Source organism: Camelus bactrianus, chromosome 3 (genome assembly GCF_048773025.1).
Source record: "Camelus bactrianus isolate YW-2024 breed Bactrian camel chromosome 3, ASM4877302v1, whole genome shotgun sequence".
Taxonomy (NCBI): Eukaryota; Metazoa; Chordata; class Mammalia; order Artiodactyla; family Camelidae; genus Camelus; species Camelus bactrianus.
In genome coordinates, this window is record NC_133541.1 from 145,824,465 (window position 1) to 145,896,553 (window position 72,089).

Below are 72,089 nucleotides of genomic sequence, written 5' to 3' on the forward strand. Positions count from 1 at the left end.
TGAAAAATCATTACTACACTGTTATTAACATGTGGATTACCGGACTTTCATTCACCATTCAATGCATATTGACACTTAGAAGCATTTTCTAAGATTTCACAGGGTTCTCCTAATGGCAGTTTTGAAAATGAGGCACATTTCGCAGAAAAAAACTCTTCAAGCGAGTTCTACCCAATAGACATGTAATTTTCATTGTTTCCTTCAATATGACACACTGTATTCCGTACACGTTACATGCATCACGAATTCGACAAACATTCTCTAATGAGTGTGAGCATGTGGATTACCAAAATTTCATTCACCATACAAGGCATATTTATCCCTAGATGTAGTTATTCTGATTTCGCAGGTTTTCCCTAACATCCACTTCCGAAAATCATGAAATTTTCGCAGAAAAATTCAATTCAAGCGAGTTCTATCCAGTAGAATTGTTATTTTCCAAGATTCACTCACCGAGACATTCCGTGTTGAAAAAACGTTACATTAATCACGGCTTTGACAAACATTATTTAATGACCGTGACCATGTGGATTACCGATGTTTCAACCACAATACAAGGCATATTGGCACCTAGAAATATTTACTTAGATTTCGCAGATTTTTCCTAAATTCAGTTACGAAAATCAGGCAGTTTTCGCAGAAAAATTCTATTGCTGCATGTTCGATCCAATAGACATCCCATTTTCATAGATACCGTCACCGTAACATCCCGTGTTCCGAAAAAGTTACATGCACCATGGATTCAACAAATATTCACTGCTGAGTTGTTAGAATGTGAATTACACATCTTTAATAAACCATTGAAGACCTATTGTCACCTTAAAATTTTCCTCAGATTTTGCAGTGTTTTCATAACACCAGTTTCCAAACAGAGGTAGATTTTACAGTAAAATGCTCCTGGAGCGGTTTCTCACCAATAGATATGTAATTTACATAGTTTCCATCAACGTGACATTCCGTGTACTGAATACACTACATTCATCACGGATATGAGAAACATTTTTAATGAGTTGTGAACATGCGTATTACCGAACTTTCATCCACCTTACAATGCATATTTATACATAGTATGTTTTTTCTGATTTAGTATATTTCACCTAAAGTCAGTTTTTAAATCATGCAGTTTTCGCAGAAAAATCCTCTTGGAGCGAGTTCTACCCAATAGACATTCAATTTACATAGAACCTGTCATCGTGAAATTCCGTGTTCCGAAAAAGCTACATGAATCACGGATTCGACAAATATTCAATACAGAGTTGTTAGCATAAGGATTAACGAACTTTCATCCACCATAAAAGCCATATTGACACTTTGAAGCATTTTCTCATATTTCGAAAGTTTTTCCTAAAGCCAGTTTTGAAAATGAGGCAGAATTCGCAGAAAAAGCTCTTGGAGCGTGTTCTACCCAAGTGACATGCATTTTACATAGATTCGCTCACCGTGATATTCTGTGTCCCAAACACGCTTCATGTATCTCGGATTCGACAAATATTCACTACAGAGTTGTTAGCATGCGGATTAACGATCTTTCATCCACCATACAAGGCATAAATACACCGGGAAAATTTTCATCTGAGTTCGCAGTGTTTCCTAATTCCAGTTTCGAAAATCAGGCAGATTTCTCAGGAAAAATCTCTTGGAGTGTTTTCTAACCAAGAGAAATGTAATTTACATAAACTCCCTGGCCATGAAATTCCGTGTCCCGAACATGCTACTTGCATAATGAATTCGAAAAATATTCACTACAGATTTGTTAGCATGTGGATTACCGAACTTTCATCACAATAGATTGAAAATTGATACTTAGAAGTATTTTCTCAAATTTTGCAGTGTTTTCCAAACGCCAGTTTCAAAAATGAAGCATTTATCGCAGAAAAATTCCCTTGGAGAGAGTTCTACCCAATAGAGAAGTAATTTACATTGTTTCAGTCACCGTGAAATTCCATGTTAAAAACACGGTATATGCATCACGGATTAGAAAAAGATTCTTTAATATGTTGTGAAAATGTGGATTACCGAACTTTCTTCCAACATAAAGGCATATTTACACCTAGAAATATTTACACTCATTTTGAAGCATTCTCCAAATTTCAGATACGATAATCATGCAATTTTCGCAGAAAAATTCTATTCTAGCTAGTTCTACCCAATAGAATTTTAATTTAAATTGTGTCATTACGGTGAAATTCCATTTCAAAAAGCGCTACATGAATCACGGTTTGAAAAATCATTGCTACACTGTTATTAACATGTGGATTACCGGACTTTCATTCACTATTCAATGCATATTGACACTTAGAAGCATTTTCTCAGATTTCACAGGGTTCTCCTAGTGGCAGTTTTGAAAATGAGGCACATTTCGCAGAAAAATACTCTTCAAGCGAGTTCTACCCAATAGACATGTAATTTTCATTGTTTCCTTCAATATGACACACTGTATTCCGTACACGTTACATGCATCACGAATTCGACAAACATTCTCTAATGAGTGTGAGCATGTGGATTACCAAAATTTCATTCACCATACAAGGCATATTTATCCCTAGATGTAGTTATTCTGATTTCGCAGGTTTTCCCTAACATCCACTTCTGAAAATCATGAAATTTTCGCAGAAAAATTCAATTCAAGCGAGTTCTATCCAGTAGAATTGTTATTGTCCGAGTTTCACTCACCGAGACATTCCGTGTTCAAAAAACGTTACATTAATCACGGCTTTGACAAACATTATTTAATGACCGTGAGCATGTTGATTACTGATGTTTCAACCACAATACAAGGCATATTGACACCTAGAAATATTTACTTAAATTTCGCAGATTTTTCCTAAATTCAGTTACGAAAATCAGGCAGTTTTCGCAGAAAAATTCTCTTGCTGCATGTTCGATCCAATAGACATCCCATTTTCATAGATACCGTCACCGTAACATCCCGTGTTCCGAAAAAGTTACATGCACCATGGATTCAACAAATATTCACTCCTGAGTTTTTAGAATGTGAATTACACATCTTTAATAAACCATTGAAGACCTATTGTCACCTTAAAGCTTTTGCTCAGGTTTTGCAGTGTTTTCATAACACCAGTTTCCAAACAGAGGTAGATTTTACAGTAAAATGCTCCTGGAGCGGTTTCTCACCAATAGATATGTAATTTACATAGTTTCCATCAACGTGACATTCCGTGTACTGAATACACTACATTCATCACGGATTTGAGAAACATTTTTAATGAGTTGTGTACATGTGTATTACAGAACTTTCATCCACCATACAAGGCATATTTACACCTAGAAACACTAACTCTGAATTTGCAGCTTTTTCCTAATAGCAGTTTCAAAATCAGGCAGTTTCCTAAGGAAAAATCTGTTGGAGCGTGTTATACCCAATAGATATGTAAATTACATAGATTATCCCGCTGTGAAGTTCCGTGTTTCGCACACGCTACATGCAGATAGGATTCGACAAAAATACACTACAGAGTTGTTTGCATGTGGATTACAGGACTTTCATCACAATACAAGGCATATTGATGCTTAGAAGCATTTTCTCTGATTTCACAGAACTTTCCAAACGACAGTTTCGAAACTGAGGCAGATTTCAAGGCAAAAACCTCTTGGAGCGGGTTCAAAACAATAGACATTTAATTTACATGGATTCGCTCACCGTGAAATTCCGTGTTCCGAACACGCTACATGCACCTCGGATTCAAAAATTTTCACTACAGAGTTGTTAGCAAGTGGAATACATCACTTTCATTGACCATAGATTGCTTACTGACTCTTTGAATACTTTTCTCAGATTTCACAGATTAGTTTAAATGCCAGGTTTGAAAATGAGGCAGATTTGGCAGGAAAATGCTCTTGGAGCGAGTTCTAACCAAAAGATATGTAATAAACCTAGTTTCACTCACCGTGACATTCCGTGTTCTGAACAAGTTACATGCATCACGGATTCGAAAAACATTCTTTAATGAGTTGTGAACATGTGTATTACCGAACTTTCATCCACCTTACAATGCATATTTATACATAGAATGTTTTTTCTGATTTAGTAGATTTCACCTAATGTCAGTTTTTAAATCATGCAGTTTTTGCAGAAAAGTCCTCTTGGAGCGAGTTCTACCCAATAGACATTCAATTTACATAGAACCTGTCATCGTGAAATTCCGTGTTCCGAAAAAGCTACATGCATCACGGATTCGACAAATATTCCCTACAGAGTTGTTAGCATAAGGATTAACGAACTTTCATCCACCATAAAAGCTATATTGACACTTTGAATCATTTTCTCATATTTCGAAAGTTTTTCCTAAAGCCAGTTTTGAAAATGAGGCAGAATTCGCAGAAAAAGCTCTTGGAGCGTGTTCTACCCAAGTGACATGCATTTTACATAGATTCGCTCACCGTGATATTCTGTGTCCCACACACGCTTCATGTATCTCGGATTCGACAAATATTCACTACAGAGTTGTTAGCATGTGGATTACCGAACTTTCATCACAATAGTTTGAATATTGATACTTAGAAGTATTTTCTCAGATTTTGCTGCGTTTTCCAAACGCCAGTTTAAAAAATAATGCAGTTTTCACAGAAAAATTCTCTTGGAGCGAGTTCTACCCAATAGAGAAGTAATTTACATTGTTTCAGTCACCGTGAAATTCCACGTTCCAAACACGGTATATGCATCACGGATTAGAAAAAGATTCTTTAATATGTTGTGAAAATGTGGATTACTGAACTTTCTTCCACATAAAGTCATATTTAAACCTAGAAATATTTACTCTCATTTTGAAGCTTTCTCAAAACTTCAGATTCGATAATCATGCAATTTTCGCAGAAAAATTCTATTCTAGCTAGTTCTACCCAATAGAATTTTAATTTAAATTGTTTCATTACGGTAAAATTCCATTTCAAAAAACGCTACATGAATCACGGTTTGAAAAATCATTACTTCACTGTTATTAACATGTGGATTACCGGACTTTCATTCACCATTCAAGGCATATTGACACTTAGAAGCATTTTCTCAGATTTCACAGGGTTCTCCTAATGGCAGTTTTGAAAATGAGGCACATTTCGCAGAAAAATTCTCTTCAAGCGAGTTCTACCCAATAGACATGTAATTTACATTGTTTCCTTCAATATGACACACTGTATTCCGTACACGTTTCATGCATCACGAATTCGACAAACATGCTCTAATGAGTGTGAGCATCTGGATTACCGAACTTTCATCCACCATACAAGGCATATTTACACCTAGATGTAGTTATTCTGATTTCGCAGTTTTTTCCTAAAATCCAGTTTTGAAAATCATGAAATTTTCACAGAAAAATTCAAATCAAGCGAGTTCTATCCAGTAGAATTGTTATTTTCCGAGATTCACTCACCGAGACATTCCGTGTTGAAAAAACGTTACATTAATCACGGCTTTGACAAACATTATTTAATGACCGTGACCATGTGGATTACCGATGTTTCAACCACAATACAAGGCATATTGGCACCTAGAAATATTTACTTAGATTTCGCAGATTTTTCCTAAATTCAGTTACGAAAATCAGGCAGTTTTCGCAGAAAAATTCTATTGCTGCATGTTCGATCCAATAGACAACCCATTTTCATAGATACCGTCACCGTAACATCCCGTGTTCCGAAAAAGTTACATGCACCATGGATTCAACAAATATTCACTGCTGAGTTGTTAGAATGTGAATTACACATCTTTAATAAACCATTGAAGACCTATTGTCACCTTAAAATTTTCCTCAGATTTTGCAGTGTTTTCATAACACCAGTTTCCAAACAGAGGTAGATTTTACAGTAAAATGCTCCTGGAGCGGTTTCTCACCAATAGATATGTAATTTACATAGTTTCCATCAACGTGACATTCCGTGTACTGAATACACTACATTCATCACGGATATGAGAAATATTTTTAATGAGTTGTGAACATGCGTATTACCGAACTTTCATCCACCTTACAATGCATATTTATACATAGAATGTTTTTTCTGATTTAGTATATTTCACCTAATGTCAGTTTTTAAATCATGCAGTTTTCGCAGAAAAATCCTCTTGGAGCGAGTTCTACCCAATAGACATTCAATTTACATAGAACCTGTCATCGTGAAATTCCGTGTTCCGAAAAAGCTACATGAATCACGGATTCGACAAATATTCAATACAGAGTTGTTAGCATAAGGATTAACAAACTTTCATCCACCATAAAAGCCATATTGACACTTTGAAGCATTTTCTCATATTTCGAAAGTTTTTCCTAATGACAGTTCTGAAAATGAGGCAGAATTCGCAGAAAAAGCTCTTGGAGCGTGTTCTACCCAAGTGACATGCATTTTACATAGATTCGCTCACCGTGATATTCCGTGTCCCAAACACGCTTCATGTATCTCGGATTCGACAAATATTCACTACAGAGTTGTTAGCATGCGGATTAACGATCTTTCATCCACCATACAAGGCATAAATACACCGGGAAAATTTTCATCTGAGTTCGCAGTGTTTCCTAATTCCAGTTTCGAAAATCAGGCAGATTTCTCAGGAAAAATCTCTTGGAGTGTTTTCTAACCAAGAGAAATGTAATTTACATAAACTCCCTGGCCATGAAATTCCGTGTCCCGAACATGCTACTTGCATAATGAATTCGAAAAATATTCACTACAGATTTGTTAGCATGTGGATTACCGAACTTTCATCACAATAGATTGAAAATTGATACTTAGAAGTATTTTCTCAAATTTTGCAGTGTTTTCCAAACGCCAGTTTCAAAAATGAAGCATTTATCGCAGAAAAATTCCCTTGGAGAGAGTTCTACCCAATAGAGAAGTAATTTACATTGTTTCAGTCACCGTGAAATTCCATGTTAAAAACACGGTATATGCATCACGGATTAGAAAAAGATTCTTTAATATGTTGTGAAAATGTGGATTACCGAACTTTCTTCCAACATAAAGGCATATTTACACCTAGAAATATTTACACTCATTTTGAAGCATTCTCCAAATTTCAGATACGATAATCATGCAATTTTCGCAGAAAAATTCTATTCTAGCTAGTTCTACCCAATAGAATTTTAATTTAAATTGTGTCATTACGGTGAAATTCCATTTCAAAAAGCGCTACATGAATCACGGTTTGAAAAATCATTGCTACACTGTTATTAACATGTGGATTACCGGACTTTCATTCACTATTCAATGCATATTGACACTTAGAAGCATTTTCTCAGATTTCACAGGGTTCTCCTAATGGCAGTTTTGAAAATGAGGCACATTTCGCAGAAAAATACTCTTCAAGCGAGTTCTACCCAATAGACATGTAATTTTCATTGTTTCCTTCAATATGACACACTGTATTCCGTACACGTTACATGCATCACGAATTCGACAAACATTCTCTAATGAGTGTGAGCATGTGGATTACCAAAATTTCATTCACCATACAAGGCATATTTATCCCTAGATGTAGTTATTCTGATTTCGCAGGTTTTCCCTAACATCCACTTCTGAAAATCATGAAATTTTCGCAGAAAAATTCAATTCAAGCGAGTTCTATCCAGTAGAATTGTTATTTTCCGAGTTTCACTCACCGAGACATTCCGTGTTCAAAAAACGTTACATTAATCACGGCTTTGACAAACATTATTTAATGACCGTGAGCATGTTGATTACTGATGTTTCAACCACAATACAAGGCATATTGACACCTAGAAATATTTACTTAAATTTCGCAGATTTTTCCTAAATTCAGTTACGAAAATCAGGCAGTTTTCGCAGAAAAATTCTCTTGCTGCATGTTCGATCCAATAGACATCCCATTTTCATAGATACCGTCACCGTAACATCCCGTGTTCCGAAAAAGTTACATGCACCATGGATTCAACAAATATTCACTGCTGAGTTGTTAGAATGTGAATTACACATCTTTAATAAACCATTGAAGACCTATTGTCACCTTAAAGCTTTTGCTCAGGTTTTGCAGTGTTTTCATAACACCAGTTTCCAAACAGAGGTAGATTTTACAGTAAAATGCTCCTGGAGCGGTTTCTCACCAATAGATATGTAATTTACATAGTTTCCATCAACGTGACATTCCGTGTACTGAATACACTACATTCATCACGGATTTGAGAAACATTTTTAATGAGTTGTGTACATGTGTATTACAGAACTTTCATCCACCATACAAGGCATATTTACACCTAGAAACACTAACTCTGAATTTGCAGCTTTTTCCTAATAGCAGTTTCAAAATCAGGCAGTTTCCTAAGGAAAAATCTGTTGGAGCGTGTTATACCCAATAGATATGTAAATTACATAGATTATCCCGCTGTGAAGTTCCGTGTTTCGCACACGCTACATGCAGATAGGATTCGACAAAAATACACTACAGAGTTGTTTGCATGTGGATTACAGGACTTTCATCACAATACAAGGCATATTGATGCTTAGAAGCATTTTCTCTGATTTCACAGAACTTTCCAAACGACAGTTTCGAAACTGAGGCAGATTTCAAGGCAAAAACCTCTTGGAGCGGGTTCAAAACAATAGACATTTAATTTACATGGATTCGCTCACCGTGAAATTCCGTGTTCCGAACACGCTACATGCACCTCGGATTCAAAAATTTTCACTACAGAGTTGTTAGCAAGTGGAATACATCACTTTCATTGACCATAGATTGCTTACTGACTCTTTGAATACTTTTCTCAGATTTCACAGATTAGTTTAAATGCCAGGTTTGAAAATGAGGCAGATTTGGCAGGAAAATGCTCTTGGAGCGAGTTCTAACCAAAAGATATGTAATATACCTAGTTTCACTCACCGTGACATTCCGTGTTCTGAACAAGTTACATGCATCACGGATTCGAAAAACATTCTTTAATGAGTTGTGAACATGTGTATTACCGAACTTTCATCCACCTTACAATGCATATTTATACATAGAATGTTTTTTCTGATTTAGTAGATTTCACCTAATGTCAGTTTTTAAATCATGCAGTTTTTGCAGAAAAGTCCTCTTGGAGCGAGTTCTACCCAATAGACATTCAATTTACATAGAACCTGTCATCGTGAAATTCCGTGTTCCGAAAAAGCTACATGCATCACGGATTCGACAAATATTCCCTACAGAGTTGTTAGCATAAGGATTAACGAACTTTCATCCACCATAAAAGCCATATTGACACTTTGAATCATTTTCTCATATTTCGAAAGTTTTTCCTAAAGCCAGTTTTGAAAATGAGGCAGAATTCGCAGAAAAAGCTCTTGGAGCGTGTTCTACCCAAGTGACATGCATTTTACATAGATTCGCTCACCGTGATATTCTGTGTCCCAGACACGCTTCATGTATCTCGGATTCGACAAATATTCACTACAGAGTTGTTAGCATGTGGATTACCGAACTTTCATCACAATAGTTTGAATATTGATACTTAGAAGTATTTTCTCAGATTTTGCTGCGTTTTCCAAACGCCAGTTTAAAAAATAATGCAGTTTTCACAGAAAAATTCTCTTGGAGCGAGTTCTACCCAATAGAGAAGTAATTTACATTGTTTCAGTCACCGTGAAATTCCACGTTCCAAACACGGTATATGCATCACGGATTAGAAAAAGATTCTTTAATATGTTGTGAAAATGTGGATTACTGAACTTTCTTCCACATAAAGTCATATTTAAACCTAGAAATATTTACTCTCATTTTGAAGCTTTCTCAAAACTTCAGATTCGATAATCATGCAATTTTCGCAGAAAAATTCTATTCTAGCTAGTTCTACCCAATAGAATTTTAATTTAAATTGTTTCATTACGGTAAAATTCCATTTCAAAAAACGCTACATGAATCACGGTTTGAAAAATCATTACTTCACTGTTATTAACATGTGGATTACCGGACTTTCATTCACCATTCAAGGCATATTGACACTTAGAAGCATTTTCTCAGATTTCACAGGGTTCTCCTAATGGCAGTTTTGAAAATGAGGCACATTTCGCAGAAAAATTCTCTTCAAGCGAGTTCTACCCAATAGACATGTAATTTACATTGTTTCCTTCAATATGACACACTGTATTCCGTACACGTTTCATGCATCACGAATTCGACAAACATGCTCTAATGAGTGTGAGCATCTGGATTACCGAACTTTCATCCACCATACAAGGCATATTTACACCTAGATGTAGTTATTCTGATTTCGCAGTTTTTTCCTAAAATCCAGTTTTGAAAATCATGAAATTTTCACAGAAAAATTCAAATCAAGCGAGTTCTATCCAGTAGAATTGTTATTTTCCGAGATTCACTCACCGAGACATTCCGTGTTGAAAAAACGTTACATTAATCACGGCTTTGACAAACATTATTTAATGACCGTGACCATGTGGATTACCGATGTTTCAACCACAATACAAGGCATATTGGCACCTAGAAATATTTACTTAGATTTCGCAGATTTTTCCTAAATTCAGTTACGAAAATCAGGCAGTTTTCGCAGAAAAATTCTATTGCTGCATGTTCGATCCAATAGACAACCCATTTTCATAGATACCGTCACCGTAACATCCCGTGTTCCGAAAAAGTTACATGCACCATGGATTCAACAAATATTCACTGCTGAGTTGTTAGAATGTGAATTACACATCTTTAATAAACCATTGAAGACCTATTGTCACCTTAAAATTTTCCTCAGATTTTGCAGTGTTTTCATAACACCAGTTTCCAAACAGAGGTAGATTTTACAGTAAAATGCTCCTGGAGCGGTTTCTCACCAATAGATATGTAATTTACATAGTTTCCATCAACGTGACATTCCGTGTACTGAATACACTACATTCATCACGGATATGAGAAACATTTTTAATGAGTTGTGAACATGCGTATTACCGAACTTTCATCCACCTTACAATGCATATTTATACATAGAATGTTTTTTCTGATTTAGTATATTTCACCTAATGTCAGTTTTTAAATCATGCAGTTTTCGCAGAAAAATCCTCTTGGAGCGAGTTCTACCCAATAGACATTCAATTTACATAGAACCTGTCATCGTGAAATTCCGTGTTCCGAAAAAGCTACATGAATCACGGATTCGACAAATATTCAATACAGAGTTGTTAGCATAAGGATTAACAAACTTTCATCCACCATAAAAGCCATATTGACACTTTGAAGCATTTTCTCATATTTCGAAAGTTTTTCCTAATGACAGTTCTGAAAATGAGGCAGAATTCGCAGAAAAAGCTCTTGGAGCGTGTTCTACCCAAGTGACATGCATTTTACATAGATTCGCTCACCGTGATATTCCGTGTCCCAAACACGCTTCATGTATCTCGGATTCGACAAATATTCACTACAGAGTTGTTAGCATGCGGATTAACGATCTTTCATCCACCATACAAGGCATAAATACACCGGGAAAATTTTCATCTGAGTTCGCAGTGTTTCCTAATTCCAGTTTCGAAAATCAGGCAGATTTCTCAGGAAAAATCTCTTGGAGTGTTTTCTAACCAAGAGAAATGTAATTTACATAAACTCCCTGGCCATGAAATTCCGTGTCCCGAACATGCTACTTGCATAATGAATTCGAAAAATATTCACTACAGATTTGTTAGCATGTGGATTACCGAACTTTCATCACAATAGATTGAAAATTGATACTTAGAAGTATTTTCTCAAATTTTGCAGTGTTTTCCAAACGCCAGTTTCAAAAATGAAGCATTTATCGCAGAAAAATTCCCTTGGAGAGAGTTCTACCCAATAGAGAAGTAATTTACATTGTTTCAGTCACCGTGAAATTCCATGTTAAAAACACGGTATATGCATCACGGATTAGAAAAAGATTCTTTAATATGTTGTGAAAATGTGGATTACCGAACTTTCTTCCAACATAAAGGCATATTTACACCTAGAAATATTTACACTCATTTTGAAGCATTCTCCAAATTTCAGATACGATAATCATGCAATTTTCGCAGAAAAATTCTATTCTAGCTAGTTCTACCCAATAGAATTTTAATTTAAATTGTGTCATTACGGTGAAATTCCATTTCAAAAAGCGCTACATGAATCACGGTTTGAAAAATCATTGCTACACTGTTATTAACATGTGGATTACCGGACTTTCATTCACTATTCAATGCATATTGACACTTAGAAGCATTTTCTCAGATTTCACAGGGTTCTCCTAATGGCAGTTTTGAAAATGAGGCACATTTCGCAGAAAAATACTCTTCAAGCGAGTTCTACCCAATAGACATGTAATTTTCATTGTTTCCTTCAATATGACACACTGTATTCCGTACACGTTACATGCATCACGAATTCGACAAACATTCTCTAATGAGTGTGAGCATGTGGATTACCAAAATTTCATTCACCATACAAGGCATATTTATCCCTAGATGTAGTTATTCTGATTTCGCAGGTTTTCCCTAACATCCACTTCTGAAAATCATGAAATTTTCGCAGAAAAATTCAATTCAAGCGAGTTCTATCCAGTAGAATTGTTATTTTCCGAGTTTCACTCACCGAGACATTCCGTGTTCAAAAAACGTTACATTAATCACGGCTTTGACAAACATTATTTAATGACCGTGAGCATGTTGATTACTGATGTTTCAACCACAATACAAGGCATATTGACACCTAGAAATATTTACTTAAATTTCGCAGATTTTTCCTAAATTCAGTTACGAAAATCAGGCAGTTTTCGCAGAAAAATTCTCTTGCTGCATGTTCGATCCAATAGACATCCCATTTTCATAGATACCGTCACCGTAACATCCCGTGTTCCGAAAAAGTTACATGCACCATGGATTCAACAAATATTCACTCCTGAGTTTTTAGAATGTGAATTACACATCTTTAATAAACCATTGAAGACATATTGTCACCTTAAAGCTTTTGCTCAGGTTTTGCAGTGTTTTCATAACACCAGTTTCCAAACAGAGGTAGATTTTACAGTAAAATGCTCCTGGAGCGGTTTCTCACCAATAGATATGTAATTTACATAGTTTCCATCAACGTGACATTCCGTGTACTGAATACACTACATTCATCACGGATTTGAGAAACATTTTTAATGAGTTGTGTACATGTGTATTACAGAACTTTCATCCACCATACAAGGCATATTTACACCTAGAAACACTAACTCTGAATTTGCAGCTTTTTCCTAATAGCAGTTTCAAAATCAGGCAGTTTCCTAAGGAAAAATCTGTTGGAGCGTGTTATACCCAATAGATATGTAAATTACATAGATTCTCCCGCTGTGAAGTTCCGTGTTTCGCACACGCTACATGCAGATAGGATTCGACAAAAATACACTACAGAGTTGTTTGCATGTGGATTACAGGACTTTCATCACAATACAAGGCATATTGATGCTTAGAAGCATTTTCTCTGATTTCACAGAACTTTCCAAACGACAGTTTCGAAACTGAGGCAGATTTCAAGGCAAAAACCTCTTGGAGCGGGTTCAAAACAATAGACATTTAATTTACATGGATTCGCTCACCGTGAAATTCCGTGTTCCGAACACGCTACATGCACCTCGGATTCAAAAATTTTCACTACAGAGTTGTTAGCAAGTGGAATACATCACTTTCATTGACCATAGATTGCTTACTGACTCTTTGAATACTTTTCTCAGATTTCACAGATTAGTTTAAATGCCAGGTTTGAAAATGAGGCAGATTTGGCAGGAAAATGCTCTTGGAGCGAGTTCTAACCAAAAGATATGTAATATACCTAGTTTCACTCACCGTGACATTCCGTGTTCTGAACAAGTTACATGCATCACGGATTCGAAAAACATTCTTTAATGAGTTGTGAACATGTGTATTACCGAACTTTCATCCACCTTACAATGCATATTTATACATAGAATGTTTTTTCTGATTTAGTAGATTTCACCTAATGTCAGTTTTTAAATCATGCAGTTTTTGCAGAAAAGTCCTCTTGGAGCGAGTTCTACCCAATAGACATTCAATTTACATAGAACCGGTCATCGTGAAATTCCGTGTTCCGAAAAAGCTACATGCATCACGGATTCGACAAATATTCACTACAGAGTTGTTAGCATAAGGATTAACGAACTTTCATCCACCATAAAAGCCATATTGACACTTTGAAGCATTTTCTCATATTTCGAAAGTTTTTCCTAAAGCCAGTTTTGAAAATGAGGCAGAATTCGCAGAAAAAGCTCTTGGAGCGTGTTCTACCCAAGTGACATGCATTTTACATAGATTCGCTCACCGTGATATTCTGTGTCCCACACACGCTTCATGTATCTCGGATTCGACAAATATTCACTACAGAGTTGTTAGCATGTGGATTACCGAACTTTCATCACAATAGTTTGAATATTGATACTTAGAAGTATTTTCTCAGATTTTGCTGCGTTTTCCAAACGCCAGTTTAAAAAATAATGCAGTTTTCACAGAAAAATTCTCTTGGAGCGAGTTCTACCCAATAGAGAAGTAATTTACATTGTTTCAGTCACCGTGAAATTCCACGTTCCAAACACGGTATATGCATCACGGATTAGAAAAAGATTCTTTAATATGTTGTGAAAATGTGGATTACTGAACTTTCTTCCACATAAAGTCATATTTAAACCTAGAAATATTTACTCTCATTTTGAAGCTTTCTCAAAACTTCAGATTCGATAATCATGCAATTTTCGCAGAAAAATTCTATTCTAGCTAGTTCTACCCAATAGAATTTTAATTTAAATTGTTTCATTACGGTAAAATTCCATTTCAAAAAACGCTACATGAATCACGGTTTGAAAAATCATTACTTCACTGTTATTAACATGTGGATTACCGGACTTTCATTCACCATTCAAGGCATATTGACACTTAGAAGCATTTTCTCAGATTTCACAGGGTTCTCCTAATGGCAGTTTGAAAATGAGGCACATTTCGCAGAAAAATTCTCTTCAAGCGAGTTCTACCCAATAGACATGTAATTTACATTGTTTCCTTCAATATGACACACTGTATTCCGTACACGTTTCATGCATCACGAATTCGACAAACATGCTCTAATGAGTGTGAGCATCTGGATTACCGAACTTTCATCCACCATACAAGGCATATTTACACCTAGATGTAGTTATTCTGATTTCGCAGTTTTTTCCTAAAATCCAGTTTTGAAAATCATGAAATTTTCACAGAAAAATTCAATTCAAGCGAGTTCTATCCAGTAGAATTGTTATTTTCCGAGATTCACTCACCGAGACATTCCGTGTTGAAAAAACGTTACATTAATCACGGCTTTGACAAACATTATTTAATGACCGTGACCATGTGGATTACCGATGTTTCAACCACAATACAAGGCATATTGGCACCTAGAAATATTTACTTAGATTTCGCAGATTTTTCCTAAATTCAGTTACGAAAATCAGGCAGTTTTCGCAGAAAAATTCTATTGCTGCATGTTCGATCCAATAGACATCCCATTTTCATAGATACCGTCACCGTAACATCCCGTGTTCCGAAAAAGTTACATGCACCATGGATTCAACAAATATTCACTGCTGAGTTGTTAGAATGTGAATTACACATCTTTAATAAACCATTGAAGACCTATTGTCACCTTAAAATTTTCCTCAGATTTTGCAGTGTTTTCATAACACCAGTTTCCAAACAGAGGTAGATTTTACAGTAAAATGCTCCTGGAGCGGTTTCTCACCAATAGATATGTAATTTACATAGTTTCCATCAACGTGACATTCCGTGTACTGAATACACTACATTCATCACGGATATGAGAAACATTTTTAATGAGTTGTGAACATGCGTATTACCGAACTTTCATCCACCTTACAATGCATATTTATACATAGAATGTTTTTTCTGATTTAGTATATTTCACCTAATGTCAGTATTTAAATCATGCAGTTTTCGCAGAAAAATCCTCTTGGAGCGAGTTCTACCCAATAGACATTCAATTTACATAGAACCTGTCATCGTGAAATTCCGTGTTCCGAAAAAGCTACATGAATCATGGATTCGACAAATATTCAATACAGAGTTGTTAGCATAAGGATTAACGAACTTTCATCCACCATAAAAGCCATATTGACACTTTGAAGCATTTTCTCATATTTCGAAAGTTTTTCCTAAAGCCAGTTTTGAAAATGAGGCAGAATTCGCAGAAAAAGCTCTTGGAGCGTGTTCTACCCAAGTGACATGCATTTTACATAGATTCGCTCACCGTGATATTCTGTGTCCCAAACACGCTTCATGTATCTCGGATTCGACAAATATTCACTACAGAGTTGTTAGCATGCGGATTAACGATCTTTCATCCACCATACAAGGCATAAATACACCGGGAAAATTTTCATCTGAGTTCGCAGTGTTTCCTAATTCCAGTTTCGAAAATCAGGCAGATTTCTCAGGAAAAATCTCTTGGAGTGTTTTCTAACCAAGAGAAATGTAATTTACATAAACTCCCTGGCCATGAAATTCCGTGTCCCGAACATGCTACTTGCATAATGAATTCGAAAAATATTCACTACAGATTTGTTAGCATGTGGATTACCGAACTTTCATCACAATAGATTGAAAATTGATACTTAGAAGTATTTTCTCAAATTTTGCAGTGTTTTCCAAACGCCAGTTTCAAAAATGAAGCATTTATCGCAGAAAAATTCCCTTGGAGAGAGTTCTACCCAATAGAGAAGTAATTTACATTGTTTCAGTCACCGTGAAATTCCATGTTAAAAACACGGTATATGCATCACGGATTAGAAAAAGATTCTTTAATATGTTGTGAAAATGTGGATTACCGGACTTTCTTCCAACATAAAGGCATATTTACACCTAGAAATATTTACACTCATTTTGAAGCATTCTCCAAATTTCAGATACGATAATCATGCAATTTTCGCAGAAAAATTCTATTCTAGCTAGTTCTACCCAATAGAATTTTAATTTAAATTGTGTCATTACGGTGAAATTCCATTTCAAAAAGCGCTACATGAATCACGGTTTGAAAAATCATTGCTACACTGTTATTAACATGTGGATTACCGGACTTTCATTCACTATTCAATGCATATTGACACTTAGAAGCATTTTCTCAGATTTCACAGGGTTCTCCTTGTGGCAGTTTTGAAAATGAGGCACATTTCGCAGAAAAATACTCTTCAAGCGAGTTCTACCCAATAGACATGTAATTTTCATTGTTTCCTTCAATATGACACACTGTATTCCGTACACGTTACATGCATCACGAATTCGACAAACATTCTCTAATGAGTGTGAGCATGTGGATTACCAAAATTTCATTCACCATACAAGGCATATTTATCCCTAGATGTAGTTATTCTGATTTCGCAGGTTTTCCCTAACATCCACTTCTGAAAATCATGAAATTTTCGCAGAAAAATTCAATTCAAGCGAGTTCTATCCAGTAGAATTGTTATTTTCCGAGTTTCACTCACCGAGACATTCCGTGTTCAAAAAACGTTACATTAATCACGGCTTTGACAAACATTATTTAATGACCGTGAGCATGTTGATTACTGATGTTTCAACCACAATACAAGGCATATTGACACCTAGAAATATTTACTTAAATTTCGCAGATTTTTCCTAAATTCAGTTACGAAAATCAGGCAGTTTTCGCAGAAAAATTCTCTTGCTGCATGTTCGATCCAATAGACATCCCATTTTCATAGATACCGTCACCGTAACATCCCGTGTTCCGAAAAAGTTACATGCACCATGGATTCAACAAATATTCACTCCTGAGTTTTTAGAATGTGAATTACACATCTTTAATAAACCATTGAAGACATATTGTCACCTTAAAGCTTTTGCTCAGGTTTTGCAGTGTTTTCATAACACCAGTTTCCAAACAGAGGTAGATTTTACAGTAAAATGCTCCTGGAGCGGTTTCTCACCAATAGATATGTAATTTACATAGTTTCCATCAACGTGACATTCCTTGTACTGAATACACTACATTCATCACGGATTTGAGAAACATTTTTAATGAGTTGTGTACATGTGTATTACAGAACTTTCATCCACCATACAAGGCATATTTACACCTAGAAACACTAACTCTGAATTTGCAGCTTTTTCCTAATAGCAGTTTCAAAATCAGGCAGTTTCCTAAGGAAAAATCTGTTGGAGCGTGTTCTACCCAATAGATATGTAAATTACATAGATTCTCCCGCTGTGAAATTCCGTGTTTCGCACACGCTACATGCAGATAGGATTCGACAAAAATACACTACAGAGTTGTTTGCATGTGGATTACAGGACTTTCATCACAATACAAGGCATATTGATGCTTAGAAGCATTTTCTCTGATTTCACAGAACTTTCCAAACGACAGTTTCGAAACTGAGGCAGATTTCAAGGCAAAAACCTCTTGGAGCGGGTTCAAAACAATAGACATTTAATTTACATGGATTCGCTCACCGTGAAATTCCGTGTTCCGAACACGCTACATGCACCTCGGATTCAAAAATTTTCACTACAGAGTTGTTAGCAAGTGGAATACATCACTTTCATTGACCATAGATTGCTTACTGACTCTTTGAATACTTTTCTCAGATTTCACAGATTAGTTTAAATGCCAGGTTTGAAAATGAGGCAGATTTGGCAGGAAAATGCTCTTGGAGCGAGTTCTAACCAAAAGATATGTAATATACCTAGTTTCACTCACCGTGACATTCCGTGTTCTGAACAAGTTACATGCATCACGGATTCGAAAAACATTCTTTAATGAGTTGTGAACATGTGTATTACCGAACTTTCATCCACCTTACAATGCATATTTATACATAGAATGTTTTTTCTGATTTAGTAGATTTCACCTAATGTCAGTTTTTAAATCATGCAGTTTTTGCAGAAAAGTCCTCTTGGAGCGAGTTCTACCCAATAGACATTCAATTTACATAGAACCTGTCATCGTGAAATTCCGTGTTACGAAAAAGCTACATGCATCACGGATTCGACAAATATTCCCTACAGAGTTGTTAGCATAAGGATTAACGAACTTTCATCCACCATAAAAGCCATATTGACACTTTGAATCATTTTCTCATATTTCGAAAGTTTTTCCTAAAGCCAGTTTTGAAAATGAGGCAGAATTCGCAGAAAAAGCTCTTGGAGCGTGTTCTACCCAAGTGACATGCATTTTACATAGATTCGCTCACCGTGATATTCTGTGTCCCACACACGCTTCATGTATCTCGGATTCGACAAATATTCACTACAGAGTTGTTAGCATGTGGATTACCGAACTTTCATCACAATAGTTTGAATATTGATACTTAGAAGTATTTTCTCAGATTTTGCTGCGTTTTCCAAACGCCAGTTTAAAAAATAATGCAGTTTTCACAGAAAAATTCTCTTGGAGCGAGTTCTACCCAATAGAGAAGTAATTTACATTGTTTCAGTCACCGTGAAATTCCACGTTCCAAACACGGTATATGCATCACGGATTAGAAAAAGATTCTTTAATATGTTGTGAAAATGTGGATTACTGAACTTTCTTCCACATAAAGTCATATTTAAACCTAGAAATATTTACTCTCATTTTGAAGCTTTCTCAAAACTTCAGATTCGATAATCATGCAATTTTCGCAGAAAAATTCTATTCTAGCTAGTTCTACCCAATAGAATTTTAATTTAAATTGTTTCATTACGGTAAAATTCCATTTCAAAAAACGCTACATGAATCACGGTTTGAAAAATCATTACTTCACTGTTATTAACATGTGGATTACCGGACTTTCATTCACCATTCAAGGCATATTGACACTTAGAAGCATTTTCTCAGATTTCACAGGGTTCTCCTAATGGCAGTTTGAAAATGAGGCACATTTCGCAGAAAAATTCTCTTCAAGCGAGTTCTACCCAATAGACATGTAATTTACATTGTTTCCTTCAATATGACACACTGTATTCCGTACACGTTTCATGCATCACGAATTCGACAAACATGCTCTAATGAGTGTGAGCATCTGGATTACCGAACTTTCATCCACCATACAAGGCATATTTACACCTAGATGTAGTTATTCTGATTTCGCAGTTTTTTCCTAAAATCCAGTTTTGAAAATCATGAAATTTTCGCAGAAAAATTCAATTCAAGCGAGTTCTATCCAGTAGAATTGTTATTTTCCGAGATTCACTCACCGAGACATTCCGTGTTGAAAAAACGTTACATTAATCACGGCTTTGACAAACATTATTTAATGACCGTGACCATGTGGATTACCGATGTTTCAACCACAATACAAGGCATATTGGCACCTAGAAATATTTACTTAGATTTCGCAGATTTTTCCTAAATTCAGTTACGAAAATCAGGCAGTTTTCGCAGAAAAATTCTATTGCTGCATGTTCGATCCAATAGACAACCCATTTTCATAGATACCGTCACCGTAACATCCCGTGTTCCGAAAAAGTTACATGCACCATGGATTCAACAAATATTCACTGCTGAGTTGTTAGAATGTGAATTACACATCTTTAATAAACCATTGAAGACCTATTGTCACCTTAAAATTTTCCTCAGATTTTGCAGTGTTTTCATAACACCAGTTTCCAAACAGAGGTAGATTTTACAGTAAAATGCTCCTGGAGCGGTTTCTCACCAATAGATATGTAATTTACATAGTTTCCATCAACGTGACATTCCGTGTACTGAATACACTACATTCATCACGGATATGAGAAACATTTTTAATGAGTTGTGAACATGCGTATTACCGAACTTTCATCCACCTTACAATGCATATTTATACATAGAATGTTTTTTCTGATTTAGTATATTTCACCTAATGTCAGTTTTTAAATCATGCAGTTTTCGCAGAAAAATCCTCTTGGAGCGAGTTCTACCCAATAGACATTCAATTTACATAGAACCTGTCATCGTGAAATTCCGTGTTCCGAAAAAGCTACATGAATCACGGATTCGACAAATATTCAATACAGAGTTGTTAGCATAAGGATTAACGAACTTTCATCCACCATAAAAGCCATATTGACACTTTGAAGCATTTTCTCATATTTCGAAAGTTTTTCCTAATGACAGTTCTGAAAATGAGGCAGAATTCACAGAAAAAGCTCTTGGAGCGTGTTCTACCCAAGTGACATGCATTTTACATAGATTCGCTCACCGTGATATTCTGTGTCCCAAACACGCTTCATGTATCTCGGATTCGACAAATATTCACTACAGAGTTGTTAGCATGCGGATTAACGATCTTTCATCCACCATACAAGGCATAAATACACCGGGAAAATTTTCATCTGAGTTCGCAGTGTTTCCTAATTCCAGTTTCGAAAATCAGGCAGATTTCTCAGGAAAAATCTCTTGGAGTGTTTTCTAACCAAGAGAAATGTAATTTACATAAACTCCCTGGCCATGAAATTCCGTGTCCCGAACATGCTACTTGCATAATGAATTCGAAAAATATTCACTACAGATTTGTTAGCATGTGGATTACCGAACTTTCATCACAATAGATTGAAAATTGATACTTAGAAGTATTTTCTCAAATTTTGCAGTGTTTTCCAAACGCCAGTTTCAAAAATGAAGCATTTATCGCAGAAAAATTCCCTTGGAGAGAGTTCTACCCAATAGAGAAGTAATTTACATTGTTTCAGTCACCGTGAAATTCCATGTTAAAAACACGGTATATGCATCACGGATTAGAAAAAGATTCTTTAATATGTTGTGAAAATGTGGATTACCGGACTTTCTTCCAACATAAAGGCATATTTACACCTAGAAATATTTACTCTCATTTTGAAGCATTCTCCAAATTTCAGATACGATAATCATGCAATTTTCGCAGAAAAATTCTATTCTAGCTAGTTCTACCCAATAGAATTTTAATTTAAATTGTGTCATTACGGTGAAATTCCATTTCAAAAAGCGCTACATGAATCACGGTTTGAAAAATCATTGCTACACTGTTATTAACATGTGGATTACCGGACTTTCATTCACTATTCAATGCATATTGACACTTAGAAGCATTTTCTCAGATTTCACAGGGTTCTCCTAGTGGCAGTTTTGAAAATGAGGCACATTTCGCAGAAAAATACTCTTCAAGCGAGTTCTACCCAATAGACATGTAATTTTCATTGTTTCCTTCAATATGACACACTGTATTCCGTACACGTTACATGCATCACGAATTCGACAAACATTCTCTAATGAGTGTGAGCATGTGGATTACCAAAATTTCATTCACCATACAAGGCATATTTATCCCTAGATGTAGTTATTCTGATTTCGCAGGTTTTCCCTAACATCCACTTCTGAAAATCATGAAATTTTCGCAGAAAAATTCAATTCAAGCGAGTTCTATCCAGTAGAATTGTTATTGTCCGAGTTTCACTCACCGAGACATTCCGTGTTCAAAAAACGTTACATTAATCACGGCTTTGACAAACATTATTTAATGACCGTGAGCATGTTGATTACTGATGTTTCAACCACAATACAAGGCATATTGACACCTAGAAATATTTACTTAAATTTCGCAGATTTTTCCTAAATTCAGTTACGAAAATCAGGCAGTTTTCACAGAAAAATTCTCTTGCTGCATGTTCGATCCAATAGACATCCCATTTTCATAGATACCGTCACCGTAACATCCCGTGTTCCGAAAAAGTTACATGCACCATGGATTCAACAAATATTCACTCCTGAGTTTTTAGAATGTGAATTACACATCTTTAATAAACCATTGAAGACATATTGTCACCTTAAAGCTTTTGCTCAGGTTTTGCAGTGTTTTCATAACACCAGTTTCCAAACAGAGGTAGATTTTACAGTAAAATGCTCCTGGAGCGGTTTCTCACCAATAGATATGTAATTTACATAGTTTCCATCAACGTGACATTCCGTGTACTGAATACACTACATTCATCACGGATTTGAGAAACATTTTTAATGAGTTGTGTACATGTGTATTACAGAACTTTCATCCACCATACAAGGCATATTTACACCTAGAAACACTAACTCTGAATTTGCAGCTTTTTCCTAATAGCAGTTTCAAAATCAGGCAGTTTCCTAAGGAAAAATCTGTTGGAGCGTGTTATTCCCAATAGATATGTAAATTACATAGATTATCCCGCTGTGAAGTTCCGTGTTTCGCACACGCTACATGAAGATAGGATTCGACAAAAATACACTACAGAGTTGTTTGCATGTGGATTACAGGACTTTCATCACAATACAAGGCATATTGATGCTTAGAAGCATTTTCTCTGATTTCACAGAACTTTCCAAACGACAGTTTCGAAACTGAGGCAGATTTCAAGGCAAAAACCTCTTGGAGCGGGTTCAAAACAATAGACATTTAATTTACATGGATTCGCTCACCGTGAAATTCCGTGTTCCGAACATGCTACATGCACCTCGGATACAAAAATTTTCACTACAGAGTTGTTAGCAAGTGGAATACATCACTTTCATTGACCATAGATTGCTTACTGACTCTTTGAATACTTTTCTCAGATTTCACAGATTAGTTTAAATGCCAGGTTTGAAAATGAGGCAGATTTGGCAGGAAAATGCTCTTGGAGCGAGTTCTAACCAAAAGATATGTAATATACCTAGTTTCACTCACCGTGACATTCCGTGTTCTGAACAATTTACATGCATCACGGATTCGAAAAACATTCTTTAATGAGTTGTGAACATGTGTATTACCGAACTTTCATCCACCTTACAATGCATATTTATACATAGAATGTTTTTTCTGATTTAGTAGATTTCACCTAATGTCAGTTTTTAAATCATGCAGTTTTTGCAGAAAAATCCTCTTGGAGCGAGTTCTACCCAATAGACATTCAATTTACATAGAACCTGTCATCGTGAAATTCCGTGTTCCGAAAAAGCTACATGCATCACGGATTCGACAAATATTCACTACAGAGTTGTTAGCATAAGGATTAACGAACTTTCATCCACCATAAAAGCTATATTGACACTTTGAATCATTTTCTCATATTTCGAAAGTTTTTCCTAAAGCCAGTTTTGAAAATGAGGCAGAATTCGCAGAAAAAGCTCTTGGAGCGTGTTCTACCCAAGTGACATGCATTTTACATAGATTCGCTCACCGTGATATTCTGTGTCCCACACACGCTTCATGTATCTCGGATTCGACAAATATTCACTACAGAGTTGTTAGCATGTGGATTACTGAACTTTCATCACAATAGTTTGAATATTGATACTTAGAAGTATTTTCTCAGATTTTGCTGCGTTTTCCAAACGCCAGTTTAAAAAATAATGCAGTTTTCACAGAAAAATTCTCTTGGAGCGAGTTCTACCCAATAGAGAAGTAATTTACATTGTTTCAGTCACCGTGAAATTCCACGTTCCAAACACGGTATATGCATCACGGATTAGAAAAAGATTCTTTAATATGTTGTGAAAATGTGGATTACTGAACTTTCTTCCACATAAAGTCATATTTAAACCTAGAAATATTTACTCTCATTTTGAAGCTTTCTCAAAACTTCAGATTCGATAATCATGCAATTTTCGCAGAAAAATTCTATTCTAGCTAGTTCTACCCAATAGAATTTTAATTTAAATTGTTTCATTACGGTAAAATTCCATTTCAAAAAACGCTACATGAATCACGGTTTGAAAAATCATTACTTCACTGTTATTAACATGTGGATTACCGGACTTTCATTCACCATTCAAGGCTTATTGACACTTAGAAGCATTTTCTCAGATTTCACAGGGTTCTCCTAATGGCAGTTTTGAAAATGAGGCACATTTCACAGAAAAATTCTCTTCAAGCGAGTTCTACCCAATAGAAATGTAATTTACATTGTTTCCTTCAATATGACACACTGTATTCCGTACACGTTTCATGCATCACGAATTCGACAAACATGCTCTAATGAGTGTGAGCATCTGGATTACCGAACTTTCATCCACCATACAAGGCATATTTACACCTAGATGTAGTTATTCTGATTTCGCAGTTTTTTCCTAAAATCCAGTTTTGAAAATCATGAAATTTTCGCAGAAAAATTCAATTCAAGCGAGTTCTATCCAGTAGAATTGTTATTTTCCGAGATTCACTCACCGAGACATTCCGTGTTGAAAAAACGTTACATTAATCACGGCTTTGACAAACATTATTTAATGACCGTGACCATGTGGATTACCGATGTTTCAACCACAATACAAGGCATATTGGCACCTAGAAATATTTACTTAGATTTCGCAGATTTTTCCTAAATTCAGTTACGAAAATCAGGCAGTTTTCGCAGAAAAATTCTATTGCTGCATGTTCGATCCAATAGACAACCCATTTTCATAGATACCGTCACCGTAACATCCCGTGTTCCGAAAAAGTTACATGCACCATGGATTCAACAAATATTCACTGCTGAGTTGTTAGAATGTGAATTACACATCTTTAATAAACCATTGAAGACCTATTGTCACCTTAAAATTTTCCTCAGATTTTGCAGTGTTTTCATAACACCAGTTTCCAAACAGAGGTAGATTTTACAGTAAAATGCTCCTGGAGCGGTTTCTCACCAATAGATATGTAATTTACATAGTTTCCATCAACGTGACATTCCGTGTACTGAATACACTACATTCATCACGGATATGAGAAACATTTTTAATGAGTTGTGAACATGCGTATTACCGAACTTTCATCCACCTTACAATGCATATTTATACATAGAATGTTTTTTCTGATTTAGTATATTTCACCTAATGTCAGTTTTTAAATCATGCAGTTTTCGCAGAAAAATCCTCTTGGAGCGAGTTCTACCCAATAGACATTCAATTTACATAGAACCTGTCATCGTGAAATTCCGTGTTCCGAAAAAGCTACATGAATCACGGATTCGACAAATATTCAATACAGAGTTGTTAGCATAAGGATTAACGAACTTTCATTCACCATAAAAGCCATATTGACACTTTGAAGCATTTTCTCATATTTCGAAAGTTTTTCCTAATGACAGTTCTGAAAATGAGGCAGAATTCACAGAAAAAGCTCTTGGAGCGTGTTCCACCCAAGTGACATGCATTTTACATAGATTCGCTCACCGTGATATTCTGTGTCCCAAACACGCTTCATGTATCTCGGATTCGACAAATATTCACTACAGAGTTGTTAGCATGCGGATTAACGATCTTTCATCCACCATACAAGGCATAAATACACCGGGAAAATTTTCATCTGAGTTCGCAGTGTTTCCTAATTCCAGTTTCGAAAATCAGGCAGATTTCTCAGGAAAAATCTCTTGGAGTGTTTTCTAACCAAGAGAAATGTAATTTACATAAACCCCCTGGCCATGAAATTCCGTGTCCCGAACATGCTACTTGCATAATGAATTCGAAAAATATTCACTACAGATTTGTTAGCATGTGGATTACCGAACTTTCATCACAATAGATTGAAAATTGATACTTAGAAGTATTTTCTCAAATTTTGCAGTGTTTTCCAAACGCCAGTTTCAAAAATGAAGCATTTATCGCAGAAAAATTCCCTTGGAGAGAGTTCTACCCAATAGAGAAGTAATTTACATTGTTTCAGTCACCGTGAAATTCCATGTTAAAAACACGGTATATGCATCACGGATTAGAAAAAGATTCTTTAATATGTTGTGAAAATGTGGATTACCGGACTTTCTTCCAACATAAAGGCATATTTACACCTAGAAATATTTACATTCATTTTGAAGCATTCTCCAAATTTCAGATACGATAATCATGCAATTTTCGCAGAAAAATTCTATTCTAGCTAGTTCTACCCAATAGAATTTTAATTTAAATTGTGTCATTACGGTGAAATTCCATTTCAAAAAGCGCTACATGAATCACGGTTTGAAAAATCATTACTACACTGTTATTAACATGTGGATTACCGGACTTTCATTCACCATTCAATGCATATTGACACTTAGAAGCATTTTTTCAGATTTCACAGGGTTCTCCTAGTGGCAGTTTTGAAAATGAGGCACATTTCGCAGAAAAATACTCTTCAAGCGAGTTCTACCCAATAGACATGTAATTTTCATTGTTTCCTTCAATATGACACACTGTATTCCGTACACGTTACATGCATCACGAATTCGACAAACATTCTCTAATGAGTGTGAGCATGTGGATTACCAAAATTTCATTCACCATACAAGGCATATTTATCCCTAGATGTAGTTATTCTGATTTCGCAGGTTTTCCCTAACATCCACTTCTGAAAATCATGAAATTTTCGCAGAAAAATTCAATTCAAGCGAGTTCTATCCAGTAGAATTGTTATTGTCCGAGTTTCACTCACCGAGACATTCCGTGTTCAAAAAACGTTACATTAATCACGGCTTTGACAAACATTATTTAATGACCGTGAGCATGTTGATTACTGATGTTTCAACCACAATACAAGGCATATTGACACCTAGAAATATTTACTTAAATTTCGCAGATTTTTCCTAAATTCAGTTACGAAAATCAGGCAGTTTTCACAGAAAAATTCTCTTGCTGCATGTTCGATCCAATAGACATCCCATTTTCATAGATACCGTCACCGTAACATCCCGTGTTCCGAAAAAGTTACATGCACCATGGATTCAACAAATATTCACTCCTGAGTTTTTAGAATGTGAATTACACATCTTTAATAAACCATTGAAGACATATTGTCACCTTAAAGCTTTTGCTCAGGTTTTGCAGTGTTTTCATAACACCAGTTTCCAAACAGAGGTAGATTTTACAGTAAAATGCTCCTGGAGCGGTTTCTCACCAATAGATATGTAATTTACATAGTTTCCATCAACGTGACATTCCGTGTACTGAATACACTACATTCATCACGGATTTGAGAAACATTTTTAATGAGTTGTGTACATGTGTATTACAGAACTTTCATCCACCATACAAGGCATATTTACACCTAGAAACACTAACTCTGAATTTGCAGCTTTTTCCTAATAGCAGTTTCAAAATCAGGCAGTTTCCTAAGGAAAAATCTGTTGGAGCGTGTTATTCCCAATAGATATGTAAATTACATAGATTATCCCGCTGTGAAGTTCCGTGTTTCGCACACGCTACATGAAGATAGGATTCGACAAAAATACACTACAGAGTTGTTTGCATGTGGATTACAGGACTTTCATCACAATACAAGGCATATTGATGCTTAGAAGCATTTTCTCTGATTTCACAGAACTTTCCAAACGACAGTTTCGAAACTGAGGCAGATTTCAAGGCAAAAACCTCTTGGAGCGGGTTCAAAACAATAGACATTTAATTTACATGGATTCGCTCACCGTGAAATTCCGTGTTCCGAACATGCTACATGCACCTCGGATACAAAAATTTTCACTACAGAGTTGTTAGCAAGTGGAATACATCACTTTCATTGACCATAGATTGCTTACTGACTCTTTGAATACTTTTCTCAGATTTCACAGATTAGTTTAAATGCCAGGTTTGAAAATGAGGCAGATTTGGCAGGAAAATGCTCTTGGAGCGAGTTCTAACCAAAAGATATGTAATATACCTAGTTTCACTCACCGTGACATTCCGTGTTCTGAACAAGTTACATGCATCACGGATTCGAAAAACATTCTTTAATGAGTTGTGAACATGTGTATTACCGAACTTTCATCCACCTTACAATGCATATTTATACATAGAATGTTTTTTCTGATTTAGTAGATTTCACCTAATGTCAGTTTTTAAATCATGCAGTTTTTGCAGAAAAATCCTCTTGGAGCGAGTTCTACCCAATAGACATTCAATTTACATAGAACCTGTCATCGTGAAATTCCGTGTTCCGAAAAAGCTACATGCATCACGGATTCGACAAATATTCACTACAGAGTTGTTAGCATAAGGATTAACGAACTTTCATCCACCATAAAAGCCATATTGACACTTTGAATCATTTTCTCATATTTCGAAAGTTTTTCCTAAAGCCAGTTTTGAAAATGAGGCAGAATTCGCAGAAAAAGCTCTTGGAGCGTGTTCTACCCAAGTGACATGCATTTTACATAGATTCGCTCACCGTGATATTCTGTGTCCCACACACGCTTCATGTATCTCGGATTCGACAAATATTCACTACAGAGTTGTTAGCATGTGGATTACTGAACTTTCATCACAATAGTTTGAATATTGATACTTAGAAGTATTTTCTCAGATTTTGCTGCGTTTTCCAAACGCCAGTTTAAAAAATAATGCAGTTTTCACAGAAAAATTCTCTTGGAGCGAGTTCTACCCAATAGAGAAGTAATTTACATTGTTTCAGTCACCGTGAAATTCCACGTTCCAAACACGGTATATGCATCACGGATTAGAAAAAGATTCTTTAATATGTTGTGAAAATGTGGATTACTGAACTTTCTTCCACATAAACTCATATTTAAACCTAGAAATATTTACTCTCATTTTGAAGCTTTCTCAAAACTTCAGATTCGATAATCATGCAATTTTCGCAGAAAAATTCTATTCTAGCTAGTTCTACCCAATAGAATTTTAATTTAAATTGTTTCATTACGGTAAAATTCCATTTCAAAAAACGCTACATGAATCACGGTTTGAAAAATCATTACTTCACTGTTATTAACATGTGGATTACCGGACTTTCATTCACCATTCAAGGCATATTGACACTTAGAAGCATTTTCTCAGATTTCACAGGGTTCTCCTAATGGCAGTTTTGAAAATGAGGCACATTTCGCAGAAAAATTCTCTTCAAGCGAGTTCTACCCAATAGACATGTAATTTACATTGTTTCCTTCAATATGACACACTGTATTCCGTACACGTTTCATGCATCACGAATTCGACAAACATGCTCTAATGAGTGTGAGCATCTGGATTACCGAACTTTCATCCACCATACAAGGCATATTTACACCTAGATATAGTTATTCTGATTTCGCAGTTTTTTCCTAAAATCCAGTTTTGAAAATCATGAAATTTTCGCAGAAAAATTCAATTCAAGCGAGTTCTATCCAGTAGAATTGTTATTTTCCGAGATTCACTCACCGAGACATTCCGTGTTGAAAAAACGTTACATTAATCACGGCTTTGACAAACATTATTTAATGACCGTGACCATGTGGATTACCGATGTTTCAACCACAATACAAGGCATATTGGCACCTAGAAATATTTACTTAGATTTCGCAGATTTTTCCTAAATTCAGTTACGAAAATCAGGCAGTTTTCGCAGAAAAATTCTATTGCTGCATGTTCGATCCAATAGACAACCCATTTTCATAGATACCGTCACCGTAACATCCCGTGTTCCGAAAAAGTTACATGCACCATGGATTCAACAAATATTCACTGCTGAGTTGTTAGAATGTGAATTACACATCTTTAATAAACCATTGAAGACCTATTGTCACCTTAAAATTTTCCTCAGATTTTGCAGTGTTTTCATAACACCAGTTTCCAAACAGAGGTAGATTTTACAGTAAAATGCTCCTGGAGCGGTTTCTCACCAATAGATATGTAATTTACATAGTTTCCATCAACGTGACATTCCGTGTACTGAATACACTACATTCATCACGGATATGAGAAACATTTTTAATGAGTTGTGAACATGCGTATTACCGAACTTTCATCCACCTTACAATGCATATTTATACATAGAATGTTTTTTCTGATTTAGTATATTTCACCTAATGTCAGTTTTTAAATCATGCAGTTTTCGCAGAAAAATCCTCTTGGAGCGAGTTCTACCCAATAGACATTCAATTTACATAGAACCTGTCATCGTGAAATTCCGTGTTCCGAAAAAGCTACATGAATCACGGATTCGACAAATATTCAATACAGAGTTGTTAGCATAAGGATTAACGAACTTTCATCCACCATAAAAGCCATATTGACACTTTGAAGCATTTTCTCATATTTCGAAAGTTTTTCCTAATGACAGTTCTGAAAATGAGGCAGAATTCACAGAAAAAGCTCTTGGAGCGTGTTCTACCCAAGTGACATGCATTTTACATAGATTCGCTCACCGTGATATTCTGTGTCCCAAACACGCTTCATGTATCTCGGATTCGACAAATATTCACTACAGAGTTGTTAGCATGCGGATTAACGATCTTTCATCCACCATACAAGGCATAAATACACCGGGAAAATTTTCATCTGAGTTCGCAGTGTTTCCTAATTCCAGTTTCGAAAATCAGGCAGATTTCTCAGGAAAAATCTCTTGGAGTGTTTTCTAACCAAGAGAAATGTAATTTACATAAACTCCCTGGCCATGAAATTCCGTGTCCCGAACATGCTACTTGCATAATGAATTCGAAAAATATTCACTACAGATTTGTTAGCATGTGGATTACCGAACTTTCATCACAATAGATTGAAAATTGATACTTAGAAGTATTTTCTCAAATTTTGCAGTGTTTTCCAAACGCCAGTTTCAAAAATGAAGCATTTAACGCAGAAAAATTCCCTTGGAGAGAGTTCTACCCAATAGAGAAGTAATTTACATTGTTTCAGTCACCGTGAAATTCCATGTTAAAAACACGGTATATGCATCACGGATTAGAAAAAGATTCTTTAATATGTTGTGAAAATGTGGATTACCGGACTTTCTTCCAACATAAAGGCATATTTACACCTAGAAATATTTACATTCATTTTGAAGCATTCTCCAAATTTCAGATACGATAATCATGCAATTTTCGCAGAAAAATTCTATTCTAGCTAGTTCTACCCAATAGAATTTTAATTTAAATTGTGTCATTACGGTGAAATTCCATTTCAAAAAGCGCTACATGAATCACGGTTTGAAAAATCATTACTACACTGTTATTAACATGTGGATTACCGGACTTTCATTCACCATTCAAGGCATATTGACACTTAGAAGCATTTTTTCAGATTTCACAGGGTTCTCCTAGTGGCAGTTTTGAAAATGAGGCACATTTCGCAGAAAAATACTCTTCAAGCGAGTTCTACCCAATAGACATGTAATTTTCATTGTTTCCTTCAATATGACACACTGTATTCCGTACACGTTACATGCATCACGAATTCGACAAACATTCTCTAATGAGTGTGAGCATGTGGATTACCAAAATTTCATTCACCATACAAGGCATATTTATCCCTAGATGTAGTTATTCTGATTTCGCAGGTTTTCCCTAACATCCACTTCTGAAAATCATGAAATTTTCGCAGAAAAATTCAATTCAAGCGAGTTCTATCCAGTAGAATTGTTATTGTCCGAGTTTCACTCACCGAGACATTCCGTGTTCAAAAAACGTTACATTAATCACGGCTTTGACAAACATTATTTAATGACCGTGAGCATGTTGATTACTGATGTTTCAACCACAATACAAGGCATATTGACACCTAGAAATATTTACTTAGATTTCGCAGATTTTTCCTAAATTCAGTTACGAAAATCAGGCAGTTTTCACAGAAAAATTCTCTTGCTGCATGTTCGATCCAATAGACATCCCATTTTCATAGATACCGTCACCGTAACATCCCGTGTTCCGAAAAAGTTACATGCACCATGGATTCAACAAATATTCACTCCTGAGTTTTTAGAATGTGAATTACACATCTTTAATAAACCATTGAAGACATATTGTCACCTTAAAGCTTTTGCTCAGGTTTTGCAGTGTTTTCATAACACCAGTTTCCAAACAGAGGTAGATTTTACAGTAAAATGCTCCTGGAGCGGTTTCTCACCAATAGATATGTAATTTACATAGTTTCCATCAACGTGACATTCCGTGTACTGAATACACTACATTCATCACGGATTTGAGAAACATTTTTAATGAGTTGTGTACATGTGTATTACAGAACTTTCATCCACCATACAAGGCATATTTACACCTAGAAACACTAACTCTGAATTTGCAGCTTTTTCCTAATAGCAGTTTCAAAATCAGGCAGTTTCCTAAGGAAAAATCTGTTGGAGCGTGTTATTCCCAATAGATATGTAAATTACATAGATTATCCCGCTGTGAAGTTCCGTGTTTCGCACACGCTACATGAAGATAGGATTCGACAAAAATACACTACAGAGTTGTTTGCATGTGGATTACAGGACTTTCATCACAATACAAGGCATATTGATGCTTAGAAGCATTTTCTCTGATTTCACAGAACTTTCCAAACGACAGTTTCGAAACTGAGGCAGATTTCAAGGCAAAAACCTCTTGGAGCGGGTTCAAAACAATAGACATTTAATTTACATGGATTCGCTCACCGTGAAATTCCGTGTTCCGAACATGCTACATGCACCTCGGATACAAAAATTTTCACTACAGAGTTGTTAGCAAGTGGAATACATCACTTTCATTGACCATAGATTGCTTACTGACTCTTTGAATACTTTTCTCAGATTTCACAGATTAGTTTAAATGCCAGGTTTGAAAATGAGGCAGATTTGGCAGGAAAATGCTCTTGGAGCGAGTTCTAACCAAAAGATATGTAATATACCTAGTTTCACTCACCGTGACATTCCGTGTTCTGAACAAGTTACATGCATCACGGATTCGAAAAACATTCTTTAATGAGTTGTGAACATGTGTATTACCGAACTTTCATCCACCTTACAATGCATATTTATACATAGAATGTTTTTTCTGATTTAGTAGATTTCACCTAATGTCAGTTTTTAAATCATGCAGTTTTTGCAGAAAAATCCTCTTGGAGCGAGTTCTACCCAATAGACATTCAATTTACATAGAACCTGTCATCGTGAAATTCCGTGTTCCGAAAAAGCTACATGCATCACGGATTCGACAAATATTCACTACAGAGTTGTTAGCATAAGGATTAACGAACTTTCATCCACCATAAAAGCTATATTGACACTTTGAATCATTTTCTCATATTTCGAAAGTTTTTCCTAAAGCCAGTTTTGAAAATGAGGCAGAATTCGCAGAAAAAGCTCTTGGAGCGTGTTCTACCCAAGTGACATGCATTTTACATAGATTCGCTCACCGTGATATTCTGTGTCCCACACACGCTTCATGTATCTCGGATTCGACAAATATTCACTACAGAGTTGTTAGCATGCGGATTAACGATCTTTCATCCACCATACAAGGCATAAATACACCGAGAATCTATTCATCTGAGTTCGCAGTGTTTCCTAATTCCAGTTTCGAAAATCAGGCAGATTTCTCAGGAAAAATCTCTTGGAGTGTTTTCTAACCAAGAGAAACGTAATTTACATAAACTCTCTGGCCATGAAATTCCGTGTTCCGAACATGCTACTTGCATAATGAATTCGAAAAATATTCACTACAGATTTGTTAGCATGTGGATTACCGAACTTTCATCACAATAGATTGAAAATTGATACTAAGAAGTATTTTCTCAGATTTTGCAGTGTTTTCCAAAAGCCAGTTTCAAAAATGCAGCATTTACTGAAGAAAAATTCTCTTGGAGAGAGTTCTACCCAATAGAGAAGTAATTTACATTGTTTCAGTCACCGTGAAATTCCATGTTAAAAACACGGTATATGCATCACGGATTAGAAAAAGATTCTTTAATATGTTGTGAAAATGTGGATTACCAAACTTTCTTCCAACATAAAGGCATATTTACACCTAGAAATATTTACTCTCATTTTGAAGCATTCTCCAAACTTCAGATTCGATAATCATGCAATTTTCGCAGAAAAATTCTATTCTAGCTAGTTCTACCCAATAGAATTTTAATTTAAATTGTGTCATTACGGTGAAATTCCATTTCAAAAAGCGCTACATGAATCACGGTTTGAAAAATCATTACTACACTGTTATTAACATGTGGATTACCGGACTTTCATTCACCATTCAATGCATATTGACACTTAGAAGCATTTTCTCAGATTTCACAGGGTTCTCCTAATGGCAGTTTTGAAAATGAGGCACATTTCGCAGAAAAAAACTCTTCAAGCAAGTTCTACCCAATAGACATGTAATTTTCATTGTTTCCTTCAATATGACACACTGTATTCCGTACACGTTACATGCATCACGAATTCGACAAACATTCTCTAATGAGTGTGAGCATGTGGATTACCAAAATTTCATTCACCATACAAGGCATATTTATCCCTAGATGTAGTTATTCTGATTTCGCAGGTTTTCGCTAACATCCACTTCTGAAAATCATGAAATTTTCGCAGAAAAATTCAATTCAAGCGAGTCCTATCCAGTAGAATTGTTATTTTCCGAGTTTCACTCACCGAGACATTCCGTGTTCCGAAAACGTTACATTAATCACGGCTTCCACAAACATTATTTAATGACTGTGAGCATGTGGATTACCGATGTTTCAACCACAATACAAGGCATATTCACACCTAGAAATATTTACTTAGATTTCACAGATTTTTCCTAACGTCAGTTACGAAAATCAGACAGTTTTCGCAGAAAAATTCTCTTGCTGCATGTTCGATCCAATAGACATCCCATTTCCATAGATACCGTCACCGTAACATCCCGTGTTCCGAAAAAGTTACATGCACCATGGATTCAACAAATATTCACTCCTGAGTTTTTAGAATGTGAATTACACATCTTTAATAAACCATTGAAGACATATTGTCACCTTAAAGCTTTTGCTCAGGTTTTGCAGTGTTTTCATAACACCAGTTTCCAAACAGAGGTAGATTTTACAGTAAAATGCTCCTGGAGCGGTTTCTCACCAATAGATATGTAATTTACATAGTTTCCATCAACGTGACATTCCGTGTACTGAATACACTACATTCATCACGGATTTGAGAAACATTTTTAATGAGTTGTGTACATGTGTATTACAGAACTTTCATCCACCATACAAGGCATATTTACACCTAGAAACACTAACTCTGAATTTGCAGCTTTTTCCTAATAGCAGTTTCAAAATCAGGCAGTTTCCTAAGGAAAAATCTGTTGGAGCGTGTTCTACCCAATAGATATGTAAATTACATAGATTCTCCCGCTGTGAAGTTCCGTGTTTCGCACACGCTACATGCAGATAGGATTCGACAAAAATACACTACAGAGTTGTTTGCATGTGGATTACAGGACTTTCATCACAATACAAGGCATATTGATGCTTAGAAGCATTTTCTCTGATTTCACAGAACTTTCCAAACGACAGTTTCGAAACTGAGGCAGATTTCAAGGCAAAAACCTCTTGAAGCGGGTTCAAAACAATAGACATTTAATTTACATGGATTCGCTCACCGTGAAATTCCGTGTTCCGAACACGCTACATGCACCTCGGATTCAAAAATTTTCACTACAGAGTTGTTAGCAAGTGGAATACATCACTTTCATTGACCATAGATTGCTTACTGACTCTTTGAATACTTTTCTCAGATTTCACAGATTAGTTTAAATGCCAGGTTTGAAAATGAGGCAGATTTGGCAGGAAAATGCTCTTGGAGCGAGTTCTAACCAAAAGATATGTAATATACCTAGTTTCACTCACCGTGACATTCCGTGTTCTGAACAAGTTACATGCATCACGGATTCGAAAAACATTCTTTAATGAGTTGTGAACATGTGTATTACCGAACTTTCATCCACCATACAATGCATATTTATACATAGAATGTTTTTTCTGATTTAGTAGATTTCACCTAATGTCAGTTTTTAAATCATGCAGTTTTTGCAGAAAAATCCTCTTGGAGCGAGTTCTACCCAATAGACATTCAATTTACATAGAACCTGTCATCGTGAAATTCCGTGTTCCGAAAAAGCTACATGCATCACGGATTCGACAAATATTCACTACAGAGTTGTTAGCATAAGGATTAACGAACTTTCATCCACCATAAAAGCCATATTGACACTTTGAATCATTTTCTCATATTTCGAAAGTTTTTCCTAAAGCCAGTTTTGAAAATGAGGCAGAATTCGCAGAAAAAGCTCTTGGAGCGTGTTCTACCCAAGTGACATGCATTTTACATAGATTCGCTCACCATGATATTCTGTGTCCCACACACGCTTCATGTATCTCGGATTCGAAAAATATTCACTACAGAGTTGTTAGCATGTGGATTACCGAACTTTCATCACAATAGTTTGAATATTGATACTTAGAAGTATTTTCTCAGATTTTGCTGCGTTTTCCAAACGCCAGTTTAAAAAATAATGCAGTTTTCACAGAAAAATTCTCTTGGAGCGAGTTCTACCCAATAGAGAAGTAATTTACATTGTTTCAGTCACCGTGAAATTCCACGTTCCAAACACGGTATATGCATCACGGATTAGAAAAAGATTCTTTAATATGTTGTGAAAATGTGGATTACCGAACTTTCTTCCACATAAAGTCATATTTAAACCTAGAAATATTTACTCTCATTTTGAAGCTTTCTCAAAACTTCAGATTCGATAATCATGCAATTTTCGCAGAAAAATTCTATTCTAGCTAGTTCTACCCAATAGAATTTTAATTTAAATTGTTTCATTACGGTAAAATTCCATTTCAAAAAACGCTACATGAATCACGGTTTGAAAAATCATTACTTCACTGTTATTAACATGTGGATTACCGGACTTTCATTCACCATTCAAGGCATATTGACACTTAGAAGCATTTTCTCAGATTTCACAGGGTTCTCCTAATGGCAGTTTTGAAAATGAGGCACATTTCGCAGAAAAATTCTCTTCAAGCGAGTTCTACCCAATAGACATGTAATTTACATTGTTTCCTTCAATATGACACACTGTATTCCGTACACGTTTCATGCATCACGAATTCGACAAACATTCTCTAATGAGTGTGAGCATCTGGATTACCGAACTTTCATCCACCATACAAGGCATATTTACACCTAGATGTAGTTATTCTGATTTCGCAGTTTTTTCCTAAAATCCAGTTTTGAAAATCATGAAATTTTCGCAGAAAAATTCAATTCAAGCGAGTTCTATCCAGTAGAATTGTTATTTTCCGAGATTCACTCACCGAGACATTCCGTGTTGAAAAAACGTTACATTAATCACGGCTTTGACAAACATTATTTAATGACCGTGACCATGTGGATTACCGATGTTTCAACCACAATACAAGGCATATTGACACCTAGAAATATTTACTTAGATTTCGCAGATTTTTCCTAAATTCAGTTACGAAAATCAGGCAGTTTTCGCAGAAAAATTCTATTGCTGCATGTTCGATCCAATAGACAACCCATTTTCATAGATACCGTCACCGTAACATCCCGTGTTCCGAAAAAGTTACATGCACCATGGATTCAACAAATATTCACTGCTGAGTTGTTAGAATGTGAATTACACATCTTTAATAAACCATTGAAGACCTATTGTCACCTTAAAATTTTCCTCAGATTTTGCAGTGTTTTCATAACACCAGTTTCCAAACAGAGGTAGATTTTACAGTAAAATGCTCCTGGAGCGGTTTCTCACCAATAGATATGTAATTTACATAGTTTCCATCAACGTGACATTCCGTGTACTGAATACACTACATTCATCACGGATATGAGAAACATTTTTAATGAGTTGTGAACATGCGTATTACCGAACTTTCATCCACCTTACAATGCATATTTATACATAGAATGTTTTTTCTGATTTAGTATATTTCACCTAATGTCAGTTTTTAAATCATGCAGTTTTCGCAGAAAAATCCTCTTGGAGCGAGTTCTACCCAATAGACATTCAATTTACATAGAACCTGTCATCGTGAAATTCCGTGTTCCGAAAAAGCTACATGAATCACGGATTCGACAAATATTCAATACAGAGTTGTTAGCATAAGGATTAACGAACTTTCATCCACCATAAAAGCCATATTGACACTTTGAAGCATTTTCTCATATTTCGAAAGTTTTTCCTAAAGCCAGTTTTGAAAATGAGGCAGAATTCGCAGAAAAAGCTCTTGGAGCGTGTTCTACCCAAGTGACATGCATTTTACATAGATTCGCTCACCGTGATATTCTGTGTCCCAAACACGCTTCATGTATCTCGGATTCGACGAATATTCACTACAGAGTTGTTAGCATGCGGATTAACGATCTTTCATCCACCATACAAGGCATAAATACACCGGGAAAATTTTCATCTGAGTTCGCAGTGTTTCCTAATTCCAGTTTCGAAAATCAGGCAGATTTCTCAGGAAAAATCTCTTGGAGTGTTTTCTAACCAAGAGAAATGTAATTTACATAAACTCCCTGGCCATGAAATTCCGTGTCCCGAACATGCTACTTGCATAATGAATTCGAAAAATATTCACTACAGATTTGTTAGCATGTGGATTACCGAACTTTCATCACAATAGATTGAAAATTGATACTTAGAAGTATTTTCTCAAATTTTGCAGTGTTTTCCAAACGCCAGTTTCAAAAATGAAGCATTTATCGCAGAAAAATTCCCTTGGAGAGAGTTCTACCCAATAGAGAAGTAATTTACATTGTTTCAGTCACCGTGAAATTCCATGTTAAAAACACGGTATATGCATCACGGATTAGAAAAAGATTCTTTAATATGTTGTGAAAATGTGGATTACCGGACTTTCTTCCAACATAAAGGCATAATTACACCTAGAAATATTTACTCTCATTTTGAAGCATTCTCCAAATTTCAGATACGATAATCATGCAATTTTCGCAGAAAAATTCTATTCTAGCTAGTTCTACCCAATAGAATTTTAATTTAAATTGTGTCATTACGGTGAAATTCCATTTCAAAAAGCGCTACATGAATCACGGTTTGAAAAATCATTGCTACACTGTTATTAACATGTGGATTACCGGACTTTCATTCACTATTCAATGCATATTGACACTTAGAAGCATTTTCTCAGATTTCACAGGGTTCTCCTAGTGGCAGTTTAGAAAATGAGGCACATTTCGCAGAAAAATACTCTTCAAGCGAGTTCTACCCAATAGACATGTAATTTTCATTGTTTCCTTCAATATGACACACTGTATTCCGTACACGTTACATGCATCACGAATTCGACAAACATTCTCTAATGAGTGTGAGCATGTGGATTACCAAAATTTCATTCACCATACAAGGCATATTTATCCCTAGATGTAGTTATTCTGATTTCGCAGGTTTTCCCTAACATCCACTTCCGAAAATCATGAAATTTTCGCAGAAAAATTCAATTCAAGCGAGTTCTATCCAGTAGAATTGTTATTTTCCGAGTTTCACTCACCGAGACATTCCGTGTTCAAAAAACGTTACATTAATCACGGCTTTGACAAACATTATTTAATGACCGTGAGCATGTTGATTACCGATGTTTCAACCACAATACAAGGCATATTGACACCTAGAAATATTTACTTAAATTTCGCAGATTTTTCCTAAATTCAGTTACGAAAATCAGGCAGTTTTCGCAGAAAAATTCTCTTGCTGCATGTTCGATCCAATAGACATCCCATTTTCATAGATACCGTCACCGTAACATCCCGTGATCCGAAAAAGTTACATGCACCATGGATTCAACAAATATTCACTCCTGAGTTTTTAGAATGTGAATTACACATCTTTAATAAACCATTGAAGACATATTGTCACCTTAAAGCTTTTGCTCAGGTTTTGCAGTGTTTTCATAACACCAGTTTACAAACAGAGGTAGATTTTACAGTAAAATGCTCCTGGAGCGGTTTCTCACTAATAGATAAGTAATTTACATAGTTTCCATCAACGTGACATTTCGTGTACTGAATACACTACATTCATCACGGATTTGAGAAACATTTTTTATGAGTTGTGTACATGTGTATTACAGAACTTTCATCCACCATACAAGGCATATTTACACCTAGAAACACTAACTCTGAATTTGCAGCTTTTTCCTAATAGCAGTTTCAAAATCAGGCAGTTTCCTAAGGAAAAATCTGTTGGAGCGTGTTTTACCCAATAGATATGTAAATTACATAGATTCTCCCGCTGTGTAATTCCGTGTTTCGCACACGCTACATGCAGATAGGATTCGACAAAAATACACTACAGAGTTGTTTGCATGTGGATTACAGGACTTTCATCACAATACAAGGCATATTGATGCTTAGAAGCATTTTCTCTGATTTCACAGAACTTTCCAAACGACAGTTTCGAAACTGAGGCAGATTTCAAGGCAAAAACCTCTTGGAGCGGGTTCAAAACAATAGACATTTAATTTACATGGATTCGCTCACCGTGAAATTCCGTGTTCCGAACACGCTACATGCACCTCGGATTCAAAAATTTTCACTACAGAGTTGTTAGCAAGTGGAATACATCACTTTCATTGACCATAGATTGCTTACTGACTCTTTGAATACTTTTCTCAGATTTCACAGATTAGTTTAAATGCCAGGTTTGAAAATGAGGCAGATTTGGCAGGAAAATGCTCTTGGAGCGAGTTCTAACCAAAAGATATGTAATATACCTAGTTTCACTCACCGTGACATTCCGTGTTCTGAACAAGTTACATGCATCACGGATTCGGAAAACATTCTTTAATGAGTTGTGAACATGTGTATTACCGAACTTTCATCCACCTTACAATGCATATTTATACATAGAATGTTTTTTCTGATTTAGTAGATTTCACCTAATGTCAGTTTTTAAATCATGCAGTTTTTGCAGAAAAATCCTCTTGGAGCGAGTTCTACCCAATAGACATTCAATTTACATAGAACCTGTCATCGTGAAATTCCGTGTTCCGAAAAAGCTACATGCATCACGGATTCGACAAATATTCACTACAGAGTTGTTAGCATAAGGATTAACGAACTTTCATCCACCATAAAAGCCATATTGACACTTTGAATCATTTTCTCATATTTCGAAAGTTTTTCCTAAAGCCAGTTTTGAAAATGAGGCAGAATTCGCAGAAAAAGCTCTTGGAGCGTGTTCTACCCAAGTGACATGCATTTTACATAGATTCGCTCACCGTGATATTCTGTGTCCCACACACGCTTCATGTATCTCGGATTCGACGAATATTCACTACAGAGTTGTTAGCATGTGGATTACCGAACTTTCATCACAATAGTTTGAATATTGATACTTAGAAGTATTTTCTCAGATTTTGCTGCGTTTTCCAAACGCCAGTTTAAAAAATAATGCAGTTTTTACAGAAAAATTCTCTTGGAGCGGGTTCTACCAAATAGAGAAGTAATTTACATTGTTTCAGTCTCCGTGAAATTCCACGTTCCAAACACGGTATATGCATCACGGATTAGAAAAAGATTCTTTAATATGTTGTGAAAATGTGGATTACCGAACTTTCTTCCACATAAAGTCATATTTAAACCTAGAAATATTTACTCTCATTTTGAAGCTTTCTCAAAACTTCAGATTCGATAATCATGCAATTTTCGCAGAAAAATTCTATTCTAGCTAGTTCTACCCAATAGAATTTTAATTTAAATTGTTTCATTACGGTAAAATTCCATTTCAAAAAACGCTACATGAATCACGGTTTGAAAAATCATTACTTCACTGTTATTAACATGTGGATTACCGGACTTTCATTCACCATTCAAGGCATATTGACACTTAGAAGCATTTTCTCAGATTTCACAGGGTTCTCCTAATGGCAGTTTTGAAAATGAGGCACATTTCGCAGAAAAATTCTCTTCAAGCGAGTTCTACCCAATAGACATGTAATTTACATTGTTTCCTTCAATATGACACACTGTATTCCGTACACGTTTCATGCATCACGAATTCGACAAACATGCTCTAATGAGTGTGAGCATCTGGATTACCGAACTTTCATCCACCATACAAGGCATATTTACACCTAGATGTAGTTATTCTGATTTCACAGTTTTTTTCTAAAATCCAGTTTTGAAAATCATGAAATTTTCGCAGAAAAATTCAATTCAAGCGAGTTCTATCCAGTAGAATTGTTATTTTCCGAGTATCACTCACCGAGACATTCCGTGTTCCGAAAACGTTACATTAATCACGGCTTCGACAAACATTATTTAATGACTGTGAGCATGTGGATTACCGATGTTTCAACCACAATACAAGGCATATTCACACCTAGAAATATTTACTTAGATTTCACAGATTTTTCCTAACCTCAGTTACGAAAATCAGACAGTTTTCGCAGAAAAATTCTCTTGCTGCATGTTCGATCCAATAGACATCCCATTTCCATAGATACCGTCACCGTAACATTCCGTGTTCCGAAAAATTTACATGCACCATGGATTCAACAAATATTCACTCCTGAGTTGTTAGAATGTGAATTACACATCTTTAAAAAACCATTGAAGACATATTGTCACCTTAAAGCTTTTGCTCAGGTTTTGCAGTGTTTTCATAACACCAGTTTCCAAACAGAGGTAGATTTTACAGTAAAATGCTCCTGGAGCGGTTTCTCACTAAGAGATGTGTAATTTACATATTTTACTTCAACGTGACATTCCGTGTACCGAACACACTACAAACATCACGGATTTGAGAAACATTTTTAATGAGTTATGTACATGTGTATTACAGATCTTTCATCCACCATACAAGGCATATTTACACCTAGAAACATTAACTCTGAGTTTGCAGCTTTTTCCTAATAGCAGTTTCAAAAATCAGGCAGTTTCCTAAGGAAAAATCTTTCTGAGCGTGTCTTACGCAATACATATGTAAATTACATAGATTCTCCCGCTGTGAAATTCCGTGTTTCGCACACGCTACATGCAGATAGGATTCGAAACAAATACACTACAGAGTTGTTTGCATGTGGATTACAGGACTTTCATCACAATACAAGGCATATTGATGCTTAGAAGCATTTTCTCTGATTTCAAAGAGCTTTCCAAACGCCAGTTTCGAAACTGAGGCAGTTTTCACGGCAAAAACCTCTTGGAGCGTGTTCAAAACAATAGACATGTAATTTACATGGATTCGCTCACCGTGAAATTCCGTGTTCCGAACACGCTTCATGCATCTCGGATTCAAAAATTTTCACTACAGAGTTGTTAGCAAGTGGATTACTGCACTTTCATCCACCATACATGGCTTACTGACACTTTGAAGACTTTTCTCAGATTTCACAGAGTAGTTTTAATGTCAGGTTTGAAAATGAGGCAGATTTGGCAGGAAAATGCTCTTGGAGCGAGTTCTAACCAAAAGATATGTAATTTACTTAGTTTCACTCACCGTGATATTCCGTGTTCTGAACACGTTACATGCATCACGGGTTCGACAAACATTCTTTAATGAGTTGTGAACATGTGTATTTCCGAACTTTCATCCACCTTACAATGCATATTTATACATAGAAATTATTTTCTGATTTAGTATATTTCTCGTATTGTCAGTTTTTAAATCATGCAGTTTTCACAGAAAAATCCTCTTGGAGCGAGTTCTACCCAATAGACATGCAATTTACGTAGAACCCGTCATCGTGAAATTCCGTGATCCGAAAAAAATACATGCATCACGGTTTCGAAAAATATTCACTTCTGACTTGTTAGCATAAAGATTACCAAACTTTCATCCACCATAAAAGCCATATTGACACTTTGAAGCATTTTCTCACTTTTCGAAAAGTTTTCCTAATGCCAGTTTCGAAAATGAGGCAGAATTCGCAGAAAAAGTTCTTGGAACGAGTTCTACCCGAGAGATCTATTTTACATAGATTCGCTTACTGTGATATTCTGTGTTCCCAACACGCTTCATGTATCTCGGATTCGACAAATATTCACTACAGAGTTGTTAGCATGCGGATTAACGATCTTTCATCCACCATACAAGGCATAAATACACCGAGAATCTATTCATCTGAGTTCGCAGTGTTTCCTAATTCCAGTTTCGAAAATCAGGCAGATTTCTCAGGAAAAATCTCTTGGAGTATTTTCTAACCAAGAGAAACGTAATTTACATAAACTCTCTGGCCATGAAATTCCGTGTTCCGAACATGCTACTTGCATAATGAATTCGAAAAATATTCACTACAGATTTGTTAGCATGTGGATTACCGAACTTTCATCACAATAGATTGAAAATTGATACTAAGAAGTATTTTCTCAGATTTTGCAGTGTTTTCCAAAAGCCAGTTTCAAAAATGCAGCATTTACTGAAGAAAAATTCTCTTGGAGAGAGTTCTACCCAATAGAGAAGTAATTTACATTGTTTCAGTCACCGTGAAATTCCATGTTAAAAACACGGTATATGCATCACGGATTAGAAAAAGCTTCTTTAATATGTTGTGAAAATGTGGATTACCGAACTTTCTTCCAACATAAAGGCATATTTACACCTAGAAATATTTACTCTCATTTTGAAGCATTCTCCAAACTTCAGATTCGATAATCATGCAATTTTCGCAGAAAAATTCTATTCTAGCTAGTTCTACCCAATAGAATTTTAATTTAAATTGTGTCATTACGGTGAAATTCCATTTCAAAAAGCGCTACATGAATCACGGTTTGAAAAATCATTACTACACTGTTATTAACATGTGGATTACCGGACTTTCATTCACCATTCAATGCATATTGACACTTAGAAGCATTTTCTCAGATTTCACAGGGTTCTCCTAATGGCAGTTTTGAAAATGAGGCACATTTCGCAGAAAAAAACTCTTCAAGCGAGTTCTACCCAATAGACATGTAATTTTCATTGTTTCCTTCAATATGACACACTGTATTCCGTACACGTTACATGCATCACGAATTCGACAAACATTCTCTAATGAGTGTGAGCATGTGGATTACCAAAATTTCATTCACCATACAAGGCATATTTATCCCTAGATGTAGTTATTCTGATTTCGCAGGTTTTCCCTAACATCCACTTCCGAAAATCATGAAATTTTCGCAGAAAAATTCAATTCAAGCGAGTTCTATCCAGTAGAATTGTTATTTTCCGAGATTCACTCACCGAGACATTCCGTGTTGAAAAAACGTTACATTAATCACGGCTTTGACAAACATTATTTAATGACCGTGACCATGTGGATTACCGATGTTTCAACCACAATACAAGGCATATTGGCACCTAGAAATATTTACTTAAATTTCGCAGATTTTTCCTAAATTCAGTTACGAAAATCAGGCAGTTTTCGCAGAAAAATTCTATTGCTGCATGTTCGATCCAATAGACATCCCATTTTCATAGATACCGTCACCGTAACATCCCGTGTTCCGAAAAAGTTACATGCACCATGGATTCAACAAATATTCACTGCTGAGTTGTTAGAATGTGAATTACACATCTTTAATAAACCATTGAAGACCTATTGTCACCTTAAAATTTTGCTCAGATTTTGCAGTGTTTTCATAACACCAGTTTCCAAACAGAGGTAGATTTTACAGTAAAATGCTCCTGGAGCGGTTTCTCACCAATAGATATGTAATTTACATAGTTTCCATCAACGTGACATTCCGTGTACTGAATACACTACATTCATCACGGATATGAGAAACATTTTTAATGAGTTGTGAACATGTGTATTACCGAACTTTCATCCACCTTACAATGCATATTTATACATAGAATGTTTTTTCTGATTTAGTAGATTTCACCTAATGTCAGTTTTTAAATCATGCAGTTTTCGCAGAAAAATCCTCTTGGAGCGAGTTCTACCCAATAGACATTCAATTTACATAGAACGTGTCATCGTGAAATTCCGTGTTCCGAAAAAGCTACATGAATCACGGATTCGACAAATATTCAATACAGAGTTGTTAGCATAAGGATTAACGAACTTTCATCCACCATAAAAGCCATATTGACACTTTGAAGCATTTTCTCATATTTCGAAAGTTTTTCCTAATGACAGTTTTGAAAATGAGGCAGAATTCGCAGAAAAAGCTCTTGGAGCGTGTTCTACCCAAGTGACATGCATTTTACATAGATTCGCTCACCATGATATTCTGTGTCCCAAACACGCTTCATGTATCTCGGATTCGACAAATATTCACTACAGAGTTGTTAGCATGCGGATTAACGATCTTTCATCCACCATACAAGGCATAAATACACCGAGAATCTATTCATCTGAGTTCGCAGTGTTTCCTAATTCCAGTTTCGAAAATCAGGCAGATTTCTCAGGAAAAATCTCTTGGAGTATTTTCTAACCAAGAGAAACGTAATTTACATAAACTCTCTGGCCATGAAATTCCGTGTTCCGAACATGCTACTTGCATAATGAATTCGAAAAATATTCACTACAGATTTGTTAGCATGTGGATTACCGAACTTTCATCACAATAGATTGAAAATTGATACTAAGAAGTATTTTCTCAGATTTTGCAGTGTTTTCCAAAAGCCAGTTTCAAAAATGCAGCATTTACTGAAGAAAAATTCTCTTGGAGAGAGTTCTACCCAATAGAGAAGTAATTTACATTGTTTCAGTCACCGTGAAATTCCATGTTAAAAACACGGTATATGCATCACGGATTAGAAAAAGCTTCTTTAATATGTTGTGAAAATGTGGATTACCGAACTTTCTTCCAACATAAAGGCATATTTACACCTAGAAATATTTACTCTCATTTTGAAGCATTCTCCAAACTTCAGATTCGATAATCATGCAATTTTCGCAGAAAAATTCTATTCTAGCTAGTTCTACCCAATAGAATTTTAATTTAAATTGTGTCATTACGGTGAAATTCCATTTCAAAAAGCGCTACATGTATCACGGTTTGAAAAATCATTACTACACTGTTATTAACATGTGGATTACCGGACTTTCATTCACCATTCAATGCATATTGACACTTAGAAGCATTTTCTCAGATTTCACAGGGTTCTCCTAATGGCAGTTTTGAAAATGAGGCACATTTCGCAGAAAAAACTCTTCAAGCGAGTTCTACCCAATAGACATGTAATTTTCATTGTTTCCTTCAATATGACACACTGTATTCCGTACACGTTACATGCATCACGAATTCGACAAACATTCTCTAATGAGTGTGAGCATGTGGATTACCAAAATTTCATTCACCATACAAGGCATATTTATCCCTAGATGTAGTTATTCTGATTTCGCAGGTTTTCCCTAACATCCACTTCCGAAAATCATGAAATTTTCGCAGAAAAATTCAATTCAAGCGAGTTCTATCCAGTAGAATTGTTATTTTCCGAGATTCACTCACCGAGACATTCTGTGTTGAAAAAACGTTACATTAATCACGGCTTTGACAAACATTATTTAATGACCGTGACCATGTGGATTACCGATGTTTCAACCACAATACAAGGCATATTGGCACCTAGAAATATTTACTTAAATTTCGCAGATTTTTCCTAAATTCAGTTACGAAAATCAGGCAGTTTTCGCAGAAAAATTCTATTGCTGCATGTTCGATCCAATAGACATCCCATTTTCATAGATACCGTCACCGTAACATCCTGTGTTCCGAAAAAGTTACATGCACCATGGATTCAACAAATATTCACTGCTGAGTTGTTAGAATGTGAATTACACATCTTTAATAAACCATTGAAGACCTATTGTCACCTTAAAATTTTGCTCAGATTTTGCAGTGTTTTCATAACACCAGTTTCCAAACAGAGGTAGATTTTACAGGAAAATGCTCCTGGAGCGGTTTCTCACCAATAGATATGTAATTTACATAGTTTCCATCAACGTGACATTCCGTGTACTGAATACACTACATTCATCACGGATATGAGAAACATTTTTAATGAGTTGTGAACATGTGTATTACCGAACTTTCATCCACCTTACAATGCATATTTATACATAGAATGTTTTTTCTGATTTAGTAGATTTCACCTAATGTCAGTTTTTAAATCATGCAGTTTTCGCAGAAAAATCCTCTTGGAGCGAGTTCTACCCAATAGACATTCAATTTACATAGAACGTGTCATCGTGAAATTCCGTGTTCCGAAAAAGCTACATGAATCACGGATTCGACAAATATTCAATACAGAGTTGTTAGCATAAGGATTAACGAACTTTCATTCACCATAAATGCCATATTGACACTTTGAAGCATTTTCTCATATTTCGAAAGTTTTTCCTAATGACAGTTTTGAAAATGAGGCAGAATTCGCAGAAAAAGCTCTTGGAGCGTGTTCTATCCAAGTGACATGCATTTTACATAGATTCGCTCACCGTGATATTCTGTGTCCCAAACACGCTTCATGTATCTCGGATTCGACAAATATTCACTACAGAGTTGTTAGCATGCGGATTAACGATCTTTCATCCGCCATACAAGGCATAAATACCCCGAGAATCTATTCATCTGAGTTCGCAGTTTTTCCTAATTCCAGTTTCGAAAATCAGGCAGATTTCTCAGGAAAAATCTCTTGGAGTGTTTTCTAACCAAGAGAAATGTAATTTACATAAAATCCCTGGCCATGAAATTCCGTGTCCCGAACATGCTACTTGCATAATGAATTCGAAAAATATTCACTACAGATTTGTTAGCATGTGGATTACCGAACTTTCATCACAATAGATTGAAAATTGATACTTAGAAGTATTTTCTCAAATTTTGCAGTGTTTTCCAAACGCCAGTTTCAAAAATGAAGCATTTATCGCAGAAAAATTCCCTTGGAGATAGTTCTACCCAATAGAGAAGTAATTTACATTGTTTCAGTCACCGTGAAATTCCATGTTAAAAACACGGTATATGCATCACTGATTAGAAAAAGATTCTTTAATATGTTGTGAAAATGTGGATTACCGAACTTTCTTCCAACATAAAGGCATATTTACACCTAGAAATATTTACTCTCATTTTGAAGCATTCTCCAAATTTCAGATACGATAATCATGCAATTTTCGCAGAAAAATTCTATTCTAGCTAGTTCTACCCAATAGAATTTTAATTTATATTGTGTCATTACGGTGAAATTCCATTTCAAAAAGCGCTACATGAATCACGGTTTGAAAAATCATTGCTACACTGTTATTAACATGTGGATTACCGGACTTTCTTTCACCATTCAATGCATATTGACACTTAGAAGCATTTTCTCAGATTTCACAGGGTTCTCCTAATGGCAGTTTTGAAAATGAGGCACATTTCGCAGAAAAAAACTCTTCAAGCGAGTTCTACCCAATAGACATGTAATTTTCATTGTTTCCTTCAATATGACACACTGTATTCCGTACACGTTACATGCATCACGAATTCGACAAACATTCTCTAATGAGTGTGAGCATGTGGATTACCAAAATTTCATTCACCATACAAGGCATATTTATCCCTAGATGTAGTTATTCTGATTTCGCAGGTTTTCCCTAACATCCACTTCTGAAAATCATGAAATTTTCGCAGAAAAATTCAATTCAAGCGAGTTCTATCCAGTAGAATTGTTATTTTCCGAGATTCACTCACCGAGACATTCCGTGTTCAAAAAACGTTACATTAATCACGGCTTTGACAAACATTATTTAATGACCGTGAGCATGTTGATTACTGATGTTTCAACCACAATACAAGGCATATTGACACCTAGAAATATTTACTTAAATTTCGCAGATTTTTCCTAAATTCAGTTACGAAAATCCGGCAGTTTTCACAGAAAAATTCTCTTGCTGCATGTTCGATCCAATAGACATCCCATTTTCATAGATACCGTCACCGTAACATCCTGTGTTCCGAAAAAGTTACATGCACCATGGATTCAACAAATATTCACTCCTGAGTTTTTAGAATGTGAATTACACATCTTTAATAAACCATTGAAGACATATTGTCACCTTAAAGCTTTTGCTCAGGTTTTGCAGTGTTTTCATAACACCAGTTTCCAAACAGAGGTAGATTTTACAGTAAAATGCTCCTGGAGCGGTTTCTCACCAATAGATATGTAATTTACATAGTTTCCATCAACGTGACATTCCGTGTACTGAATACACTACATTCATCACGGATTTGAGAAACATTTTTAATGAGTTGTGTACATGTGTATTACAGAACTTTCATCCACCATACAAGGCATATTTACACCTAGAAACACTAACTCTGAATTTGCAGCTTTTTCCTAATAGCAGTTTCAAAATCAGGCAGTTTCCTAAGGAAAAATCTGTTGGAGCGTGTTCTACCCAATAGATATGTAAATTACATAGATTCTCCCGCTGTGAATTTCCGTGTTTCGCACACGCTACATGCAGATAGGATTCGACAAAAATACACTACAGAGTTGTTTGCATGTGGATTACAGGACTTTCATCACAATACAAGGCATATTGATGCTTAGAAGCATTTTCTCTGATTTCACAGAACTTTCCAAACGACAGTTTCGAAACTGAGGCAGATTTCAAGGCAAAAACCTCTTGGAGCGGGTTCAAAACAATAGACATTTAATTTACATGGATTCGCTCACCGTGAAATTCTGTGTTCCGAACACGCTACATGCACCTCGGATTCAAAAATTTTCACTACAGAGTTGTTAGCAAGTGGAATACATCACTTTCATTGACCATAGATTGCTTACTGACTCTTTGAATACTTTTCTCAGATTTCACAGATTAGTTTAAATGCCAGGTTTGAAAATGAGGCAGATTTGGCAGGAAAATGCTCTTGGAGCGAGTTCTAACCAAAAGATATGTAATATACCTAGTTTCACTCACCGTGACATTCCGAGTTCTGAACAAGTTACATGCATCACGGATTCGAAAAACATTCTTTAATGAGTTGTGAACATGTGTATTACCGAACTTTAATCCACCTTACAATGCATATTTATACATAGAATGTTTTTTCTGATTTAGTAGATTTCACCTAATGTCAGTTTTTAAATCATGCAGTTTTCGCAGAAAAATCCTCTTGGAGCGAGTTCTACCCAATAGACATTCAATTTACATAGAACCTGTCATCGTGAAATTCCGTGTTCCGAAAAAGCTACATGCATCACGGATTCGACAAATATTCACTACAGAGTTGTTAGCATAAGGATTAACGAACTTTCATCCACCATAAAAGCCATATTGACACTTTGAATCATTTTCTCATATTTCGAAAGTTTTTCCTAAAGCCAGTTTTGAAAATGAGGCAGAATTCGCAGAAAAAGCTCTTGGAGCGTGTTCTACCCAAGTGACATGCATTTTACATAGATTCGCTCACCGTGATATTCTGTGTCCCACACACGCTTCATGTATCTTGGATTCGAAAAATATTCACTACAGAGTTGTTAGCATGTGGATTACCGAACTTTCATCACAATAGTTTGAATATTGGTACTTAGAAGTATTTTCTCAGATTTTGCTGCGTTTTCCAAACTCCAGTGTAAAAAATAATGCAGTTTTCATAGAAAAATTCTCTTGGTGCGAGTTCTACCCAATAGAGAAGTAATTTACATTGTTTCATTCACCGTGAAATTCCACGTTCCAAACACGGTATATGCATCATGGATTAGAAAAAGATTCTTTAATATGTTGTGAAAATGTGGATTACTGAACTTTCTTCCACATAAAGTCATATTTAAACCTAGAAATATTTACTCTCATTTTGAAGCTTTCTCAAAACTTCAGATTCGATAATCATGCAATTTTCGCAGAAAAATTCTATTCTAGCTAGTTCTACCCAATAGTATTTTAATTTAAATTGTTTCATTACGGTGAAATTCCATTTCAAAAAACGCTACATGAATCACGGTTTGAAAAATCATTACTACACTGTTATTAACATGTGGATTACCGGACTTTAATTTACTATTCAATGCATATTGACACTTAGAAGCATTTTCTAAGATTTCACAGGGTTCTCCTAATGGCAGTTTTCAAAATGAGGCACATTTCACAGAAAAATACTCTTCAAGCGAGTTCTACCCAATAGACATGTAATTTACATTGTTTCCTTCAATATGACACTCTGTATTCCGTACACTTTACATGCATCACGAATTCGACAAACATTCTCTAATGAGTGTGAGCATGTGGATTACCAAAGTTTCATTCACCATACAAGGCATATTTATCCCTAGATGTAGTTATTCTGATTTCGCAGGTTTTCCCTAACATCCACTTCCGAAAATCATGAAACTTTCGCAGAAAAATTCAATTCAAGCGAGTTCTATCCAGTAGAATTGTTATTTTCCGAGATTCACTCACCGAGACATTCCGTGTTCAAAAAACGTTACATTAATCACGGCTTTGACAAACATTATTTAATGACCCTGACCATGTGGATTACCGATGTTTCAACCACAATACAAGGCATATTGGCACCTAGAAATATTTCCTTAGATTTCGCAGATTTTTCCTAAATTCAGGTACGAAAATCAGGCAGTTTTCGCAGAAAAATTCTCTTACTGCATGTTCGATCCAATAGACATCCCATTTTCATAGATACCGTCACCGTAAAATCCCGTGTTCCGAAAAAGTTACATGCACCATGGATTCAACAAATATTCACTCCTGAGTTTTTAGAATGTGAATTACACATCTTTAATAAACCATTGAAGACCTATTGTCACCTTAAAATTTTGCTCAGATTTTGCAGTGTTTTCATAACACCAGTTTACAAACAGAGGTAGATTTTACAGTAAAATGCTCCTGGAGCGGTTTCTCACCAATAGATATGTAATTTACATAGTTTCCATCAACGTGACATTCCGTGTACTGAATACACTACATTCATCATGGATTTGAGAAACATTTTTAATGAGTTGTGTACATGTGTATTACAGAACTTTCATCCACCATACAAGGCATATTTACACCTAGAAACATTAACTCTGAGTTTGCAGCTTTTTCCTAATAGCAGTTTCAAAATCAGGCAGTTTCCTAAGGAAAGATCTGTTGGAGCGTGTTCTACCCAATAGATATGTAAATTACATAAATTCTCCCGCTGTGAAATTCCGTGTTTCACACACGCTACATGCAGATAGGATTCGACAATAATACACTACAGAGTTGTTTGCATGTGGATTACAGGACTTTCATCACAATACAAGGCATATTGATGCTTAGAAGCATTTTCTCTGATTTCACAGAGCTTTCCAAACGCCAGTTTCGAAACTGAGGCAGATTTCAAGGCAAAAACCTCTTGGAGCGGGTTCAAAACAATAGACATTTAATTTACACGGATTCGCACACCATGAAATTCCGTGTTCCGAACACGCTTCATGCATCTCGGATTCAAAAATTTTCACTACAGAGTTGTTAGCAAGTGGAATACATCACTTTCATTGACCATAGATTGCTTACTGACTCTTTGAATACTTTTCTCAGATTTCACAGATTAGTTTAAATGCCAGGTTTGAAAATGAGGCAGATTTGGCAGGAAAATGCTCTTGGAGCGAGTTCTAACAAAAAGATATGTAATATACCTAGTTTCACTCACCGTGACATTCCGTGTTCTGAACAAGTTACATGCATCACGGATTCGAAAAACATTCTTTAATGAGTTGTGAACATGTGTATTACCGAACTTTCATCCACCTTACAATGCATATTTATACATAGAATGTTTTTTCTGATTTAGTAGATTTCACCTAATGTCAGTTTTTAAATCATGCAGTTTTTGCTGAAAAATCCTCTTAGAGCGAGTTCTACCCAATAGACTTGCAATTTACATAGAACCTGTCATCGTGAAATTCCGTGTTCCGAAAAAGCTACATGAATCACGGATTCGACAAATATTCACTTCAGAGATGTTAGCATAAGGATTAACGAACTTTCATCCACCATAAAAGCCATATTGACACTTTGAATCATTTTCTCATATTTCGAAAGATTTTCCGAATGCCAGTTTTGAAAATGAGGCAGAATTCGCAGAAAAAGCTCTTGGAGCGAGTTCTACCCAAGTGACATGCATTTTACATAGATTCGCTCACCGTGATATTCTGTGTCCCAAACACGCTTCATGTATCTCGGATTCGATAAATATTCACTACAGAGTTGTTAGCATGCGGATTACAGAACTTTCATCCACCCTACAAGGCATATTTACACCGAGAATCTATTCATCTGAGTTTGCAGTGTTTTCCTAACGACAGTGTCGAAAATCAGGCAGATATCTCAGGAAAAATCTCTTGGAGTGATTTCTAACTAAGAGAAATGTAATTTATATAAAATCCCTGGCCATGAAATTCGGTGTTCTGAACATGCTACACGCATAATGGATTCGAAAAATATTCTCTACAGATTTGTCAGCATGTGGATTACCGAACTTTCATCACAATAGTTTGAATATTGATACTTAGAAGAATTTTCTCAGATTTTGCTGTGTATTCCAAACGCCAGTTTAAAAAATAATGAAGTTTTCACATAAAAATACACTTGGAGAGAGTTCTACCCAATAGAGAAGTAATTTACATTGTTTCAGTCACCGTGAAATTCCATGTTATAAACACGGTATATGCATCACTGATTAGAAAAAGCTTCTTTAATATGTTGTGAAAATATGGATTACAGAACTTTCTTCCAACATAAAGGCATATTTACACCTAGAAATATTTACTCTCATTTTGAAGCATTCTCCAAATTTCAGATTCGATAATCATGCAATTTTCGCAGAAAAATTCTATTCTAGCTAGTTCTACCCAATAGAATTTTAATTTAAATTGTGTCATTACGGTGAAATTCCATTTCAAAAAGCGCTACATGAATCACGGTTTGAAAAATCATTGCTACACTGTTATTAACATGTGGATTACCGGACTTTCATTCACCATTCAATGCATATTGACACTTAGAATAATTTTCTAAGTTTTCACAGGGTTCTCCTAATGGCAGTTTTGAAAATGAGGCACATTTCGCAGAAAAAACTCTTCAAGCGAGTTCTACCCAATAGACATGTAACTTTCATTGTTTCCTTCAATATGACACACTGTATTCCGTACACGTTACATGCATCTCGAATTCGACAAACATTCTCTAATGAGTGTGAGCATGTGGATTACCAAAATTTCATTCACCATACAAGGCATATTTATCCCTAGATGTAGTTATTCTGATTTCGCAGGTTTTCCCTAACATCCACTTCCGAAAATCATGAAATTTTCGCAGAAAAATTCAATTCAAGCGAGTTCTATCCAGTAGAATTGTTATTTTCCGAGTTTCACTCACCGAGACATTCCGTGTTCAAAAAACGTTACATTAATCACGGCTTTGACAATCATTATTTAATGACCGTGACCATGTGGATTACCGATGTTTCAACCACAATAAAAGGCATATTGACACCTAGAAATATTTACTTAGATTTCGCAGATTTTTCCTAAATTCAGTTACGAAAATCAGGCAGTTTTCGCAGAAAAATTCTCTTGCTGCATGTTCGATCCAATAGACATCCCATTTTCATAGATACCGTCACCGTAACATCCCGTGTTCCGAAAAAGTTACATGCACTATGGATTCAACAAATATTCACTGCTGAGTTGTTAGAAAGTGAATTACACATCTTTAATAAACCATTGAAGACATATTGTCACCTTAAAATTTTGCTCAGATTTTGCAGTGTTTTCATAACACCAGTTTCCAAACAGAGGTAGATTTTACAGTAAAATGCTCCTGGAGCGGTTTCTCACCAATAGATATGTAATTTACATAGTTTCCATCAACGTGACATTCCGTGTATTGAATACACTACATTCATCACGGATTTGAGAAACATTTTTAATGAGTTGTGTACATGTGTATTACAGAACTTTCATCCACCATACAAGGCATATTTACACCTAGAAACATTAACTCTGAGTTTGCAGCTGTTTCCTAATAGCAGTTTCAAAATCAGGCAGTTTACTAAGGTAAAAAACTGTTGGAGCGTGTTCTACCCAATAGATATGTAAATTACATAGATTCTCCCGCTCTGAAATTCCGTGTTTCGCACACGCTACATGCAGATAGGATTCGAAACAAATACACTACAGAGTTGTTTGCATGTGGATTACAGGACTTTCATCACAATACAAGGCATAATGATGCTTAGAAGCATTTTCTCTGATTTCACAGAGCTTTCCAAAAGCCAGTTTCGAAACTGAGGCAGTTATCACGGCAAAAACCTCTTGGAGCGGGTTCAAAACAATAGACATGTAATTTAAATGGATTCGCTCACTGTGAAATTCCGTGTTCCGAACAGGCTTCATGCATCTCGGATTCAAAAATTTTCACTACAGAGTTGTTAGCAAGTGGATTACTGCACTTTCATCCACCATACATGGCTTACTGACACTTTGAAGACTTTTCTGAGATTTCACAGAGTAGTTTTAATGTCAGGTTTGAAAATGAGGCAGATTTGGCAGGAAAATGCTCTTGGAGCGAGTTCTAAGCAAAAGATATGTAATTTACCTAGTTTCACTCACCGTGATATTCCGTGTTCTGAACACGTTACATGCATCACGGGTTCGACAAACATTCTTTAATGAGTTGTGTACATGTGTATTACCGAACTTTCATCCACCTTACAATGCATATTTATACATAGAAATTATTTTCTGATTTAGTATATTTCTCGTATTGTCAGTTTTTAAATCATGCAGTTTTCACAGAAAAATCCTCTTGGAGCGAGTTCTACCCAATAGACATGCAATTTACATAGAACCCGTCATCGTGAAATTCCGTGATCCGAAAAAAATACATGCATCACGGTTTCGAAAAATATTCACTTCTGACTTGTTAGCATAAAGATTACCGAACTTTCATCCACCATAAAAGCCATATTGACACTTTGAAGCATTTTCTCATTTTTCGAAAGTTTTTCCTAATGATAGTTTTGAAAATGAGGCAGAATTCACAGAAAAAGTTCTTGGAACGAGTTCTACCCGAGAGATCTATTTTACATAGATTCGCTTACTGTGATATTCTGTGTTCCCAACACGCTTCATGTATCTTGGATTCGACAAATATTCACTACAGAGTTGTTAGCATGCGGATTAACGATCTTTCATCCACCATACAAGGCATAAATACACCGAGAATCTATTCATCTGAGTTCGCAGTGTTTCCTAATTCCAGTTTCGAAAATCACGCAGATTTCTCAGGAAAAATCTCTTGGAGTGTTTTCTAACCAAGAGAAACGTAATTTACATAAACTCTCTGGCCATGAAATTCCGTGTTCCGAACATGCTACTTGCATAATGAATTCGAAAAATATTCACTACAGATTTGTTAGCATGTGGATTACCGAACTTTCATCACAATAGATTGAAAATTGATACTTAGAAGTATTTTCACAGATTTTGCAGTGTTTTCCAAACGCCAGTTTCAAAAATGAAGCATTTACTGCAGAAAAATTCTCTTGGAGCGAGTTCTACCCAATAGAGAAGTAATTTACATTGTTTCAGTCACCGTGAAATTCCATGTTAAAAACACGGTATATGCATCATGGATTAGAAAAAGCTTCTTTAATATGTTGTGAAAATGTGGATTACCAAACTTTCTTCCAACATAAAGGCATATTTACACCTAGAAATATTTACTCTCATTTTGAAGCATTCTCCAAATTTCAGATTCGATAATCATGCAATTTTCGCAGAAAAATTCTATTCTAGCTAGTTCTACCCAATAGAATTTTAATTTAAATTGTGTCATTACGGTGAAATTCCATTTCAAAAAGCGCTACATGAATCACGGTTTGAAAAATCATTACTACACTGTTATTAACATGTGGATTACCGGACTTTCATTCACCATTCAATGCATATTGACACTTAGAATAATTTTCTAAGATTTCACAGGGTTCTCCTAATGGCAGTTTTCAAAATGAGGCACATTTCGCAGAAAAAACTCTTCAAGCGAGTTCTACCCAATAGACATGTAATTTTCATTGTTTCCTTCAATAAGACACACTGTATTCCGTACACGTTACATGCATCACGAATTCGACAAACATTCTCTAATGAGTGTGAGCATGTGGATTACCAAAATTTCATTCACCATACAAGGCATATTTATCCCTAGATGTAGTTATTCTGATTTCGCAGGTTTTCCCTAACATCCACTTCCGAAAATCATGAAATTTTCGCAGAAAAATTCAATTCAAGCGAGTTATATCCAGCAGAATTGTTGTTTTCCGAGTTTCACTCACCGAGACATTCCGTGTTCAAAAAACGTTACATTAATCACGGCTTCGACAAACATTATTTAATGACCGTGACCATGTGGATTACCGATGTTTCAACCACAATACAAGGCATATTGGCACCTAGAAATATTTACTTAGATTTCGCAGATTTTTCCTAAATTCAGTTACGAAAATCAGGCAGTTTTCGCAGAAAAATTCTCTTGCTGCATGTTCGATCCAATAGACATCCCATTTTCATAGATACCGTCACCGTAACATCCCGTGTTCCGAAAAAGTTACATGCACCATGGATTCAACAAATATTCACTCCTGAGTTGTTAGAATGTGAATTACACATCTTTAAAAAACCATTGAAGACATATTGTCACCTTAAAGCTTTTGCTCAGGTTTTGCAGTGTTTTCATAACACCAGTTTCCAAACAGAGGTAGATTTTACAGTAAAATGCTCCTGGAGCGGTTTCTCACCAATAGATATGTAATTTACATAGTTTCCATCAACGTGACATTCCGTGTACTGAATACACTACATTCATCACGGATTTGAGAAACATTTTTAATGAGTTGTGTACATGTGTATTACAGAACTTTCATCCACCATACAAGGCATATTTACACCTAGAAACATTAACTCTGAGTTTGCAGCTTTTTCCTAATAGCAGTTTCAAAATCAGGCAGTTTCCTAAGGAAAAAAACTGTTGGAGCGTGTTCTACCCAATAGATATGTAAATTACATAGATTCTCCCGCTCTGAAATTCCGTGTTTCGCACACGCTACATGCAGATAGGATTCGACAAAAATACACTACAGAGTTTTTGCATGTGGATTACAGGACTTTCATCACAATACAAGGCATATTGATGCTTAGAAGCATTTTCTCTGATATCACAGAGCTTTCCAAAAGACAGTTTTGAAACTGAGGCAGATTTCAAGGCAAAAACCTCTTGGAGCGGGTTCAAAACAATAGACATTTAATTTACATGGATTCGCACACCATGAAATTCCGTGTTCCGAACACGCTTCATGCATCTCGGATTCGACAAATATTCACTACAGAGTTGTTAGCATAAGGATTAACGAACTTTCATCCACCATAAAAGCCATATTGACACTTTGAATCATTTTCTCATATTTCAAAAGTTTTTCCTAATGCCAGTTTTGAAAATGAGGCAGAATTCGCAGAAAAAGCTCTTGGAGCATGTTCTACCCAAGTGACATGCATTTTACATAGATTCACTCACTGTGATATTCTGTGTCCCAAACACGCTTCATGTATCTCGGATTCGACAAATATTCACTACAGAGTTGTTAGCATGCAGATTACCGAACTTTCATCCACCCTACAAGGCATATTTACACCGAGAATCTATTCATCTGAGTTCGCAGTGTTTTCCTAAAGACAGTTTCGAAAATCAGGCAGATTTCTCAGGAAAAATCTCTTGGAGTGATTTCTAACCAAGAGAAATGTAATTTACATAAAATCCCTGGCCATGAAATTCCGTTTTCCGAACATTCTACATGCATAATGGATTCGAAAATTATTCTCTACAGATTTGTTAGCATGTGGATTACCGAACTTTCATCACAATAGTTTGAATATTGATACTTAGAAGTATTTTCTCAGATTTTGCTGCGTTTTCCAAACGCCAGTTTAAAAAATAATGCAGTTTTCACAGAAAAATTCTCTTGGAGCGAGTTCTACCCAATACAGAAGTAATTTACATTGTTTCAGTCTCCGTGAAATTCCATGTTCCAAACACGGTATATGCATCACGGATTAGAAAAAGATTCTTTAATAAGTTGTGAAAATGTGGATTACAGAACTTTCTTCCACATAAAGTCATATTTACACCTAGAAATATTTACTCTCATTTTGAAGCTTTCTCCAAACTTCAGATTCGATAATCATGCAATTTTCGCAGAAAAATTCTATTCTAGCTAGTTCTACCCAATAGAATTTTAATTTAAATTGTTTCATTACGGTGAAATTCCATTTCAAAAATCGCTACATGAATCACGGTTTGAAAAATAATTACTACACTGTTATTAACATGTGGATTACCGGACTTTCATTCACCATTCAAGGCACATTGACACTTAGAAGCATTTTCTCAGATTTCACAGGGTTCTCCTAATGGCAGTTTTGAAAATGAGGCACATTTCGCAGAAAAATACTCTTCAAGCGTGTTCTACCCAATAGACATGTAATTTACATTGTTTCCTTCAATATGACACTCTGTATTCCGTACACGTTTCATGCATCACGAATTCGACAAACATGCTCTAATGAGTGTGAGCATCTGGATTACCGAACTTTCATCCACCATACAAGGCATATTTACACCTAGATGTAGTTATTCTGATTTCGCAGTTTTTTCCTAACATCCAGTTTTGAAAATCATGAAATTTTTGCAGAAAAATTCAATTCAATCGAGTTCCATCCAGTAGAATTGTTATTTTCCGAGTTTCACTCACCAAGACATTCCGTGTTCCGAAAACGTTACATTAATCACGGCTTCGACAAACATAATTTAATGACTGTGAGCATGTGGATTACCGAAATTTCAACCACATTACAAGGCATATTAACACCTAGAAATATTTACTTAGATTTCACAGATTTTTCCTAACGTCAGTTACGAAAATCCGACAGTTTTCGCAGAAAAATTCTCTTGCTGCATGTTCGATCAAATAGACATCCCATTTCCATAGATACTGTCACCGTAACATTCCGTGTTCCGAAAAATTTACATGCACCATGGATTCAACAAATATTCACTCCTGAGTTGTTAGAATATGAATTACACATCTTTAAAAAACCATTGAAGACATATTGTCACCTTAAAGCTTTTGCTCAGGTTTTGCAGTGTTTTCATAACACCAGTTTCCAAACAGAGGTAGATTTTACAGTAAAATGCTCCTGGAGCGGTTTCTCACCAATAGATATGTAATTTACATAGTTTCCATCAACGTGACATTCCGTGTACTGAATACACTACATTCATCACGGATTTGAGAAACATTTTTAATGAGTTGTGTACATGTGTATTACAGAACTTTCATCCACCATACAAGGCATATTTACACCTAGAAACATTAACTCTGAGTTTGCAGCTTTTTCCTAATAGCAGTTTCAAAATCAGGCAGTTTCCTAAGGAAAAAAACTGTTGGAGCGTGTTCTACCCAATAGATATGTAAATTACATAGATTCTCCCGCTCTGAAATTCCGTGTTTCGCACACGCTACATGCAGATAGGATTCGACAAAAATACACTACAGAGTTTTTGCATGTGGATTACAGGACTTTCATCACAATACAAGGCATATTGATGCTTAGAAGCATTTTCTCTGATTTCACAGAGCTTTCCAAAAGACAGTTTTGAAACTGAGGCAGATTTCAAGGCAAAAACCTCTTGGAGCGGGTTCAAAACAATAGACATTTAATTAACATGGATTCGCACACCATGAAATTCCGTGTTCCGAACACGCTTCATGCATCTCGGATTCGACAAATATTCACTACAGAGTTGTTAGCATAAGGATTAACGAACTTTCATCCACCATAAAAGCCATATTGACACTTTGAATCATTTTCTCATATTTCAAAAGTTTTTCCTAATGCCAGTTTTGAAAATGAGGCAGAATTCGCAGAAAAAGCTCTTGGAGCATGTTCTACCCAAGTGACATGCATTTTACATAGATTCACTCACTGTGATATTCTGTGTCCCAAACACGCTTCATGTATCTCGGATTCGACAAATATTCACTACAGAGTTGTTAGCATGCAGATTACCGAACTTTCATCCACCCTACAAGGCATATTTACACCGAGAATCTATTCATCTGAGTTCGCAGTGTTTTCCTAAAGACAGTTTCGAAAATCAGGCAGATTTCTCAGGAAAAATCTCTTGGAGTGATTTCTAACCAAGAGAAATGTAATTTACATAAAATCCCTGGCCATGAAATTCCGTTTTCCGAACATTCTACATGCATAATGGATTCGAAAATTATTCTCTACAGATTTGTTAGCATGTGGATTACCGAACTTTCATCACAATAGTTTGAATATTGATACTTAGAAGTATTTTCTCAGATTTTGCTGCGTTTTCCAAACGCCAGTTTAAAAAATAATGCAGTTTTCACAGAAAAATTCTCTTGGAGCGAGTTCTACCCAATACAGAAGTAATTTACATTGTTTCAGTCTCCGTGAAATTCCATGTTCCAAACACGGTATATGCATCACGGATTAGAAAAAGATTCTTTAATAAGTTGTGAAAATGTGGATTACAGAACTTTCTTCCACATAAAGTCATATTTACACCTAGAAATATTTACTCTCATTTTGAAGCTTTCTCCAAACTTCAGATTCGATAATCATGCAATTTTCGCAGAAAAATTCTATTCTAGCTAGTTCTACCCAATAGAATTTTAATTTAAATTGTTTCATTACGGTGAAATTCCATTTCAAAAATCGCTACATGAATCACGGTTTGAAAAATAATTACTACACTGTTATTAACATGTGGATTACCGGACTTTCATTCACCATTCAAGGCACATTGACACTTAGAAGCATTTTCTCAGATTTCACAGGGTTCTCCTAATGGCAGTTTTGAAAATGAGGCACATTTCGCAGAAAAATACTCTTCAAGCGTGTTCTACCCAATAGACATGTAATTTACATTGTTTCCTTCAATATGACACTCTGTATTCCGTACACGTTTCATGCATCACGAATTCGACAAACATGCTCTAATGAGTGTGAGCATCTGGATTACCGAACTTTCATCCACCATACAAGGCATATTTACACCTAGATGTAGTTATTCTGATTTCGCAGTTTTTTCCTAACATCCAGTTTTGAAAATCATGAAATTTTTGCAGAAAAATTCAATTCAATCGAGTTCCATCCAGTAGAATTGTTATTTTCCGAGTTTCACTCACCAAGACATTCCGTGTTCCGAAAACGTTACATTAATCACGGCTTCGACAAACATAATTTAATGACTGTGAGCATGTGGATTACCGAAATTTCAACCACATTACAAGGCATATTAACACCTAGAAATATTTACTTAGATTTCACAGATTTTTCCTAACGTCAGTTACGAAAATCCGACAGTTTTCGCAGAAAAATTCTCTTGCTGCATGTTCGATCAAATAGACATCCCATTTCCATAGATACTGTCACCGTAACATTCCGTGTTCCGAAAAATTTACATGCACCATGGATTCAACAAATATTCACTCCTGAGTTGTTAGAATATGAATTACACATCTTTAAAAAACCATTGAAGACATATTGTCACCTTAAAGCTTTTGCTCAGGTTTTGCAGTGTTTTCATAACACCAGTTTCCAAACAGAGGTAGATTTTACAGTAAAATGCTCCTGGAGCGGTTTCTCACCAATAGATATGTAATTTACATAGTTTCCATCAACGTGACATTCCGTGTACTGAATACACTACATTCATCACGGATTTGAGAAACATTTTTAATGAGTTGTGTACATGTGTATTACAGAACTTTCATCCACCATACAAGGCATATTTACACCTAGAAACATTAACTCTGAGTTTGCAGCTTTTTCCTAATAGCAGTTTCAAAATCAGGCAGTTTCCTAAGGAAAAAAACTGTTGGAGCGTGTTCTACCCAATAGATATGTAAATTACATAGATTCTCCCGCTCTGAAATTCCGTGTTTCGCACACGCTACATGCAGATAGGATTCGACAAAAATACACTACAGAGTTTTTGCATGTGGATTACAGGACTTTCATCACAATACAAGGCATATTGATGCTTAGAAGCATTTTCTCTGATTTCACAGAGCTTTCCAAAAGACAGTTTTGAAACTGAGGCAGATTTCAAGGCAAAAACCTCTTGGAGCGGGTTCAAAACAATAGACATTTAATTAACATGGATTCGCACACCATGAAATTCCGTGTTCCGAACACGCTTCATGCATCTCGGATTCGACAAATATTCACTACAGAGTTGTTAGCATAAGGATTAACGAACTTTCATCCACCATAAAAGCCATATTGACACTTTGAATCATTTTCTCATATTTCAAAAGTTTTTCCTAATGCCAGTTTTGAAAATGAGGCAGAATTCGCAGAAAAAGCTCTTGGAGCATGTTCTACCCAAGTGACATGCATTTTACATAGATTCACTCACTGTGATATTCTGTGTCCCAAACACGCTTCATGTATCTCGGATTCGACAAATATTCACTACAGAGTTGTTAGCATGCAGATTACCGAACTTTCATCCACCCTACAAGGCATATTTACACCGAGAATCTATTCATCTGAGTTCGCAGTGTTTTCCTAAAGACAGTTTCGAAAATCAGGCAGATTTCTCAGGAAAAATCTCTTGGAGTGATTTCTAACCAAGAGAAATGTAATTTACATAAAATCCCTGGCCATGAAATTCCGTGTTCCGAACATTCTACATGCATAATGGATTCGAAAATTATTCTCTACAGATTTGTTAGCATGTGGATTACCGAACTTTCATCACAATAGTTTGAATATTGATACTTAGAAGTATTTTCTCAGATTTTGCTGCGTTTTCCAAACGCCAGTTTAAAAAATAATGCAGTTTTCACAGAAAAATTCTCTTGGAGCGAGTTCTACCCAATACAGAAGTAATTTACATTGTTTCAGTCTCCGTGAAATTCCATGTTCCAAACACGGTATATGCATCACGGATTAGAAAAAGATTCTTTAATAAGTTGTGAAAATGTGGATTACAGAACTTTCTTCCACATAAAGTCATATTTACACCTAGAAATATTTACTCTCATTTTGAAGCTTTCTCCAAACTTCAGATTCGATAATCATGCAATTTTCGCAGAAAAATTCTATTCTAGCTAGTTCTACCCAATAGAATTTTAATTTAAATTGTTTCATTACGGTGAAATTCCATTTCAAAAAACGCTACATGAATCACGGTTTGAAAAATAATTACTACACTGTGATTAACATGTGGATTACCGGACTTTCATTCACCATTCAAGGCATATTGACACTTAGAAGCATTTTCTCAGATTTCACAGGGTTCTCCTAATGGCAGTTTTGAAAATGAGGCACATTTCGCAGAAAAATTCTCTTCAAGCGAGTTCTACCCAATAGACATGTAATTTACATTGTTTCCTTCAATATGACACTCTGTATTCCGTACACGTTTCATGCATCACGAATTCGACAAACATGCTCTAATGAGTGTGAGCATCTGGATTACCGAACTTTCATCCACCATACAAGGCATATTTACACCTAGATGTAGTTATTCTGATTTCACAGATTTTTCCTAACATCCAGTTTTGAAAATCATGAAATTTTTGCAGAAAAATTCATTTCAAGCGAGTTCTATCCAGTAGAATTGTTATTTTCCGAGTTTCACTCACCGAGACATTCCGTGTTCCGAAAACGTTACATTAATGACGGCTTCGACAAACATAATTTAATGACTGTGAGCATGTGGATTACCGAAGTTTCAACCACATTACAAGGCATATTCACACCTAGAAATATTTACTTAGATTTCACAGATTTTTCCTAACGTCAGTTACGAAAATCCGACAGTTTTCGCAGAAAAATTCTCTTGCTGCATGTTCGATCAAATAGACATCCCATTTCCATAGATACTGTCACCGTAACATTCCGTGTTCCGAAAAATTTACATGCACCATGGATTCAACAAATATTCACTCCTGAGTTGTTAGAATGTGAATTACACATCTTTAAAAAACCATTGAAGACATATTGTCACCTTAAAGCTTTTGCTCAGGTTTTGCAGTGTTTTCATAACACCAGTTTCCAAACAGAGGTAGATTTTACAGTAAAATGCTCCTGGAGCGGTTTCTCACCAATAGTTGTGTAATTTACATATTTTCCTTCAACGTGACATTCCGTGTACCGAACACACTACAATCATCACGGATTTGAGAAACATTTTTAATGAGTTGTGTACATGTGTATTACAGATCTTTCATCCACCATACAAGGCATATTTACACCTAGAAACATTAACTCTGAGTTTGCAGCTTTTTCCTAATAGCAGTTTCAAAAATCAGGCAGTTTCCTAAGGAAAAATCTTTTTGAGCGTGTCTTACGCAATACATATGTAAATTACATAGATTCTCCCGCTGTGAAATTTCGTGTTTCGCACACGCTACATGCAGATAGGATTCGAAACAAATACACTCAGAGTTGTTTGCATGTGGATTACAGGACTTTCATCACAATACAAGGCATAATGATGCTTAGAAGCATTTTCTCTGATTTCACAGAGCTTTCCAAACGCCAGTTTCGAAACTGAGGCAGTTTTCACGGCAAAAACCTCTTGGAGCGTGTTCAAAACAATAGACATGTAATTTACATGGATTCGCTCACCGTGAAATTCCGTGTTCCGAACACGCTTCATGCATCTCGGATTCAAAAATTTTCACTACAGAGTTGTTAGCAAGTGGATTACTGCACTTTCATCCACCATACATGGCTTACTGACACTTTGAAGACTTTTCTCAGATTTCACAGAGTAGTTTTAATGTCAGGTTTGAAAATGAGGCAGATTTGGCAGGAAAATGCTCTTGGAGCGAGTTCTAACCAAAAGATATGTAATTTACCTAGTTTCACTCACCGTGATATTCCGTGTTCTGAACACGTTACATGCATCACGGGTTCGACAAACATTCTTTAATGAGTTGTGAACATGTGTATTTCCGAACTTTCATCCACCTTACAATGCATATTTATACATAGAAATTATTTTCTGATTTAGTATATTTCTCGTATTGTCAGTTTTTAAATCATGCAGTTTTCACAGAAAAATCCTCTTGGAGCGAGTTCTACCCAATAGACATGCAATTTACGTAGAACCCGTCATCGTGAAATTCCGTGATCCGAAAAAAATACATGCATCACGGTTTCGAAAAATATTCACTTCTGACTTGTTAGCATAAAGATTACCGAACTTTCATCCACCATAAAAGCCATATTGACACTTTGAAACATTTTCTCATATTTCAAAAGATTTTCCTAATGCCAGTTTTGAAAATGAGGCAGAATTCGCAGAAAAAGTTCTTGGAACGAGTTCTACCCGAGAGATCTATTTTACATAGATTCGCTTACTGTGATATTCTGTGTTCCCAACACGCTTCATGTATCTTGGATTCGACAAATATTCACTACAGAGTTGTTAGCATGCGGATTAACGATCTTTCATCCACCATACAAGGCATAAATACACCGAGAATCTATTCATCTGAGTTCGCAGTGTTTCCTAATTCCAGTTTCGAAAATCACGCAGATTTCTCAGGAAAAATCTCTTGGAGTGTTTTCTAACCAAGAGAAACGTAATTTACATAAACTCTCTGGCCATGAAATTCCGTGTTCCGAACATGCTACTTGCATAATGAATTCGAAAAATATTCACTACAGATTTGTTAGCATGTGGATTACCGAACTTTCATCACAATAGATTGAAAATTGATACTTAGAAGTATTTTCTCAGATTTTGCAGTGTTTTCCAAACGCCAGTTTCAAAAATGAAGCATTTACTGCAGAAAAATTCTCTTGGAGCGAGTTCTACCCAATACAGAAGTAATTTACATTGTTTCAGTCACCGTGAAATTCCATGTTAAAAACACGGTATATGCATCAAGGATTAGAAAAAGCTTCTTTAATATGTTGTGAAAATGTGGATTACCAAACTTTCTTCCAACATAAAGGCATATTTACACCTAGAAATATTTACTCTCATTTTGAAGCATTCTCCAAATTTCAGATTCGATAATCATGCAATTTTCGCAGAAAAATTCTATTCTAGCTAGTTCTACCCAATAGAATTTTAATTTAAATTGTGTCATTACAGTGAAATTCCATTTCAAAAAGCGCTACATGAATCACGGTTTGAAAAATCATTACTAAACTGTTATTAACATGTGGATTACCGGACTTTCATTCACCATTCAATGCATATTGACACTTAGAATAATTTTCTAAGATTTCACAGGGTTCTCCTAATGGCAGTTTTCAAAATGAGGCACATTTCGCAGAAAAAACTCTTCAAGCGAGTTCTACCCAATAGACATGTAATTTTCATTGTTTCCTTCAATATGACACACTGTATTCCGTACACGTTACATGCATCACGAATTCGACAAACATTCTCTAATGAGTGTGAGCATGTGGATTACCAAAATTTCATTCACCATACAAGGCATATTTATCCCTAGATGTAGTTATTCTGATTTCGCAGGTTTTCCCTAACATCCACTTTCGAAAATCATGAAATTTTCGCAGAAAAATTCAATTCAAGCGAGTTCTATCCAGTAGAATTGTTATTTTCCGAGTTTCACTCACCGAGACATTCCGTGTTCAAAAAACGTTACATTAATCACGGCTTTGACAAACATTATTTAATGACCGTGACCATGTGGATTACCGATGTTTCAACCACAATACAAGGCATATTGGCACCTAGAAATATTTACTTAGATTTCGCAGATTTTTCCTAAATTCAGTTACGAAAATCAGGCAGTTTTCGCAGAAAAATTCTCTTGCTGCATGTTCGATCCAATAGACATCCCATTTTCATAGATACCGTCACCGTAACATCCCGTGTTCCGAAAAAGTTACATGCACCATGGATTCAACAAATATTCACTGCTGAGTTGTTAGAATGTGAATTACACATCTTTAAAAAACCATTGAAGACATATTGTCACCTTAAAGCTTTTGCTCAGGTTTTGCAGTGTTTTCATAACACCAGTTTCCAAACAGAGGTAGATTTTACAGTAAAATGCTCCTGGAGCGGTTTCTCACCAATAGATATGTAATTTACATAGTTTCCATCAACGTGACATTCCGTGTACTGAATACACTACATTCATCACGGATTTGAGAAACATTTTTAATGAGTTGTGTACATGTGTATTACAGAACTTTCATCCACCATACAAGGCATATTTACACCTAGAAACATTAACTCTGAGTTTGCAGCTTTTTCCTAATAGCAGTTTCAAAATCAGGCAGTTTCCTAAGGAAAAAAACTGTTGGAGCGTGTTCTACCCAATAGATATGTAAATTACATAGATTCTCCCGCTCTGAAATTCCGTGTTTCGCACACGCTACATGCAGATAGGATTCGACAAAAATACACTACAGAGTTTTTGCATGTGGATTACAGGACTTTCATCACAATACAAGGCATATTGATGCTTAGAAGCATTTTCTCTGATATCACAGAGCTTTCCAAAAGACAGTTTTGAAACTGAGGCAGATTTCAAGGCAAAAACCTCTTGGAGCGGGTTCAAAACAATAGACATTTAATTTACATGGATTCGCACACCATGAAATTCCGTGTTCCGAACACGCTTCATGCATCTCGGATTCGACAAATATTCACTACAGAGTTGTTAGCATAAGGATTAACGAACTTTCATCCACCATAAAAGCCATATTGACACTTTGAATCATTTTCTCATATTTCAAAAGTTTTTCCTAATGCCAGTTTTGAAAATGAGGCAGAATTCGCAGAAAAAGCTCTTGGAGCATGTTCTACCCAAGTGACATGCATTTTACATAGATTCACTCACTGTGATATTCTGTGTCCCAAACACGCTTCATGTATCTCGGATTCGACAAATATTCACTACAGAGTTGTTAGCATGCAGATTACCGAACTTTCATCCACCCTACAAGGCATATTTACACCGAGAATCTATTCATCTGAGTTCGCAGTGTTTTCCTAAAGACAGTTTCGAAAATCAGGCAGATTTCTCAGGAAAAATCTCTTGGAGTGATTTCTAACCAAGAGAAATGTAATTTACATAAAATCCCTGGCCATGAAATTCCGTGTTCCGAACATTCTACATGCATAATGGATTCGAAAATTATTCTCTACAGATTTGTTAGCATGTGGATTACCGAACTTTCATCACAATAGTTTGAATATTGATACTTAGAAGTATTTTCTCAGATTTTGCTGCGTTTTCCAAACGCCAGTTTAAAAAATAATGCAGTTTTCACAGAAAAATTCTCTTGGAGCGAGTTCTACCCAATACAGAAGTAATTTACATTGTTTCAGTCTCCGTGAAATTCCATGTTCCAAACACGGTATATGCATCACGGATTAGAAAAAGATTCTTTAATATGTTGTGAAAATGTGGATTACAGAACTTTCTTCCACATAAAGTCATATTTACACCTAGAAATATTTACTCTCATTTTGAAGCTTTCTCCAAACTTCAGATTCGATAATCATGCAATTTTCGCAGAAAAATTCTATTCTAGCTAGTTCTACCCAATAGAATTTTAATTTAAATTGTTTCATTACGGTGAAATTCCATTTCAAAAAACGCTACATGAATCACGGTTTGAAAAATAATTACTACACTGTTATTAACATGTGGATTACCGGACTTTCATTCACCATTCAAGGCATATTGACACTTAGAAGCATTTTCTCAGATTTCACAGGGTTCTCCTAATGGCAGTTTTGAAAATGAGGCACATTTCGCAGAAAAATTCTCTTCAAGCGAGTTCTACCCAATAGACATGTAATTTACATTGTTTCCTTCAATATGACACTCTGTATTCCGTACACGTTTCATGCATCACGAATTCGACAAACATGCTCTAATGAGTGTGAGCATCTGGATTACCGAACTTTCATCCACCATACAAGGCATATTTACACCTAGATGTAGTTATTCTGATTTCGCAGGTTTTCCCTAACATCCACTTCTGAAAATCATGAAATTTTTGCAGAAAAATTCATTTCAAGCGAGTTCTATCCAGTAGAATTGTTATTTTCCGAGTTTCACTCACCGAGACATTCCGTGTTCCGAAAACGTTACATTAATCACGGCTTCGACAAACATAATTTAATGACTGTGAGCATGTGGATTACCGAAGTTTCAACCACATTACAAGGCATATTCACACCTAGAAATATTTACTTAGATTTCACAGATTTTTCCTAACGTCAGTTTCGAAAATCCGACTGTTTTCGCAGAAAAATTCTCTTGCTGCATGTTCGATCCAATAGACATCCCATTTTCATAGATACCGTCACCGTAACATCCCGTGTTCCGAAAAAGTTACATGCACCATGGATTCAACAAATATTCACTGCTGAGTTGTTAGAATGTGAATTACACATC